We start from the raw sequence: 72089 nt of genomic DNA on the forward strand, positions 1-72089 counted from the left end.
GATTCCACAGGATGGGCTGTTTAGACTAGCACAATTAATGAGGTACCGCCGGTTCAACAGAGTTCACGGCTCTTTTGTGAAGCTTCTGATCGCGCTTACATAAACTAGTGGTGAAGACATGATACTGCCCACTATTCAACTGCTTTGGATTGCTCCGATAACCCGATTGCTGCTGTTGTTGATTCCCCTAATGGTTGTAACCTCCCTGGTTGCTCTGGCTTCTCTGATTGCCATGTCCGGTTTCGTTGCCCTAGAATCCTGAACCGAAGCTACCACCACCATAACCCGGCCCATGGAAACCGCCTACTGAACCGCCTGGCGGTCCATTGTCATATTGAAAAAGATTTGAATTTTTGAACTCTTGCATGATGAAACAATCCTTCTAAAGATGCATAGCTGGCCTCTCCTTTAACTCATGCTTTGGGCAAGGCTAGTTTAGCAGGTGCTCCAGATTGGGGCATGAACCTCCACCCTGCTGGGGCGGTTTACCCTTACGCCGGTGACTGTTATCCTGGGTGTTGGTGTCAGCCACAAAGTCCAAGCTATTATCTGCCTTGTGTTTACCATTGTTCCCATGACCCGCCGGGTTATGCTGCTGCCCCTTGGTGTTGCCGTTCTTCTTTCCCTTCCCCGTCTTGTCATCATCAGACTCGGGGTCCTTGGTACTATCAGAGTCGGCATATTTCACCAGAGCCGCCATAAGTGTTCCCATGTCATTACAATGGCATTTGAGCCGTCCCAATTTCAGCTTCAAAGGTGCAAACCGGCAATTGCCTTCCAATGTTAAAACGGCTGTGTCAGTGTTGATACGGTCTGATGAATGCAAAATCTCCGAAACCCGGCGCACCCAGTGGGTTGTTGATTCTCCTTCCTCCTGGACACAGGCGGCTAAATCTACGATTGACATGGGCTGCTTGCATGTATCCTTAAAATTCTAGATAAATCGGGCCCTTAACTCAGCCCACGATCCAATAGAGTTGGTTGGTAGATTTTTCAACCATGTGCGAGTTGTTCCCTCCAACATCATGGTAAAGTATTTGGCACACGCCACTTCGTCCACATCCAGCATCTCCATTGCCATCTCATAGCTTTCCACCCATGACTCGGGGGATAAATCGGCGGTGTAATTTGGCACTTTCCGCGGGCCTTTGAAATCCTTGGGCAGCCATACATTGCGTAATGCGGGGACAAGACATGGCACTCCTAAAGAACTGGAGGTAACCCCTGGCTCTACCGACGCTGTCGGATGAACCGGAGTGAACTGACGAACCGGAGTGAGTTGACGAACTGGAGCTTCGTGATGTGCCGCTAAATCGTCTTCTCGACATGCCCTAGCGTGATCCACTACATCCTGAGCATTGCCACCGCCCCCCGTCGGGTTATTGCCACGGGGCGGATTATGATTCCGCACACTGCTTGATACGGCCGGTTCATCGATATGCCTGCTGTAGCTCCGGCTCGGACGGGGAGTAGAATGAATCCTTTCGCGGCTATATGAATAAGCCTGCTGCTGAGTCAAAGCCGTCTGAAGGAGCTCCCTAGCACGTCATGTTTCAACTGCCACTGGGGACTCGCCATCAATCGGAGAGCTGCCAATCGTGAAGCGGCGGCAACAATGTTATCCAACGGGTTAGAGTAATGACCCGGAGGTGTTGAGACGTGTCATGACGGGACATTGTTCTGACGAGGCTGAAGCAGCCGATCCATCCCACGTGGCTGAACCGGCACCCCAGTCCTAGGTGCCTCTGCCCGGTTTACTACTGGCTGGTTGCTGGTACCTGCTCCTGGCGTGTTAAAGAGATTCCTTGCCTCAAAGACCGGCGGAAGGTGCGACCGTTATCTTCTCCTCATGACATCATCTGACGCACTCTGATCCATCCTAAGCCGGTAAGCCTGAGCCTCTAACTCGGCCCGCTCCGTAGCCAACCTGGTGTTCTCTACTGCCAGGCCCACTTTAGCTTGAGTTATCTAATCCTTTACCTTTGCAATCTCTGCATTGTCCTGATCCTGGTTTGCCGCGTCCACCTTTGCTGCCAGCAACGTTGCCAAAGCGTTGAACAAGTCAGACAAAACCTGAGCCGGAGGTGGTGCAGAGCCCCCTACTCCTGCTGGTGTTGTTGTTGCTGAACCGGAGATCATTGCCGCGGCGGTGGAAGAGTGCTGCACTGCTTGTGTGCCGGCCATAAAGACCGCGACCTGACTCGGCAGATCAAAGGGGTCCGGAATACTGTCGCCATCGGAACCACCACTAATCCGGCCATCCTGCACCTGATACAGTGACTCGGTCTCTCCGGTTGAAGACCCGTCATCAGAGCAGACAACGGTTTCACCACCAGATGCCGATCTATCCTCATATTCCGCTCCATGGATAACACCCACGAAGACATGCTTTACGGCAGGCTGAACTTGGGCAAAGCTTGCACGCTGAGCCGTCTCGATGATGTTGGTGCAGATGTCCGACTCAAGGCCCGGTTCGCCGATCCTGCTGATGAAGATGTGAATTCCACCAGAGGGGATCCGGTACCCGTACTCAATTGAGCCGGCCTCGGGACTCCATCATGCATCGTCGATGTAGAGCTTGCCGCGATGACTTTTAGTCATCCGGCCCACAGCGTATCCCTTGAGTCCTTCGAAGCTTCCCTTCAAGAACTCGAAACCATCGTGCGATGGCCCCACGGTGGGCGCCAACTGTCGTGGTTTTGTCACGGCAGATGTCCTCATGAAAGGACTTAGTCGTGGAGCCATCACTACGGGTTAGCTTAAAGGGGTTAAAGCAGACAAAGGACGCAAGAGTTTATACTGGTTCAGCCCCTTACGATGAAGGTAAAAGCCTACTCCAGTTGTGATGGAATTGCTAGGGTTTCGATAACCAGGGAGCGAATCCGCTTTGCCTGGCTCTCGAGTTGTTGTGTGTTGTCCTTAAACAGCTGTCGGGTCGCCCCTTTATATACATAGGTCGATGCCCGCCGGCTTACAGAGTCCCAAGGTCGGATCATCAACATGTCCAACTCGGTCTCTATACCTTCTATCTTACAATACAAGTTACATGATAATGCCGGTTTATGTCTACAGGCCTTAACCCGCCTTTGGTCCTTGGGCCTTCATGAAGCGCCACCATCCTTTGTCTTCCTGGGCTTCAAATAATAATCATCATAAAGTTAACCTGGCCACTCCAGGCCGGTTTATGTCTAGTAATAATATCCCCAACAAGAGGGGACAAAGAAACAGGGGGTGCCACCCCCCTCCCTAGTCCAATTCGGATGGTCCATGGGGGGTCCTCCCTTGTGGCCCTTCTCGCCTTTCCACTAAGGCCCATGAACTTCCCAGGGGGGTTTCGGTTACCCCCGGTAGTCCGAAACTTATCCGAAACGACCCAAACAATTCCAGTGTCCGAATGTAACCTTCCAATATATGAATCTTTACCTCTCGACCATTTCGAGACTCCTCGTCATGTCCGCGATCTCATTCGGGACTCTGAACAAACTTCGGTCATCAAATAACATAACTCATACTACAAATTGTCATCGAACATTAAGCGTGCAGACCCTACGGGTTCGAGAACTATGTAGACATGAACGAGACACATCGCTAGTCAGTAACCAATAGGGAACCTGGATACTCATATTGGCTCCTACATATTCTATGAAGATCTTTATCGGTCAAAATCACATAACAACATACGTTGTTCCCTTTGTCATCGGTATGTTACTTGCCCGAAATTCGATCGTCGGTATCTTCATACCTAGTGCAATCTCGTTAAGTCTCTTTACTCGTTCTGTAATGCATCATCCCATGGCTAACTCATTAGACACATTCCTTGCAAGGCTCATAGTGATGTGCATTACCGAGAGGGCCCAGAGATACCTCTCTGATACATAGAGTGACAAATCCTAATCTCGATCTATGCCAACTCAACAAACACCATGGAGACACCTGTAGAGCATCTTTATAATCACCCAGTTATGTTGTGACGTTTGATAGCACACAAGGTGTTCCTCCTGTATTCGGGAGTTGCATAATCTCATAGTCAGAGGAACATGTATAAGTCATGAAGAAAGCAATAGCAATAAAACTGAACGATCATTATGCTAAGCTAATGGATGGGTCTTGTCCATCACATCATGTGATCTTGTTCATCAAATGACAATACATGTCTATTGCCAGGAAACATAACCATCTTTGATTAACGAGCTAGTCAAGTAGAGGCATACTAGGGACACTCTGTTTGGCTATATATTCACACATGTACTAAGTTTCCAGTTAATACAATTCTAGCAAGAATAATAGACAGTTATCATGATATAAGGAAATATAAATAACAACTTTATTATTGCCTCTAGGGCATATTTCCTTCACCTCGGCCTCATGGTCTGCCTGCTAGCATGCGTCTCGTCAACTCACGCATGCTTGTACGGCACACGGGACGCGTGCGCGGCACATATTATATTTATTTTTCCTTTTTGATGGTTAATTCGGCCGCTTTATTGCTTAACCGAAGCACGGCACTTACATTGTTGGTCTAACGCACACGGTTTGAATAAATAGTTTGTTCGCGATATTGGTTTATAATTATTTATAATTTCTTGTATGTAAGAAGATTATATCAAAACTTGACTCAAATTAAAAAAAATCATAGTCTATTGGTGTCCATATGACACCATGATAAGTTTCATGAATTTCAACTTAGTTTTGGATTTATTGGATTTTAAAATCAAGATTCTAGATGTTAGAAATTTCTTGCATGGGGACTAAACATGCACCCATGGACACATACACATATGATTTTGCAATCCATTTTTGTGCACTATCATGGGTCTCATGTAGCTCAAATTTCGTGCACTATCGTACTCACTCGCGCGGGCTCGCGAGGTCGCCATCTAGCACTATGACATGCGATGAGGGAGGTTAATTTGACCAACAAGCATGGTCTTTTTTTGTTTTTCTTATATGTACGGTAGGAGTATATATATATAGTACGCGTTGAAGACAGTGGCCAGGGGCAATACTACGTGTCATATAGGACACTCACTCCCATGCGATGCTTCCATCCGTGGTCCCGGGAGGTTATCCTCCATCACTTTGACCTAGCAAGGAGGTTTCTTTTTGGGTTGTGTTGTGGTAGTAGTATATAGTACGCGTCGAAGAGGGGAGGAGGGGCCAGGGCAGCAGATATATACTACACACACGTCATTTATTGATCTCGCTCCGTGTGGGGACTTTTCCGAGGCAGATTGAGGGAGTCCTGGATTAGGGGGTCTCTAGACAGCCGTACTATATCCTTTGGCCGGACTGTTGGACTATGAAGATACAAGATTAAAGACTTCGTCCCGTGTCCGGATGGGACTCTACTTGGCGTGGAAGACAAGCTAGGCAATATGGCTATGTATATCTCCTCCTTTGTAACCGACCTTGTGTAACCCTAGCCCCCTCCGGTGTCTATATAAACCGAAGGGTTTTAGTCCGTAGGACAACATACAATCATACCATAGGCTAGCTTCTAGGGTTTAGCCTCTCCGATCTCGTGGTATATCAACTCTTGTACTACTCATATTATTAAGAATAATCAAGCAGGGCGTAGGGTTTTACCTCCATCAAGAGGGCCCGAACCTGGGTAAAACATCGTGTCCCCTGCCTCCTGTTACCATCCACCTTAGACGCACAGTTCAGGACCCCCTACCCGAGATCCGTCGGTTTTGACACTGACATTGGTGCTTTCATTGAGAGTTCCTCTGTGTCATCGCCGTTAGGCTTGATGGCTCCTTCGATCATCGGTAGCGATGCAGTCTAGGGTGAGACTTTTCTCCCCGGATAGATCTTTGTATTCGGCGGCTTCGCACTGCAGGCTAACTCGCTTGGCCATATGGAGAAGATCGAGCGTTACGCCCCTGGCCATCAGGTCAGGTTTGGAAGCTTAAACTACACAGCCGATATCCGCGGAGACTTGATCTTCGACGGATTCGAGCCCCTGCCTAATGCGCCACACGGCCACGATGAGCATGATTTAGCTCTGCCATCGGACGGTGTCCAGGAGATCGCGCCGGCAACCGCTCCGACCCTCAATTCGGAGCCAGTTGCGCCTTCCATGAGCGGGTGGATAGACCCCGCCACGGACGCCACACTCTCATCGGCGATCGAGCCGAATATCGACCTTACCCTTCATGAGAGCCATGATACCACTCTGTCGGATCCTTCCCCGGCCACGGACTCCGAACCGCCTGCGCCCGTGCCTATCGAATCCGGTTGGGCGCCGATCATGGAGTTTATCTCCGCAAATATCTTTCAGCACTCGCCCTTCGGCGACATACTGAACTCAGTAAGGTCTCTCTCCTTGTCAGGAGAGTCCTGGCCGAACTATGTTCGGCAGGATTGGGATGCGGATGACGAAGAAATTCACCGCCATCCCACCACCCACTTAGTATCCATTGTCGACGACTTAACCGACATGCTCGACTTCGACTCCGAAGACATCGACGGCATGGATGATGATGCGGGAGGCGAAGAGGAACCACTACCCACCGGGCACTGGACAGCCACCTCATCATATGATATATACATGGTGGACACACCCAAAGAAGGCAATGGCAATGAGACAGCGGAGGATGACCCCTCCAAGAAGCAACCCAAGCGTCGGCGTCAGCGGCGCCGCTCTAAGTCTCGCGAAAGCAAAAGCGGTGACCCGGGCACAGGAGATAATAGCACTCTAGACAGTGCCGAAGACGACAACAATCCCCTCCAGCAAAGATCTAGGGCAGGAGGATGGAGAAGCCAGCCCTCCAGAGAGAGCGGCAGACGGAGAGGCGGAGGATGATAATTACATGCCTCCCTCCGAAGACGAGGCAAGCCTCGACGATGACGAATTCGTCGTGCCTGAGGATCCCGTCGAACAAGAGCGCTTCAAGCGCCGGCTTATAGCCACGGCAAATAGCCTTAAGAAAAAGCAACAGTAGCTTCAAGCTGATCAAGATTTGCTAGCTGACAGATGGACTGAAGTCCTTGTGGCCGAGGAATATAAACTGGAATGCCCCTCCAAGAGTTACCCAAAGCGTAGGTTGCTACCCCGACTGGAGGAGGAAGCACTCAAACCTACATCTCCAGCATATGATGCGGCTGACTGGCCACCTCGTGGCCGCAATAGAGAGGCATTTCAGCCAAAAGCTCAGCCCGCACCTCGCTGCCACTCAAATAAAAATGACAAAGCACGGGGAAACATGCTTGACTTGTGAGACATATTGGAGGACAAGGCAAAACATGCAAGATCGATCTACGAATCACAAGGGCGCACCACTACACGAGACGATAACTGTCATGCCAGATACAGTAAAAGTAAATCCGGCCGGGCCGAACACAGCGGGCAGGACTCATTTGAGCTGCGTCGTGATATAGCCCAGTACAGAGGCGCCGCACACCCCCTATGCTTCACAGACGAAGTAATGGATCACCAAATCCCAGAGGGTTTCAAACCCGTAAATATCGAATCATATGACGGCACAACAGATCCTGCGGTATGGATCGAGGATTTCCTCCTGCACATCCACATGTCCCGCGGTGATGACCTACACGCCATCAAATACCTCCCACTCAAGCTCAAAGGACCAGCTCGGCATTGGCTCAACAGCTTGCCAGCAGAGTCCATTGGCTGTTGGGAAGATCTGGAAGCCGCATTCCTCGACAACTTCCAGGGCACTTATGTGCGACTGCCAGATGCCGGTGACTTGAGCCACATAATTCAGCAGCCAGAGGAATCGGTCAGGAAATTCTGGACACGGTTCCTAACAAAGAAGAATCAAATCGTCGATTGTCCGGATGCAGAGGCCCTAGCAGCTTTTAAGCATAACATCCGCGACGAGTGGCTCGCCCGGCACCTTGGCCAGGAAAAGCCGAAATCTATGGCATCCCTCACGACACTCATGACCCCCTTTTGTGTGGGAGAAGACAGCTGGCTGGCTCGTAGCAATAACATATCAAAGAACCATGGTACTTCGGATACCAAGGATGGCAATGGCAGGTCACGTCGCAACAAACACAAGCGCCGCATTAACAGCGACAATACCGAGGACACAGCAGTCAATGCCAGATTCAAAGGCTATAAACCCGGTCAGCGGAAAAATCCATCTAAAAGAAGCACTTCGGGCCCGTCCAGTCTGGGCCGTATACTCGATCGCTCGTGTCAAATACACGGCACCCCCGACAAGCCAGCCAACCACACCAACAAGGATTGTTGGGTGTTCAAGCAGGCCGGCAACTTAAATGCCGAAAATAAAGATAAGGGGTCGCATAGCGATGATGAGGAGGAGCCCCGGCAGCCGAACACCGGAGGATAGAAGAGGTTCCCCCCACAAGTGTGGACGGTAAACATGATATACGCAACCCACATCCCCAAGAGGGAGCGAAATCGTGCGCTAAGGGACGTATATGCGTTGGAGCCAGTCGCCCCAAAGTTCAACCCATGGTCCTCTTGCCCGATCACCTTCGATCGCAGGGACCACCCCACTAGTATCCATCATGGCTGATTCGCCGCACTGGTTCTAGACCCAATCATTGATGGATTTCACCTCACTCGAGTCCTTGTGGACGGTGGCAGCAGCCTGAACCTGCTTTACCAGGACACAATGCACAAAATGGGTATAGACCCCTCAAGGATCAAACCCACAAAGACGACCTTCAAAGGCGGCATACCAGGTGTAGAGGCCCATTGCACAGGCTCAGTCACACTGGAAGTGGTCTTCGGATCCCCGGATAACTTCCGAAGCAAAGAGTTAATCTTCGATATAGTCCCGTTCCGCAGTGGCTAGCATGCACTGCTCGGGCAAACCGCATTCGCGAGATTCAATGGGTACCGCATTATGCATACCTCAAGCTCAAGATGCCAGGACCTCGGGGGGTCATCATAGTTAATGGAAACACATAGCACTCCCTCCACATGGAGGAGCACACTGCGGCCCTCGCAGTAGAAGCGCAAATCAGCCTCTTAAGGCAATCCACTAGTTTGGCGATTAAGGACCCGGACACCTTCAAGCGCGCCCAGAGTAATCGGCAACAAGACCACCTGGCACGTTCCGAGCTTGCATAGCAATGTGACCCCCACCCCAGTCCCAGCCAAATGGCAAAATCTGTGCCACACGTACATAATTATGCATTAAAAATACCATGGGCACAGGTGGGGAGGGGGGCACGACTATGGCACGCCCCAAGACCCGGCTAAACCGCACTAGGGGCTTCCCGCTCTGTTATTTTTCTCTTTCAGGACTTTAATCTCTGGAAATCCTGTCCAGCAGTATGATTGTCGGACAGATGATGCAGCAACCAAGGAGGCAGAAAGCTACGTCGCACCGCGGAACTCCCAGGGGGATTACGATAATGAGTGAAATACTTGCTTTAATACCATGCCTCAGCTTGACCTTGGAGAAGACATGTTAAATAGTCCTACTTTTTGCTTATTGCACTACTTGTATCATTCAGCTTTAACGCACCTTTTTGAATAAACAATGCATAGCACTAAGACTATTATTGCATTCTTCTTTATATATATATATATATATACATATATATATATATGTTCATTCATGACATCCAGCACCCGTACACTCTGGTACGGCCAATACGCCAGGGGCTTAAGCGTACCCAATAATACAGCATGAGAGGTCCGAACACTTTCGACAGTGCGGCACCCCGAACTTATAGCATTATATGCATCAGCTCTGAATCATGTCTTGGGTTAATAGTTGGGTTTGCCCGGCTCCCATGTTTTGGTACCTTACGTTCCGCTATATCGGCTAAGGTAGCACTGGGAGAACTACTGCGATTGTGCCCCGGTTCATCTGGGCAAGTACCTCAGTAGAGAAAGCTAAAACTGACTGTCATGATAAGGCGAGAGTTGGTCGCGGTTCGAGAGGTCTCGAGTCCCTAAAGACTTATGCCGCTTGGAGCGAGGAGTCGGCTTTGTCCGGCATAAGGCATGTATAGCGCCCCGAATTCGGCCTTCCGAATACTAGGGGCTTCGCCAAAATTTAAAATTGTAGACTTCTATGGCTAAGTGAGGGTGATAAAGCATTATAGTCCGATTGCCTTGTTCGTTGTGCTGAGCACCTCCCTCGAAGGACCCAACAATGGGAAAAGTGCTTAGATTTATCCCGAACACCCCAGCACTCGTGGCATGGGGGCAGAAGTCGATGACTGGCCATCTCTCAGATTTAATAAACAGCCGCACACAAGGTAATATTTTAAATTCAAACAAGTGTTGCATAGCGCATATGAACAAGTTTTCATAATACAGGATCACACGAGCAAGTTCATTCAAAAATTACATCCTTCGCACACTCGTCCGCCACAAGACGGGCACCCTTCAGGACACCCACATAATACATTTCGGGGTGGCGATGCTCCTTGCCCTGCGGCGGCCCCTCCTTCACCAGCTTCTTGGCGTCCATCTTGGCCCACTGCACCTTCGCACGGGCAAAAGCCCGGCGTGCACCTTCGATGTAGACGGACCGCTTTATGACTTCCAGCTGTGGGCAAGCATCCACAAGCCGCCTCACCAGGCCGAAGTAGCTGTTGGGAAGGGAGTCGCCAGGCCACATCCGAAATATAAAGCCCTTCATGGCATGTTCGGCTGCCTTGTGCAGCTCGACCAGTTGCTTCAGCTGGTCGCTCATAGGCATCGGGTGTTCGGTCCCAGTATACTGAGACCAGAACAACTTCTCCGTCGAGCTTCCCTCCTCGGCCCGGTAGTACTTTGCGGCATCCGACACGCTGCGGGGCAAATCTACGAATGCTCCTGGAGAGCTCCGGACTCGGGTAAGTAACAAGTAATTTACTTTCACATGCTTGCTTTGCATATTGAATGCCTTACCCGCCGCTATCTTCCTCACCGCCTCAATCTCCTGAAGGGCCTTGTGGGCTTCAGCCTTGGCATTCTTTGCGCTCTCAAGGGCCGCGGCAAGCTTAGACTCTCGCGTCTTCGAGTCAAGCTCCAATGCCTCGTGCTTCGTCACGAGAGCTTGGAGCTCTTGCCGCACCTCGCCCACCCATGCCTCTTGCTTTTCCCACTCGGTGCGCTCCTGGGCCGCTTTGTTTTCGGCCTCGGATAGCGCTTGCTTCAGGGTCGCCACTTCGGTCATCGCCCTTGGCAAATTCATGATGATCCTGTCATTTTGCAATCGCATATATATATAGGAAAATGGTTGTGTACTCCTGGGAGTACGTACTCCCGCTCCTCATATACCACATAAATGAATCTTTTATATCTTTTTATTATTTTTAACATACTTCATTAGTAATTATTAGATACCCCAAAATGAGTTTCATGAAAAAATTCAAGTGAGTCTATATATTTTTAAATGTTTACGTATATACTGATGTGTTTGTACGTGAAAAAGGTATATTACAAAAAATACGTCGCAAATGCTATTTTTTCAACAAAACTCGTATTGGGGTATCTTAGAATATTTAATGAAGTATCTTGAGAATAATAAAGTGGTATAATTAATGCGTATATGAGGTATATTGAGGATGAGAGTACATACTCCTAGGAGTACAGAAGAGGACTAGGTATTACTTACCTTTGTTCTCCTCGAGCTGCCTCTTAGCAAGGTCGAGCTCTTTCTCGGACCCCTCGAGGTCCTGCTTCAGTGCGGCGACCTCCACAGTGAGTGCGGCAGAGGTCAGCAGCGAAGCCTGCATACGTATATAGACATACTTATGTTAGACTCCTGCAGATATTATTTGATTGTCTATTCGGCTTTTCTTTGTGAACACCAAACAGAGCATCATGGGCTACTGTCTATGCGGTAATAGTTTTCCTATATTTCAAATACTTACCTCAAAGCCTGTTAGAAGGCTGGCACAGGCTTCAGTCAGTCCGCTCTTGGCGGACTGAACCTTCTTGATCACCGCACTCATAATAGTGCGGTGCTCTTCATCGATGGAAGTGCCGCGAAGCGCCCCCAGCAGGTTGCCCGGTGCCTCTGGATGGACAGAGTTCATCGGCACGGGCATCTTACCCCTTCTGGAAGGGGGCCGCCTGCCCGAGTCTGAAACCACTGGAGGTTCCGACGCGGTGTTCGGATGAGAGCCGAGCTTGGAGCCCTCGGGAGCCTTGCTCCCTTTGCTCCTGGAGTCCGGAAGGTCGACCTGAGGTGCCTCCGGGACTGTCTCCCCCCGGCTCGGTGCCCCTTGAGACAACACCTCGGCATTGTCCATAGGGCAAGGGGAGGAGGCGGTCAGAAGTGGATCGCTATCCGTATCCGACGAATCCAAGGAGCCGTCCGACGAGGATACGTTGATACAGGCTTGGAGCGGTCTGCATAATCATATTCGGCGTTAGAACAGGCAGTGCGACAAAGGAATGCTATGAGTTACTCTAGTATCCGAATACTTACGACTTCGCCAGGGGCTTGGCCCTGAGCAGCCACTCGTCTTCGCCTTCGGCAGCGGTGGTGGAGCAGTCCGGAAGGAGAGTCCTTCCTTTCTTGGACCCTTCGGCCTCCCCGGTTGGGGCGGCCTTCCTTTTCTTGTCTCCCCCGGCTAGAGGGGGAGCATCTTCATCTTCGTCCTCCTCATCTTCATGGGAGGAGTGCGTCGCGGAGTTATCGGACGATGAGTCCGATACCACCTAGCGCCGGGAACTCTTTCGGGTTCCCTTGGCCTTCTTCTTGGTCTTCTCCGGCACCTTATAAGGAGCCGGAGTCAGCATCTCCGTCAGGAGAGCGCCCGCAGTGTCTTCGGGAAGAGGGGCCGGACAGTCGATCTGCTCCGATGCCTCCACCCAGTCCTGTTAAAGGCATGAGAGCTTAGACCCCGCACAGGGTTAAGCTATGGGAAATAAATATCCTGCCAAATGTACAGAACTTACCGGATTCGCAAGGCGCTTCGCGCTTCGCCCGCGGTCCTCGGTGAGAGAGGGAGGGACCTCGGCGCCCTTGAACAGCACCCTCCAGATGTCTTTGTGCGTCATGTCGAAGAGCTCGCTTAGATTCGTCTTGAGCTTGTGTTGGTTTTCCCCGAAGAGGAAGGGATGATGCAGCAGAGTAGCATAAGTATTTCCCTCGGTTTTTGAGAACAAAGGTATCAATCCAGTAGGAGGCCATGCTCAAGTCCCTCGTACCTGCACATAGCTATAGCTACTCGCAACCAACGTGATTAGGGGTTGTCAATCCCTTCACGGTCACTTACGAGAGTGAGATCTGATAGATATAATATTTTTGGTATAAAGATGCAAGGTAAAAGAGTAAAGGCAAAGTAAAAAAGCAAAACAATATTAAAGTGATGGAGATTGATATGATGAGAATAGACCCGGGGGCCATAGGTTTCACTAGTGGCTTCTCTCAAGAGCATAAGTATTCTACGATGGGTGAACAAATTACTGTTGAGCAATTGACAGAATTGAGCATAATTATGAGAATATCTAGGCATGATCATGTATATAGGCATCACGTTCGTGACAAGTAGACTGAAATGATTCTGCATCTACTACTATTACTCCACTCATCGACTGCTATCCAGCATGCATCTAGAGTATTAAGTTAAAAATAGAGTAACGCCTTAAGCAAGATGACATGATGTAGAGAGATAAATCCATGCAATATGAAATAAACCCCATCTTGTTATCCTCGATGGCCACGATGCAATACGTGCCTTGCTACCCCTTCTGTCACTGGGTAAGGACACCGCAAGATCGAACCCAAAGCTAAGCACTTCTCCCATGGCAAGAACTACCAATCTAGTTGGCCAAACCAAACGGATAATTCGAAGAGACTTGCAAAGATAACCAATCATACATAAAAGAATTCAGAGAAGATTCAAATATTATTCATTGATAGACTTGATCATAAACCTACAATTCATCGGTCTCAACAAACACACCGCAAAAAGAAGATTACATCGAATAGATCTCCACAAGAGAGGGGGAGAACTTTGTATTGAGATTCAAAGAGAGAGAAGAAGCCATCTAGCTACTAACTATGGACCCGAAGGTCTGAGGTAAACTACTCACACTTCATCGGAGAGGCTATGATGATGTAGAAGCCCTCCGTGATGACGGCCCTCTTCCGGCGGAGCTCCGGAACAGGCCCCAAGATGGGATCTCGTGGATACAGAAAGTTGCTGCGGTGGAATTAGGTTTTTGGCTCCTGTTCTGATCGTTTGGGGGTACGTGTGTATATATATAGGAGGAAGAAGTACGCCGGAGAAGCAACGAGGGGCCCACAAGGCAGGGGCGCGCCCTAGGGGGGGCGCCCCCCGCCCTCATGACCGCCTCTTTTGTTCCTTGGAGCAGGGTCCAAGTCTCCTGGATCACGTTCGGTGAGAAAATCACGTTCCCGAAGGTTTTATTCCGTTTGGACTCCGTTTGATATTCCGTTTCTTCGAAACACTGAAATAGGCAAAAAAAAATAGCAATTCTGGGCTGGGCCTTCGGTTAATAGGTTAGTCCCAAAAATAATATAAAAGTGGAAAATAAAGCCCAATATAGTCCAAAACAATAGATAATATAGCATGGAGCAATCCAAAATTATAGATACATTGGAGACGTATCAGGCATCCCCAAGCTTAATTCATGCTCGTCCTCGAGTAGGTAAATGATAAAAAGAGAATTTTTGGTGCAGAGTGCTACTTGGCATAATTTCAATGCAAATCTTCTTAATTGTGGTATGAATATTCAGATTAGAAAGATTCAAGACAAAGGTTTATATTGACATAAAAATAATAATACTTCAAGCATACTAACAAAGCAATTATGTCTTCTCAAAATAACATGGCCAAAGAAAGTTATCCCTACAAAATCATATAGTCTGGCTATGCTCTATCTTCACCACACAAAATATTTAAATCACGCACAACCCCGATGAAAAGCCAAGCAATTGTTTCATACTCTAACTTTTTCAATCTTCACGCAATACATGAGCGTGAGCCATGGATGTAGCACTATAGGTGGAATAGAATGGTGGTTGTGGAGAAGACAAAAGGGAGAAGATAGTCTCACATCAACTAGGCGTATCAACGGGCTATGGAGATGCCCATCAATAGATATCAATGTGAGTGAGTAGGGATTGCCATGCAACGGATGCACTAGAGCTATAAGTATATCAAAGCTCAAAAAGAAACTAAGTGGGTGTGCATCCAACTTGCTTGCTCATGAAGACCTAGGGAAATTTGAGGAAGCCCATCATTGGAATATACAAGCCAGGTTCTTTAATGAAAGATTCCCACTAGTATATGAAAGTGATAACATGAGAGACTCTCTACTATGAAGATCATGGTGCTACTTTGAAGCACAAGTGTCGTAAAAGAAGATTACATCGAATAGATCTCCACAAGAGAGGGGGAGAACTTTGTATTGAGATTCAAAGAGAGAGAATAAGCCATCTAGCTACTAACTATGGACCCGAAGGTCTGAGGTAAACTACTCACACTTCATCGGAGGGGCTAGGATGATGTAGAAGCCCTCCGTGATGACGGCCCTCTTCCGGCGGAGCTCCGGAACAGGCCCCAAGATGGGATCTCGTGGATACAGAAAGTTTCGGTGGTGAAATTAGGTTTTTGGCTCCAATTCTGATCCTTTGGGGGTACGTGTATATATATAGGAGGAAGAAGTACGCCAGAGGAGCAACAAGGGGCCCACGAGGCAGGGGGCGCGCCCTAGGGGGGGCGCCCCCACCCTCGTGACCGCCTCTTTTGTTCCTTGGAGCAGGGTCCAAGTCTCCTGGATCACGTTCGGTGAGAAAATCATGTTCCCGAAGATTTTATTCCGTTTGGACTCCGTTTGATATTCCGTTTCTTCGAAACACTGTAATAGGCAAAAAACATCAATTCTGGGCTGGGCCTCCGGTTAATAGGTTAGTCCCAAAAATAATATAAAAGTGGAAAATAAAGCCCAGTATAGTCCAAAACAGTAGATAATATAGCATGGAGCAATCAAAAATTATAGATACGTTGGAGACGTATCAGGCATCCCCAAGCTTAACTCCTGCTTGTCCTCGAGTAGGTAAATAATAAAAAAGAATTTTTGATGCGGAGTGCTACTTGGCATAATTTCAATGCAAATCTTCTTAATTGTGGTATGAATATTCAGATTAGAAAGATTCAAGTAAAAAAGTTTATATTGACATAAAAATAATAATACTTCAAGCATACTAACAAAGCAATTATGTCTTCTCAAAATAACATGGCCAAAGAAAGTTATGCCTACAAAATCATATAGTCTGGCTATGCTCCATCTTCACCACACAAAGTATTTAAATCATGCACAACCCCAATGACAAGCCAAACAATTGTTTCATACTCTAACTTTTTCAAAACTTTTTCAATCTTCACGGAATACATGAGCGTGAGCCATGGATATAGCACTATAGGTGGAATAGAAGGGTGGTTGTGGAGAAGAAAAAAAGGAGGGGAAGATAGTCTCACATCAACTAGGCATATCAACGGGCTATGGAGATTCCCATCAATAGATATCAATGTGAGTGAGTAGGGATTGCCATGCAACGGATGCACTAGAGCTATAAATGTATGAAAGCTCAACAAAAGAAACTAGTGGGTGTGCATCCAACTTCCTTGATCACGAAGACCTATGGAAATTTGAGGAAGCCCATCATTGGAATATACAAGCCAAGTTCTATAATGTAAAATTCCCACTAGTATATGAAAGTGACAACATATGAGACTCTCTATATGAAGAACATGGTGCTACTTTGAAGCACAATATATGAGACTCGCTATATCATGGTGCTACATTGAAGCACAAGTGTGGAAAAAAAAGGATAGTAGCATTGCCCCTTTTTATTTTTTTTATTTTTTTTGGGCCTTCTTTTTTTCTTTGGCCTTTCTCTTTTTTTATTGGGACAATGCTCTATTGAATGATGATCATCACACTTTTATTTATTTACAACTCGATGATTACAACTCGATTCTAAAACAAAGTATGACTCTATATGGATGCCTTCGGTGGTGTACCGGGATATGCAATGAATCAAGAGTGACAAGTATGAAGAAATTATGAACGGTGGCTTTGCCACAAATACTATGTCAACTACATGATCATGCTAAGCAATATGACAATAATGGATGTGTCATGATGAACTAGATGGTGGAAAGTTGCATGGCAATATATCTCGGAATGGCTATGGAAATGCCATAATAGGTAGGTATGGTGGCTGTTTTGAGGAAGGTATATGGTAGGTGTATGATACCGGCGAAAGGTGCGCGGTATTAGAGAGGCTAGCAGAGGTGGAAGGGTGAGAGTGCGTATAATCCATGGACTCAACATTAGTCATAAAGAACTCATATACTTATTGCAAAAATCTAGAAGTTATCAAAGCAAAGTATTACGCGCATGCTCCTAGGGGGATAGATTGGTAGGAAAAGACCATCGCTCGTCCCCGACCGCCACTCATAAGGAAGACAATAAATAAATAAATCATGCTCCGACTTCGTCACATAATGGTTCACCATACGTGCATGCTACGGGAATCACAAACTTTAGCACAAGTATTCTTTAAATTCACAACTACTCAACTAGCATGACTTTAATACTATCACCTCCATATCTCAAAACAATTATCATGCTTCAATCTTTTCTTAGTATTCAACACACTCAAAAGAAAGTTTCACAAATCTTGAATACAAAGCATATTACTATTAAGCAAATTACCATGCTATTAAGAGACTCTCAAAATAATTTAAATGAAGGATGAGAGATCAATAGTTTGTTTAAAACAAATCCACCACCGTGCTCTAAAAGATCTAAGTGAAGCACATAGATCAAAATTATAATGCTCAAAAGATATAAGTGAAGCACATAGAGAAAAATTATCTAGCTCAAAAGATATAAGTGAATCACATAGAGCAAAACTACATAGCTCGAAAGATATAAGTGAAGCACATAGAGTATTCTATCAAATTTTAATTCATGTATGTCTCTCTCAAAAGGTGTGTATAGCAAGGATGATTGTGGCATACTAAGACACAAAGACACAAATAATACAAGACGCTCCAAGCAAAACACATATCATGTTGGTGAATAAAAATATAGCTCCAAGTAAATTACCGATGGAAGTGGACGAAAGATGGGATGCCTTCCGGGGCATCCCCAAGCTTTGAATTTTTGGTGTCCTTGGATTATCTTGGGGGTTCCATGGGAATCCCCAAGCTTAGGATCTTTCCACTCCTTGTTCCATGGTCCATCAAAAGAATTCACCCAAAACTTGAAAACTTCACAACACAAAACTCAACATAGAAAACTCGTGAGCTCCGTTAGCGAAAGAAAACAAAAGACCACTTCAAGGTAATGTAATGAACTCATTATTTATTTACATTGGTGTTAAACCTACTGTATTCCAACTTCTCTATGGATTATAAACTATTTTACTAGCCATAGATTCATCAAAATAAGCAAACAACACACAAAAAACAGAATCTGTCAAAAACAGAACAGTCTGTAGTAATCTGTAGCTAGCGCAAGATATGGAACCCCAACAATTCTAAAATAAATTTCTGGACGTGAGTAATTTATCTATTAATCATCTTCAAAAATAATTAACTAAATATCACTCTTCAAATAAAAATGACAGCAGTTCTCGTGAGCGCTAAAGTTTCTGTTTTTTACAGCAAGTTCAACAAGACTTTCCCCAAGTCTTCCCAACGGTTCTACTTGGCACAAACACTAATTAAACACAAAAACACAACCAAAACATAGGCTAAATAATTTATTTATTACTAAGCAGGAGAAAAAAATCAAGGAATAAAAATAAAATTGGGTTGCCCCCCAACAAGCGCTATCGTTTAACGCCCCTAGCTAGGCATAAAAGCGTGGATAGATCTAGGTATTGCCATCTTTGGTAGGCAATCCATAAGTGGCTCTCATGATAGTTTCATATGGTAATTTTATTTTATTTCTTGGAAAGTGTTCCATGACCTTTTTTAATGGAAATTGAAATCTAATAGTCCCTTCCTTCATATCAATAATCGCACCAAGCGTTCTAAGGAAAGGTCTACCACGAATAATAGGGCAAGAAGGATTGCAATCTATATCAAGAACAATGAAATATGCGGGCACATAATTCCTATTTGCAACAATAATAACGTCATTAATCCTTCCCATAGGTTTCTTAATAGTGGAATCCACAAGATGCAAGTTTAGAGAGCAATCATCAAAATTACGGAAATCTAGCAAATCACACAAAGTCTTGGGAATAGTAGAGACACTAGCACCCAAATCACACAAAGCATAAAACTCATAATTTTTAATTTTAATTTTAATAGTTGGTTCCCACTCATCATAGAGTTTTCTAGGGATAGAAACTTTCAACTCAAGTTTTTCTTCATAAGATTGCATCGGCATCAACAATATGTTCGGTGAAGGCTTTATTTTGACTATAAGCATGTGGAGAATTTAGCACGGATTGCAACAAGGAAATAAAATCAATTAAAGAGCAACTTTCATAATTAAATTCCTTGAAATCCAATATAGTGGGTTTAGCAACATCTAGATTTTTATTTCTTTCAATCCCACTTTCATCAATTTCATCATTAAGATCTAAATACTCCGAATTTTTAGAACGCCTTCTAGGTAAAGGAAGATCATATTTAGTTTCATCAAGATTCATATTGCAAAATAAAGATTTAATAGGGGACACATCAATAACTTTTAGATCTTCATCTTGATTTTCATAGGTATTGGAAGAACACGCTTTAATAAAGGCATCTTTGGAAGCACGCATCCTAGCGGTTCTTTCCTTGCACTCATCAATGGAAATTCTCATGGCTTTGAGAGACTCGTTGATATCATGCTTAGGAGGAATATATCCAAGCTTTAAAGAATCAACCTCAAGAGAAATTCTATCAACGTTTCTAGACAAATCATCAACTTTAAGCAATTTCTCCTCAAGCAAAGCATTAAAATTCTTTTGTGAATTCATAAACTCTTTAACACTATTCTCAAATTCAGAGGGCATCTTATTATAATTTCCATAAGAGTTGTCGTAGGAATTCCCATAATTATTACAAGGATTACTAGGATATGGCCTAGGATTAAAATTCCCTCTATAAGCGTTGTTACCAAAATTATTCCTACCAACAAAATTCACATCCATAGATTCATTGTTATTCTCAATCAAAGTAGACAAAGGCATATCATTAGGATCAGAAGAAACACTCTTAGTAGCAAATAATTTCATAAGTTCATCCATCTTTCCACTCAACACATTAATTTCTTCTACCGCATGCACCTTTTTATTAGAAGATCTTTCAGTATGCCATTGAGAATAATTAACCATAATATTATCTAGTAGTTTAGTTGCATCTCCTAAAGTGATTTCCATAAAAGTGCCTCCCGCGGCCGAATCTAAAAGATTTCTAGAAGCAAAATTCAATCCGGCATAAATTTTTTGTATAATCATCCACAAATTCAAACCATGAGTAGGGCAATTAGGTATCATTAATTTCATTCTCTCCCAAGGTTGTGCAACATGTTCATGATCAAGTTGTTTAAAGTTCATAATATCGTTTCTAAGAGAGATGATCTTAGCGGGAGGAAAATACTTAGAGATAAAAGCATCTTTGCACTTGTTCCATGAATCAATACTATTCTTAGGCAAAGACGAAAACTAAGCTTTAGCACGATCTCTAAGCAAAAAAGGAAATAGCTTCAATTTAACGACATCATTATTGACATCTTTTTTTCTTTTGCATATCACATAAATCAATGAAGCTATTCAGATGAGTAGCGGCATCTTCACTAGGAAGGCCGGCGAATTGATCTTTCATAACAAGATTCAACAAAGCAGTATTAATTTCACAAGATTCAGCATCGTTAAGAGGAGCAATAGGAGTGCTAAGGAAATCATTATTATTGGTATTGGTGAAGTCACACAATTTGGTAGTATCTTGAGCCATCGCGACAAACAAGCAATCTAACACATGAGCAAACAAAAAGGCAAGCGGGCAAAAAGAGGCAAATAGAGAGGGAGGATTGGGAGAGAGAGAGGGCGAATAAAACGGCAAGGGTGAATTGGGGGAGAGGAAAACAAGAGGCAAATGGCAAATAATGTAACATGTGCGGTCCAATGAGTGTTGAGGCTCGCGGTGGTTGTCGTTATGTTCTCACCCTCACTGATGACTTGAGTAGATATGGGTATGTCTACTTAATGAAACACAAGTCTGAGACCTTTGAAAGGTTCAAGGAATTTCAGAGTGGGGTTGAGAATCAACGTGACAGGAAAATCAAGTTCCTGCGATCAGATAGTGGAGGAGAATACTTGAGTCACGAATTTGGCACACACTTAAGAAAATGTGGAATAGTTTCACAACTCACGCCGCCTGGAACACCTCAGCGTAATGGTGTGTCCGAATGTCGTAATCGCACTCTATTAGATATGGTGCGATCTATGATGTCTCTTACCGATTTACCGCTATCTTTTTGGGGCTATGCTTTAGAGACTGCCGCATTCACTTTAAATAGGGCTCCGTCAAAATCCGTTGAGACGACACCGTATGAGTTATGGTTTGGGAAGAAACCTAAGATGTCGTTTCTAAAAGTTTGGGGATGCGATGCTTATGTCAAGAAACTTCAACCTGAAAAGCTCGAACCCAAGTCGAAAAATGCGTCTTCATAGGATACCCTAAAGAAACTATTGGGTATACCTTCTACCTCAGATCCAAAGGCAAGATCTTTGTTGCCAAGAATGGATCCTTTCTAGAGAAGGAGTTTCTCTCGAAAGAAGTAAGTGGGAGGAAAGTAGAACTTGATGAAGTATTACCTCTTGAACCGGAAAATGGCGCAACTCAAGAAAATGTTCCTGAGGTGCCTGCACCGACTAGAGAGGAAGTTAATGATGATGATCATGAAACTTCAGATCAAGTTGCTACTGAACTTCGTAGGACCACAAGGACACGTTCCGCACCAGAGTGGTACGGCAACCCTGTCTTGGAAATCATGTTGTTAGACAATGGTGAACCTTCAAACTATGAATAAGCGATGGCGGGCCCGGATTCCGACAAATGGCTGGAAGCCATGAAATCCGAGATAGGATCCATGTATGAAAACGAAGTATGGACTTTGACTGACTTGCCCGTTGAGCGGTGAGCCATAGAAAATAAATGGATCTTTAAGAAGAAGACAGCCGCGGATGGTAATGTGACCATCTATAAAGCTCGGCTTGTCGCTAAGGGTTATCGACAAGTTCAAGGGGTTGACTATGATGAGACTTTCTCACCGGTAGCGAAGCTGAAGTCCGTCTAAATCATGTTAGCAATTGCCGCATTCTATGATTATGAGATATGGCAAATGGACGTCAAAACGGCATTCCTTAATGGTTTCCTTAAGGAAGAATTGTATATGATGCAGCCGGAAGGTTTTGTCGATCCTAAGAATGCTGACAAGGTGTGCAAGCTCCAACGCTCGATTTATGGGCTGGTGCAAGCATCTCGGAGTTGGAACATTTGCTTTGATGAGATGATCAAAGCGTTTGGGTTTATGCAGACTTATGGAGAAGCCTGCGTTTACAAGAAAGTGAGTGGGAGCTCTGTAGCATTTCTCATATTATATGTAGATGACATACTTTTGATGGGAAATGATATAGAGCTTTTGGACAGCATTAAGGCCTACTTGAATAAGAGTTTTTCAATGAAGGACCTTGGAGAAGCTGCTTATATATTAGGCATCAAGATCTATAGAGATAGATCAAGATGCCTCATAGGTCTTTCACAAAGCACATACCTTGATAAGATATTGAAGAAGTTCAATATGGATCAGTCTAAGAAGGGGTTCTTGCCTGTTTTGCAAGGTGTGAAATTGAGCTCAGCTCAATGTCCGACCACGGCAGAAGATATAGAAGAGATGAGTGTCATCCCCTATGCCTCAGCCATAGGTTCTATTATGTATGCCATGCTGTGTACCAGACCTGATGTAAACCTTGCCGTAAGTTTGGTAGGTAGGTACCAAAGTAATCCCGGCAAGGAACACTAGACAGCGGTCAAGAATATCCTGAAGTACCTGAAAAGGACTAAGGAAATGTTTCTCGTTTATGGAGGTGACGAAGAGCTCGTCGTAAAGGGTTACGTCGATGCTAGCTCTGACACAGATCTGGATGACTCTAAGTCACAAACCGGATACGTGTATATTTTGAATGGTGGGGCAGTAAGCTGGTGCAGTTGCAATCAGAGCGTCGTGGCGGGATCTACATGTGAAGCGGAGTACATGGCAGCCTCGGAGGCAGCGCATGAAGCAATTTGGGTGAAGGAGTTCATCACCGACCTAGGAGTCATACCCAATGCATCGGGGCCGATCAAACTCTTCTGTGACAACACTGGAGCTATTGCACTTGCCAAGGAGCCCAGGTTTCACAAGAAGACAAGGCACATCAAGCGTCGCTTCAACTCCATTCGTGAAAATGTTCAAGATGGAGACATAGATATTTGTAAAGTACATACGGACCTGAATGTAGCAGATCCGTTGACTAAACCTCTCCCTAGAGAAAAACATGATCAACACCAGAATTCCATGGGTGTTCGATTCATCACAATGTAACTAGATTATTGACTCTAGTGCAAGTGGGAGACTGTTGGAAATATGCCCTAGAGGAAATAATAAAAGGATTATTATTATATTTCCTTGTTCATGATAATTGTCTTTTATTCATGCTATAATTGTGTTATCCGGAAATCGTAATACATGTGTGAATACATAGACACCAACATGTCCCTAGTAAGCCTCTAGTTGACTAGCTCGTTGACCAATAGATAGTCATGGTTTCCTGACTATGGACATTGGATGTCATTGATAACGAGATCACATCATTAGGAGAATGATGTGATGGACAAGACCCAATCCTAAACTTAGCACAAGATCGTATAGTTCGTTTGCTAGAGTTTTTCCAATGTCAAGTATCTTTTCCTTAGACCATGAGAGCGTGTAACTCCCGGATGCCGTAGGAGTGCTTTGGGTGTACCAAACGTCATAACATAACTGGGTGACTATAAAGGTATACTACGGGTATCTCCGAAAGTGTCTGTTGGGTTGACACGAATCAAGACTGGGATTTGTCACTCTATATAACGGAGAGGTATCTCTGGGCCCACTCGGTAATGCATCATCATAATGAGCTCAAAGTGACCAAGTATCTGGTCACAGGATCATGCATTACGGTACGAGTAAAGTGACTTGCCGGTAACGAGATTGAACGAGGTATTGGGATACCGACGATCGAATCTCGGGAAAGTAACATACCGATTGACAAAGGGAATTGCATACGGGGTTGCTTGAATCCTCGACATCGTGGTTCATCCAATGAGATCATCAAGGAGCATGTGGGAGCCAACATGGGTATCCAGATCCCGCTGTTGGTTATTGACCAGAGAGCCATCTCGGTCATGTCTACATGTCTCCCGAACCCGTAGGGTCTACACACTTAAGGTTCGGTGAAGCTAGGGTTGTAGAGATATAATATGCAGTAACCCGAAAGTTGTTTGGAGTCCCGGATGAGATCCCGGACATCACGAGGAGTCCCGGAATGGTCCAGAGGTGAAGAATTATATATAGGAAGTGCAGTTTCGGCCATCGGGAGAGTTTCGGGGATCACCGGTATTGTACCGGGACCACTGGAAGGGTCCCGGGGGTCCACCAGGTGGGGCCACCCATCCCGGAGGGCCCCATGGTCCAAAGTGGGGAGGGGAACCAGCCCATAGTGGGCTGGTGCGCCCCCCTTGGCCCACCCCATGCGCCTAGGGTTGGGAACCCTAGGGTGGGGGGCGCCCCACCTGGCTTGGGGGGCACTCCACCCCTTGCCCCCCCCCCTCCCTTGGAGATCCCATCTCCTAGGGACGGCGCACCCCCTAGGGGGCCTATATAAAGGGGGGGAGGGGGAAGCCGCACCCTTGAGTCTTGGCGCCTCCCTCTCCCCTGCTACACCTCTCCCTCTCGTAGTAGAACGGCGAAGCCCTGCTGCGGTGACCCCTGCATCCACCACCACGCCGTCGTGCTGCTGGATCTTCATCAACCTCTCCTCCCCCCTTGCTGGATCAAGAAGGAGGAGACATCACGCTGACCGTACGTGTGTTGAACACGGAGGCGCCGTCCGTTCGGCGCTAGGATCTCCGGTGATTTGGATCACGTCGAGTACGACTTCCTCATCCCCGTTCTTTGAACGCTTCCGCGCGTGATCTACAAAGGTATGTAGATGCAATCTGATCACTCGTTGCTAGATGAACTCATAGATGGATCTTGGTGAAACCGTAGGATAATTTTTGTTTTCTGCAACGTTCCCCAACAGAGCTTGCCTTTCCCTCTCATGCTAGCCAAATTCATCGCACCAAGTAGAGATACTACTTGTGCTTCCAAATACCCTTAAATCAGTTTTGCCATGAGAGTCCACCATACCTACCTATGGATTGAGTAAGATCCTCCAAGTAAGTTGTCATCGGTGCAAAGCAATAAAAATTGCTCTCTAAATATGTATGACTTATTAGTGTGGGAGAAAATAAACTTTATACGATCATGTGATATGGAAGAAATAAAAGCGACAGACTGCATAATAAAGGTCCATATCACAAGTGGCAATATAAAGTGAAGTTCTTTCGCACTAAGATTTTGTGCATCAAACCGTAAAAGCGCATGACAACCTCTGCTTCCCTCTGCGAAGGGCTTGTCTTTTACTTTTATCCCCTACATTGCATAAGAGTCATGGTGATCTTCACCCTTCCTTTTTACATTTTATCCTTTGGCAAGCACAATATGTTGGAAAGATCTTGGTATATATGGCTAATTGGATGTGAGTTTTCATGAACTATTATTGTTGACATTACCCTTGAGGTAAAACGTTGGGAGGAAAAACTATAAGCCCCTATCTTTCTCTGTGTCCGATTAAAATTCCATACCCATAAGTATTGCGTGAGTGTTAGAAATTGTGAAAGACTATATGATAGTTGAGTATGTGGACTTGCTGAAAAGCTCTTATACATTGACTCTTTCCTATGTTATGATAAATTGCAATTGCTCCAATGACTGAGATTATAGTTTGTTAGTTTTCAATGAAGTTTACGATTCATACTTGAAATTGTGATTGAACTATTACTCTAGCATAAGAAATCATATGACAAGAATTATATAAGTTGTTGTTCTAACAATGATCATGATGCCCTCATGTCCGTATTTTCTTTTTATCGACACCTCTATCTCTAAACATGTGGACATATTTTTCGATTTCGGCTTTCGCTTGAGGACAAGCGAGGTCTAAGCTTGGGGGAGTTGATACGTCCATTTTGCATCATGCTTTTATATCGATATTTATTGCATTATGGGCTGTTATTACACATTATGTCACAATACTTATGCCTATTCTCTCTTATTTTACAAGGTTTACATAAAGAGGGAGAATGCCGGCAGCTGGGATTCTGGGCTGGAAAAGGAGCAAATATTAGAGACCTATTCTGCACAGCTCCAAAAGTCCTGAAACTTCATGGAAGACGTTTTCAGAATATAAAAAATACTCAGCAGAAGAGATTCACCAGGGGGGCACACCCTGCCCACGAGGGTGGGGACGCGCCCTACCCCCTGGGCGTGCCCCCCTACCTCGTGGGCCCCCTGGTGGCCCTCCGGTGGCCATCTTCTGCTATATGAAGTCTTTCAATGGGGAAAAAATAAGAAGCAATCTTCTCGGAGAAACTCCGCCGCCATGAGGAGGAACCTTGGAGGAACCAATCTAGGGCTCCGGCAGAGCTGTTCTGCCGGGGAAACTTCCCTCCGGGAGGGGGAAATCATCGCCATCGTCATCACCAATGCCCCTCTCATCTGGAGAGGGCAATCTCCATCAACATCTTCATCAGCACCATCTCCTCTCAAAACCCTAGTTCATCTCTTGTATCCAATTCTTGTCTCCAAGTCCGGGATTGGTGCTAGTAGGTTGCTAGTAGTGTTAATTACTCCTTGTAGTTGATGCTAGTTGGTTTATTTGGTGGAAGATCATATGTTCAGATCATATATGCATATTAATACCCCTCTGATTATGAACATGTTTATGCTTTGTGAGTAGTTACGTTTGTTCCTGAGGACATGGGAGAAGTCTTGCTATAAGTAGTTATGTGAATTTGGTATTCGTTCGATATTTTGATGAGATGTATGTTGTCTTTCCTCTAGTGGTGTTATGTGAAAGTCAACTACATGACAATTCAGCATTGTTTGGGCCTAAGGGAAGGCATTGGGAAGTAATAAGTAGATGATGGGTTGCTAGAGTGACAGAAGCTTAAACCCTAGTTTATGCGTTGCTTCGTAAGAGGCTGATTTGGATCCATATGTTTCATGCTATGGTTAGGTTTACCTTAATACTTTTGTTGTAGTTGCGGATGCTTGCAATAGAGGTTAATCATAAGTGGGATGGTTGTCCAAGTAAGGACAGTACCCAAGCACCATTCCACCAACATACCAAATTATCAAAGTACCGAACGCGAATCATATGAGCGTGATGAAAACTAGCTTGATGATATTCCCATGTGTCCTCGGGAGCGCTTTTCTCTATATAAGAGTTTGTCCAAGCTTGTCCTTTGCTACAAAAAGGATTGGGCCACCTTGCTGCACTTTATTTACTTTTGTTACTTGTTGCTCGTTACAAATTATCCTATCACAAAACTATCTGTTACCACTTGTTTCAGTACTTGCAGAGAATACCTTGCTGGAAACCCCTTATCATTTCCTTCTGCTCCTCATTGGGTTCGACACTCTTACTTATCGAAAGGACTCCCGCCACGCTCTGCTTCAATCCCTTGATCCAAATTTTTGGTAGCCCAGCCATTTTACTCCCGCCTAGTAAAATTTTCAGTACCCATGGCATTTCGTCAAACACCACCTTGGATCCCCTCCACACACACACACCCCAAATCCCCCACTCACACACATACAGAGCACCCCTTCAACGTTCCTAACCTAGCTAGGTCACCGCCGCCACGCCGCCTCCATCGTCAACCTCTGTCGGTCTGCTTGTGCAGTTTTCCCACCGATATACATACCCTCGACGCCCCAAGTTTCTTAGATGACGCCTGTGAAACGCCCCCTTTCCCAGAGATGCCCATCCCCACCCCTCCCCCACTCTAGAGCGCCGCATCCTAATCCTAGCTATGCTTCCTGGGGAGCTCGAGGAGCGAATGGCCCAAAAGAGCTTTACCGCGGCCTCTTCGCCCGACGTCGGCGAGGTGGCCACCAAGGAAGATGACAACGATGGCTGGACCTAGATTGACCCTTTCAATCAGCGGGCTAGAGTATTCTGGCATGTCACGGACGCCGGCTATGACATCGAGGTCGTCGACATCGACGGCTTGACGCGGGTTATGTCACAGGTTAAGTTTCCCACCCCAACCCTTCGGGTTAGACAGCCGTCGAACTCATCGATGGCCTTGCCGCTGATCTCCTGCAGCTCGTTATGAACAATTTGCCATCCTTCATCGCCATGGAGCCCCTTTTGTCATTTCTGAAGGACGCATTCTGCGACGCTGGCATGGGATCCTTAGCTGGCATGTTAGACCTCATCGACTGCGACCACGAGGAGGAGCCAATCTGTGACAAATGAGGAAATCCATGATTTGTTTTCTCGAACCCTTTTTGTACTAAGAACATGTCCAGTATTTATTGCTATATTAGGTTGTTTGCATTACGCCTTGTTTATTTCTATGATTTATGGTTGTTTGTAGTTAGCATATGTCCAGTTTCAATTGCCATCTTTGGTTGTTCGTAGTATGCCTTGTTTATTTCAGCTATTAATAGTGTGATGTTCTATATGTGCTAGTATGAACTGTGCAGTTCAATTTCATCAATACCAAATTTAATAATAGCTCTATAAATGACTATATTTGGTTGCTATTAAGCATGTTGTACTCCCTCCGAATCTTTTTAGTTCGCATATAGGATTTTTCAAAAGTCAAGCCTCATAAAGTTTGACCAAATTTATAGAACAAAATGCCAACATTCACCATATGAAATAAATATCAGTACATGTGTCATGAATTAAATTTTCATATTGTATAACTTTATCAAGCTGGATGTTGATATTTTTTCATATAAATAATGTCAAACTTTATGAAGTTTGACTTCAGACAATTCTTATATGCAGAGTAAAAAGGACCGGAGGGAGTATTGAACACGTCTTTCCATTTGATTTAACAATGGCACTGTTTGGATACTCTGACTTAGCTAGAGGTTAGAGTTAGTTTCTAGATCATGACAGTTAAAAGGGAGAGAGAGAGAGAGAGAGATTGGTGGAATAGTTGATTGTATTGCTTGAGCCTCGTGGGCATATATATAGGAGTACATGGTCATCTTGGAGTACAAGTCAAGGTAGAATAAATCCTACGCTATCCTATGTTTCCTAAATAACAATGATACTAAAAGATAACTAACCCTAACCCTGAACTAACTCTAGCCAAAGAGGTGTTTGGATGACAGTGTTAGATTGACAATAAATGCACTAGGAGAACTAGCCTCAGTCAGCACCTCTTGGGTGGGATAGTTGTTTTAGGTGGGTTTGATGCAACTAGCTCAAACTAGCCCTCATGTTTGGATGCTTTAGGTCTATTTGAGCCCAAACTAGTTCAAAGTAACTCTAACCCGTGGATCCAAACAGGGCCAATAACTACTGTACTTAGACCTGCACAATACAAGTTTGAATGACTATGTTTGCTTGTTTTTAAATATTAGTCATGTTGCAGTTAATAACACACATTTCCACTTCTTGTTTTTAAATATTAGGTTTTTAACAATTTGGTCTTGCACATGTAGGTCCTGCTGTCAGAGGTTTTGACCCACTGTTTGACCCTTTTTGCATATGTGGAAATGGGTTGTCCATTAATTTCAGTCAAATCAAGAAACTCGAAAAGATTGTTACGATAAAGAAATTAGCGACAAAAAACAACAAGATCTTTGTCTGCACAATGAAGAAGACATCAGTTCACTATGGGATGGTACTAACTGTTATACCTTGTCTTTTTAATTCCTTTGCGCCATTTCAAATCTGGAGAAGGTATTTTATGCATATCCTTGTTTCCAGGCCTTTCCAAAGCAGTTCACTGATGATTACCTCTCCAACCACCTGTATGGTCAGGAGGCGAGGAAGGTTTTCATACAACACCCACGGTTCAATATTGAAGTGTTCCTGAAGAGGACAAAGGATAGACGGTCAATCATCCACAGGCACTGGCCTAAAGTTGCAAAGACCTTCAACATCAATGAAGGCTCAATATTCGCCTTCTGCTTCACTAGTTTTCCATATGAGATTCATCTATCTATGTTCCGTGTATGATGCTAATTTCTAAAGGTTGTAGATGTTGCATGTGAAACTTGGTGCTGGTGCAGTTGTGTAATGGGGTAGCTGAGTGCTGAAGTACTCTGATGTATATAAATTATGAAATCCTACTTCTTAATATGGAAATGAAATATATTGTGTGCTTAATATGAAATGTCAATTAGATTAATAAATGGATTATTAATAATAGGGCAATTAGCCTGCTAATGGCCAATTAGCTTGTTTTTCCATTGCAAACGATTATTGAGAAAACACCGTGGGCGATGACCTCAGGAAACACACATAGTTTCTAGGAATAAACCGTGTTGGATCAATGAACAATCACACACGACATCCTCTTGAAAACTGTTTGCGTTAGGACACCTTGCGCAAACGTTTATCACATAAAAAGTGTGTGTGATGGACAACTTTTTCCACATAGTTTCTTCTATGCACCATGTGTGATGCATTCACTAACGCAAACCATAAAATTGTTAATATCGTGTGCAATGGCAACACTATCACAAACGATTTAATGGTGAAAATTGTGTGTGATGTACCTGCGAACGGAAACATTTTTCTTCGAGTGACTGTGTTGGTGTATATACGAAAGGAAACATACTTCTTGGATTAACTGTGTGGGATGTACATACTAACAGAAACGTATTCCTTGGATTGACTATGTGGAATGTACATACGAATGGAAACATTTAGCGGGGACTGACTGTGTGGGATGTACTTACGACCGGAAATGATTTTGCATGTATAATAGTATTTTTAGCACTATTGTATGTATAACCGTATTTGATCGCTGGCCGGTCGCACACGACCTCATTTTGCCGAGCGTGTGTGCCAGGAGGGCATATCCCCGACGGTTTCTCGGTCGTGTGGGAAGGACCCCCCCCCCTATCGCATCGACGATTCCGAAGGCCATCGCGGAAGGGGGTTAAAAACCATTTGTATAACACCTTGTTGTGCCAGTGTGAAGCAAAGATATTGATGATTAGAAGTGACAACGTCGCCGAGTTCAAGAACTACACCTTGGATGAGTTCCTTAGTGATGAGGGTATCAAGCACCAATATGCCGCACCCTATACCCCTAAACTAAAAGGTGTGGCGGAGAGGAAGAACCGGATGTTGATGGACGTGGCAAGGACCATGATGGCGTAATTCAAATCTCTGTATAACTTTTGGGCCGAAGCCATCAACACCACATGTCATGCATCCAATCAGCTCTACCTCCGCAAAGACTTGAACAAGACTCCATACGAGATACTTACCAGTAACTAGCCCAACCTCAAGTACTTTCGGGTGTTCGGTTGTAAGTGTTTCATTCTGAAGAAAGGTGTTTGTTTGTCTAAATTTGAACCTAGAGCTCAAGAGGGCATATTTGTTGGTTATGCTACAAACTCTCATGCTTACATGTCCTCAACAAGTCCAATGGACTCATTGAGGAGACATGGAGTTTGATGATAATAATGGCTCCCAAGTGGAGCAAAGTGGTCTTTGTGATGTAAGTGATTAAATTCCTCCCCAAGCCATCAGAAGAATGGGGATTGGTCAAATACTTCCCATTGAGGAACCCCTTGTGGTTGATGGAGAAGGACAATGTGTTGGGGAACGTAGCATAAATTCAAAATTTTCCTACGTGTCACCAAGATCTATCTATGGAGTCATCTAGCAACGAGGGAGGAGTAGATCTACATACCCTTGTAGATCGCGTGCGGAAGCGTTCAAGAGAACGGGTTGATGGAGTCGTACTCATCGTGATTCAAATCACCGATGATCCTAGCACCGAACAGACGGCACCTCCGCGTTCAACACACGTACGGAGCAGCGACGTATCTTCCTTCTTGATCCAACAAGGGGGGAGGAGAGGTTGATGGAGATCCAGCAGCACGACGGCGTGGTGGTAGAAGTAGCGGGATTCCAACAGGGCTTCGCCAAGCGCTGCGGGAGGAGGGAGATGTGTCATGGGAGGGAGAGGGAGGCGCCAGGGCTTATGTATGGTTGCCCTCCCTCCCCCCCACTATATATAGGGCCAAGGGAGAGGGGGAGGGCGCAGCCTTGCCCCTTCCTCTAAGGAAGGGTGCGGCCAAGGGGGGGAGGAGTCCATCCTCCCCAAGGCACCTCGGAGGTGCCTTCCCCCTTTAGGACTCTCCCCTCCTCTTGTCCCTTTGGCGCATGGGCCTCTAGGGGCTGGTGCCCTTGGCCCATGTAGGCCAAGGCGCACCCCCTACAGCCCATGTGGCCCCCGGGGCAGGTGGCCCCACCCGGTGGACCCCCAGGACCCTTTCGGTGGTCCCGGTACAATACCGGTGACCCCGAAACTTGTCCCGATGGCCGAAACAGCACTTCCTATATATAATTCTTTACCTCCGGACCATTCCGGAACTCCTCGTGACGTCCGTGATCTCATCCGGGACTCCGAACAACTTTCGGGTTACCGCATACTAATATCTCTATAACCCTAGCGTCACCGAACCTTAAGTGTGTAGACCCTACGGGTTCGGGAGACATGCAGACATGACCGAGATGACTCTCCGGTCAATAACCAACAGCGGGATATGGATACCCATGTTGGCTCCCACATGCTCCTCGATGATCTCATCGGATGAACCACGATATCGAGGACTTAATCAATCCCGTATACAATTCCCTTTGTCTAGCGATACGATACTTGCCCGAGATTCGATCGTCGATATCCCGATACCTTGTTCAATCTCGTTACCGGCAAGTCTCTTTACTCGTTCCATAACACATCATCCCGTGATCAACTCCTTGATCACATTGTGCACATTATGATGATGTCCTACCGAGTGGGCCCAGAGATACCTCTCCGTCACACGGAGTGACAAATCCCAGTCTCGATTCGTGCCAACCCAACAGACACTTTCGGAGATACCTGTAGTGTACCTTTATAGCCACCCAGTTAAGTTGTGACGTTTGGCACACCCAAAGCACTCCTACGGTATCCGGGAGTTGCACAATCTCATGGTCTAAGGAAATGATACTTGACATTAGAAAAGCTTTAGCATACGAACTACATGATCTTGTGCTAGGCTTAGGATTGGGTCTTGTCCATCACATCATTCTCCTAATGTCCATGGTCAGGAAACCGTAACCATCTATTGATTAACGAGCTAGTCAACTAGAGGCTTACTAGGGACATGGTGTTGTCTATGTATCCACACATGTATCTGAGTTTCCTATCAATACAATTCTAGCATGGATAATAAACGATTATCATGAACAACGAAATATAATAATAACTAATTTATTATTGCCTCTAGGGCATATTTCCAACAGTCTCCCACTTACACTAGAGTCAATAATCTAGTTCATATCGCCATGTGATTAACACTCACAGGTCACATCACCATGTGACCAACATCCAAAGAGTTTACTAGTGTCACTAAACTAGTTCACATCATTATGTGATTAAGACTCAATGAGTTCTGGGTTTGATCATGTTTTTCTTGTGAGAGAGGTTTTAGTCAACGGACCTAAATCTTTCAGATCCGTATGTACTTCGCAAATTTCTATGTCATCTTGTAGATGCAACTACCACGTTCTATTTGGAGCTATTCCAAACAATTCTTCTACTATACGAATCCAGTTTACTACTCAGAATAATCTGGATTAGTGTCAAAGTTTGCATCGGCGTAACCCTTTACGACGAACTCTTTTACCACCTCCATAATCGAGAAAATTCCTTAGTCCACTCGTTACTAAGGATAACTTTGACCGCTGTCCTATGATCCATTCTTGGATCACTCTTGTACCCCTTGACTGACTCATGGCAAGGCACACTTCAGGTGCGGTACACAGCATAGCATACTGTAGGGCCTATGTCTTAAGCATAGGGGACGACCTTCGTCCTTTCTCTCTATTCTGCCGTGGTCGAGCTTTAAGTCTTAACTTCATACCTTACATCTCAGACAAGAACTTCTTCTTTGACTGATCCATCTTGAACACCTTCAAGATCATGTCAAGGTATGTGCTCATTTGAAAGTACCATTAAGCGTTTTGATCTATCCTTATAGATCTTGATGCTCAATGTTCAAGTAGCTTAATCCAGGCTTTCCATTGAAAAACACTTTCCAAATAACCCTATATGCTTTCCAGAAATTCTACGTCATTTTTGATCAACAATATGTCAACAACATATATTCATCAGAAATTCTATAGTGCTCCCACTCACTTCTTTGGAAATACAAGTTTCTCATAAACTTTGTATAAACCCAAAATTTTGATCATCATCAAAGCATACATTCCAACTCCAAGATGCTTACTCCAGTCCCTAGAAGGATTGCTGGAGCTTTGCATACTTATTAGCATCTTTCAGGATTAAAAAAACCTTCCGGTTGTATCACATACAACCTTTCCTCAAAAATCGTCGAGGAAACAATGGTTTTTGGCATCCTATCTGCAAGATTTCACAAATAATGCAGTAATTGCTAATATAATTCCAACAGACTCTTAGCATCGCTACGAGTGAGAAAGTCTCATCACAGTCAACTCCTTGAACTTGTCGGAAAACATCTTAACGACAAGTCGAGCTTTCTTAATGGTGATACTTACCATCATTGTCCGTCTTCCTTTTAAAATCCATCTGTACTCAATAGCCTTACGACCATCGAGCCGTTCTGCCAAAGTCTACACTTTGTTTTCATACATGGATCCTCTCTCGGATTTTATGGCCTCGAGCCATTTATCGGAATCCGGGCCCACCATCGCTTCTCCATAGCTCGTAGGTTCATTGTTGTCTAGCAACATGACTTCCAAGACAGGATTACCTACCACTCTGAAGTAGTATGCATCCTTGTCATCCTCGAGGTTTGGGAGTGACTTGATCTGAAGTTTCATGATCACTATCATAAGCTTCCACTTCAATTGGTGTAGGTGCCACAGGAACAACTTCCTGTGCCCTGCCACACACTAGTTGAAGAGGCGGTTCAATAACCTCATCAAGTCTCCACCATCCTCCCACTCAATTCTTTCGAGAGAAACTTTTCCTCGAGAAAGGACCCGATTCTATAAACAATCCCTTATTGCTTTCGGATCTGAGACAGGAGGTATACCCAACTATTTTGGGTGTCCTATGAAGATGCATTTATCCGCTTTGGATTCGAGCTTATCAGCCTGAAACTTTTTCGCATAAGCGTCGCAGCCCCAAACTTTTAAGAAATGACAGCTTAGGTTTCTCTAAACCATGGTTCATATGGTGTCATCTCATAGAATTATGTGGTGCCCTATTTAAAGTGAATGTGGTTGTCTCTAATGCCTAACCCATAAACTATCGTGGTAATTCGATAAGAGACATCATGGTATGCATCATATCCAATAGGGTGCAGTTATGATGTTCGGACACACCATCACACTATGGTGTTCCAGGCTGTATTAGTTGTGAAACAATTTCCACAATGTCTTAATTCTGTGCCAAACTCGTAATTCAGATATTCATCTCTATGATCATATCATAGATATGTTATCCTCTTGTCACGACGATCTTCAACTTCACTCTGAAATTACTTGAACCTTTCAATAATTCAGACTTGTGTTTCATCAAGTAAATACACTCAGCATCTACTCAAATCATCTGTGAAGTAAGAACATAACGATATCCACAGCGTGCCTCAGCACTCATTGGACTGCACACATCAAAATGTATTACTTCCAACAAGTTGCTTTCTAGTTCCATTTTACTGAAAACGAGGCTTTCAGTCATCTTGCCCATGTGGTATGATTTGCATGTCTCAAGTGATTCAAAATCAAGTGAGTCCAAACGGTCCATTTGCATGGAGTTTCTTCATGCATATACACCAATAGACATGGTTCGCATGTCTCAAACTTTTCAAAAACGAGTGAGCCCAAAGATCCATCAACATGGAGCTTCTTCATGCGTTTTATACCATTATGACTCAAATTGCAGTGCCACATTTGTGTGGTACTATCATTACTATCTTATACCTTTGGCATGAAAATGTGTATCACTACGATCGGGATGGTATTATTCAAATAAACAGAGTAACCATTATTCTCCTTAAATGAATAACTGTGTCACGATAGACATAATCCAATCATGTCTATGCTCAACGCAAACACCAAATAACAATTATTTAGGTTTTAATACCAATCTCGATGGTAGAGGGAGCGTACGATATTTGATCAACCTTGGAAATACTTTCAACACATATCGTCATCTCACCTTTTAGCTAGTCTCCGTTTATTCCGTAGCCTTTTGTTTCGAGTTACTAACACTTAGCAACCGAACCGGTATCTAATACCCTGGTGCTACTAGGAGTACTAGTAAAGTACACATTAACACAATGTATATCCAATATACTTCTATCGACTTTGCCAGCCTTCTTATCTACCAAGTATCTAGGGTAATTCTACTCCAGTGGTTGTTCCCTTTATTACAGAAGAACTTAGTCTCGGGTTTGGGTTCAACCTTGGGTTTCTTCACTAGAGCAGCAGCTGATTTGCCGTTTCATGAAGCATCCCTTTTTGCCCTTGTCCTTCTTGAAACTAGTGGTTTCACCAACCATCAACAATTGATGCTCCTTCTTGATCTCTACTTTTGTGGTGTCAAACATCGCGAATATCTCAAGGATCATCATATATGTCCCTGATATATTATAGTTCATCACGAAGCTCAAGCTGCTTGGTGGTAATGACTTCGGAGAACCATCACTATCTCATCTAGAAGATCAACTCCCACTCGATTCAAATGATTGTTGTACTCAGACAATCTGAGCACAAGCTCAACAATTGAGCTTTCCTCCCTTAGTTTTGCAGGCTAAGAAAATCGTCGGAGGTCTTATACCTCTTGACGTGGGCACGAGCCTGAAATCCCAATTTCAGCCCTCGAAACATCTCATATGTTTCGTGACGTTTCAAAACGTCTTCGGTGCCTCAACTCTAAGCCGTTTAACTGAACTATCACGTAGTTATCAAAGTGTGTATGTCAGATGTTCGCAACATCCATAGACAACGTTTGAGGTTCAGCACACTGAGCGGTGCATTAAGGACATAAGCCTTCTATGAAGCAATGAGGACAAACCTCAGTTTACGGACCTAGTCCGCATAATTACTACTATCAACTTTCAACTAAATTTTCTCTAGGAACATATCTAAACAGTAGAACTAAAGCGCGAGCTATGACATAATTTGCGAAGACCTTTTGACTATGTTCAGGATAATTAAGTTCATCTTATGAACTCCCACTCAGATAGACATCCCTCTAGTCATCTAAGTGATTACATGATCCGAGTCAACTAGGCCGTGTCCGATCATCACATGAGACGGACTAGTCATCATCGGTGAACATCTTCATGTTGATCGTATCTACCATACGACTCATGCTCGACCTTTCGGTCTCTTGTGTTCTGAGGCCATGTCTGTACATGCTAGGCTCATCAAGTCAACCTAAGTGTTTCGCGTGTGTAAATCTGTCTTACACCCGTTGTATGTGAATGTTAGAATCTATCACACCCGATCATCACGTGGTGCTTCGAAACAACGAACTGTCGCAACGGTGCACAGTTAGGGGGAACACTTTCTTGAAATTATTATGAGGGATCATCTTATTTACTACCGTCGTTCTAAGTAAACAAGATGCAAAAACATGATAAACATGACATGCAATCAAATAGTGACATGATATGGCCAATATCATATTGCTCCTTTTGATCTCCATCTTCGGGGCTCCATGATCATCATCGTCACCGGCATGACACCATGATCTCCATCATCATGATCTCCATCATCGTGTCTTCATGAAGTTGTCTCGCCAACTATTACTTCTACTTCTATGGCTACTGGTTAGCAATAAAGTAAAGTGATTACATGACGTTTATGTTGACACGCAGGTCATAAATAAATAAAGACAACTCCTATGGCTCCTGCCGGTTGTCATACTCATTGACATGCAAGTCGTGATTCCTATTACAAAAACATGATCAATCTCATACATCACATATCATTCATCACATTCTTCTTGTCCATATCATATCACATAGCATACCCTGCAAAAACAAGTTAGACGTCCTCTAATTGTTGTTTGCATGTTTTACGTGGCTTCTATGGGTTTCTAGCAAGAACGTTTCTTACCTACGCAAAAACCACAACGTGATATGCCAATTGCTATTTACCCTTCATAAGGACCCTTTTCATCGAATCCAATCCGACTAAAGTGGGAGAGACAGACACCCGCTAGCCACCTTATGCAACTAGTGCATGTCAGTCGGTGGAACCAGTCTCACGTAAGAGTACGTGTAAGGTCGGTCCGGGCCGCTTCATCCCACAATGCCGCCGAATCAAGATAAGACTTGTAACGGCAAGCAAATTGACAATATCGACGCCCACAACTACTTTGTGTTCTACTCGTGCATAGTAACTACGCAATAGACCTAGCTCATGATGCCACTATTGGGGAATGTAGCATAAATTCAAAATTTTCCTACGTGTCACCAAGATCTATCTATGGAGTCATCTAGCAACGAGGGAGGAGTAGATCTACATACCCTTGTAGATCGCGTGCGGAAGCGTTCAAGAGAACGGGTTGATGGAGTCGTACTCGTCGTGATTCAAATCACCGATGATCCTAGCACCGAACGGACGGCACCTCCGCGTTCAACACATGTACGGAGCAGCGAAGTCTCTTCCTTCTTGATCCAGCAAGGGGGGAGGAGAGGTTGATGGAGATCCAGCAGCACGACGGCGTGGTGGTAGAAGTAGCAGGAATCCAACAGGGCTTCGCCAAGCGCTGCGGGAGGAGGGAGATGTGTCATGGGAGGGAGAGGGAGGCGCCAGGGCTTAGGTATGGTTGCCCTCCCTCCCCCCCCACTATATATAGGTCCAAGGGAGAGGGGGAGGGCGCAGCCTTGCCCCTTCCTCCAAGTAAGGGTGTGGCCAAGGGGGGGAGGAGTCCATCCTCCCCAAGGCACCTCGGAGGTGCCTTCCCCCTTTAGGACTCTCCCCTCCTCTTGTCCCTTTGGCGCATGGGCCTCTAGGGGCTGGTGCCCTTGGCCCATGTAGGCCAAGGCGCACCCCCTACAGCCCATGTGGCCCCCGGGGCAGGTGGTCCCACCCGGTGGACCTCCGGGACCCTTCCGGTGGTCCCGGTACAATACCGGTGACCCCGAAACTTGTCCCGATGGCCGAAACAGCACTTCCTATATATAATTCTTTACCTCCGGACCATTCCGGAACTCCTCGTGACGTCCGGGATCTCATCCGGGACTCCGAACAACTTTCGGGTTACCGCATACTAATATCTCTATAACCCTAGCGTCACCGAACCTTAAGTGTGTAGACCCTACGGGTTCGGGAGACATGCAGACATGACCGAGATGACTCTCCGGTCAATAACCAACAGCGGGATATGGATACCCATGTTGGCTCCCACATGCTCCTCGATGATCTCATCGGATGAACCACGATGTCGAGGACTTAATCAATCCCGTATACAATTCCCTTTGTCTAGCGGTACGATACTTGCCCGAGATTCGATCGTCGGTATCCCGATACCTTGTTCAATCTCGTTACCGGCAAGTCTCTTTACTCGTTTTCCGTAACACATCATCCCGTGATCAACTCCTTGATCACATTGTGCACATTATGATGATGTCCTACCGAGTGGGCCCAGAGATACCTCTCCGTCACACGGAGTGACAAATCCCAGTCTCGATTCGTGCCAACCCAACAGACACTTTCGGAGATACCTGTAGTGTACCTTTATAGCCACCCAGTTACGTTGTGACGTTTGGCACACCCAAAGCACTCCTACAGTATCCGGGAGTTGCACAATCTCATGGTCTAAGGAAATGATACTTGACATTAGAAAAGCTTTAGCATACGAACTACATGATCTTGTGCTAGGCTTAGGATTGGGTCTTGTCCATCACATCATTCTCCTAATGATGTGATCCCATTATCAACGACATCCAATGTCCATGGTCAGGAAACCGTAACCATCTATTGATTAACGAGCTAGTCAACTAGAGGCTTACTAGGGACATGGTGTTGTCTATGTATCCACACATGTATCTGAGTTTCCTATCAATACAATTCTAGCATGGATAATAAACGATTATAATGAACAAGGAAATATAATAATAACTAATTTATTATTGCCTCTAGGGCAGATTTCCAACACAATGCTCTAGTCAAGTGGAGCTATCACCAACTCAAGACCCACACGCTTCCACAGAACAAAGTGAAGGCCCTCAACCGAGTGAAAAAGATCAAGGGCAATATCAAACCCATGAAGATGGTGGTGCACCCAATGATGTCCAAGATCAAGTTCATGACTCCTAGCAAGTTCATGGTCAAGCGCAAGCTCATGATCAAAAGCAAGCTCAAGACGGTACACAAGATGATCAAGATGATGATCCTCAAATGACCATTGAGGAACTTTTGGAGTGTCGTGCCGCCAAGGTGGCTTCCAAGCTCAAGCATCAACGACATGTCATGGAGAACGTGCTTGGAAGCTTGAGAAAATGGGTAACTACTTGTAGACAATTGTCAAACTTTTGTGAGCATCGCGTGTTTGTTTCGTGTGTTGAACCCCAAAAGGTACATGAGGCGCTCGATGATGTGGATTGGCTTGAAGCCATGCATGAAGAACTCAACAACTTCGAGTGCAACCAAGTATGGGAATTAGTGTGAAGGCCAACAGAGGACCACAATGTGATTGGGACCAAGTGGATCTTCAAGAACAAGCAAGATGCAAACAATGTGGTTGTTCGAAACAAGGCAAGATTGGTAGCACAAGGTTACTCCTCGAGGGCATCGACTATAGTGAAACCTTTGCCCCCATTGCTCGCCTTGAATCTATTCACATGTTGGTTGCATATGCATCTCATCATGATTTTAAATTGCAACAAATGGATTTGAATAGTGCATTTTAATGGTCCTTTGAATGAGTTTGTATATGTCAAACAACCCCCGGGATTCGAGGATCCCAAGTTCCCCAATCATGTATACAAACTCAACAAGGCACTCTATGGCCTCAAACAAGCCCCACATGCGTGTATGAGCACCTTATCGAGTTGTTACAAGATCGTGGGTTTGAAATTGGGAAAATCGATCCCACTCCTTTTACTAAGAAGGTCAAAGGGGATTTGTTCATGTGCCAACTATATATTGATGATATCATTTTTGGTTCTCCTAACAAATCTTTCAATGATGAGTTTGCAGCACTAATGGCCTAGAAGTTAGAGATGTCTATGATGGGAGAGTTGAAGTTCTTTCTTGGGTTCAAAGTCAAACAAAGAAGAGAAGGAACCTTCATCAACCAGCCAAATATACCCAAGACATGCTCAAGAGATTCAAGCTAGATGATGCCTATGCCTACAAAATGCAAGCTTGACATTGATCCCAATGGTAAAGAGATGGATCAAAAGGTATATCGCTCCATGTTTGGATCCTTGCTTTACCTTTGTGCATCTAGACCGGATATTATGTTGAGTATGGGGATGTGTGCAAGGTTCCAAGCCGCACCTAAGGAAAGTCACTTTGCGGCAGACAAGCGAATCTTTTGATATTTGGCTCATACCCCAAACTTTGTCCTATGGTACCCTGAAGGAGCAAGCTTTGATCACATGGGCTATTCGGACTCGGATTGGGCGTGAGATGTGGTGGATAGGAAGTCAACTTCCGGAGGGTGCCAATTCCTTGGACGCTCTTTGGTAAGTTGGTCTTTAAAGAAGCAAAATTGTGTGTCTCTCTCTCCACCCAGGCCGAGTATGTTGCCACCGCAAGTTATTGTGCACAATTGCTATGGATGAGGCAAACTTTAAAGGATTACAGTGTCACTTGTGACAAAGTGCCTCTTCTATGTGATAATGAAAGTGCAATCAAGATTTCCCGCAACCAGGTACTTCATAGAAAGATGAAGCACGTTGAGATTCATCATCATTTCGTCCGGGAGCATATCAAGCATGGGGATATTGATATTGTCTATGTCAACACTCAAGAGCAACTAGCGGGCATTTTCATGAAGCCCTTGGATGAAGCAAGATTTTGCGAGTTAAGGAATGAGCTAGATATCATTGATTCGAGCAATGTGGCTTGAAGCTAGGCACACCCCACCACATTCACCATAGTATCTTGTTCTAGATGTAGGCATGGACATAGGAGGAGTGTTGCTCTCTCAATGCGCTCTCCCTCCCCCCATTATGCATAAATTGATCAAGTCTTTCACATTAGCCATTTTTATCATACTTGTGCTTCGAAGATGAGTTTGGCCATGGACCCAAGGTTAAAATCTTCGCGGTGACATACCAATTGACTCAAACATAGGTAACTTAGGTTACCGCCCTCTCTTTGAGAGGTGTGTTTCCTTTAGGTTTGAGGTGTGCTTTCCTTGCCTTGGCTTTCGGTTGTTGGATGACTCCAAGTGTGCTCTTTTTTCTTTGACTTTTGACCTTGGAGTATTCCTTCCAATTTGATGTGTTTTATTGTCTCCAACCTAAGCCTTCCCTTGCCTCAACCTCTCGTACATTTGCATAGGTCCATTCTCTCTCTTTGTTCTTGTGCAGTTTTCTAGTTGTAGGCGGTACTACCGCTGGTAGGCACGGTACTACCTCTCTGGCAGTACTACCGCGCAAGCCGGTGGTACTACCGCTGAGTGCAGTACGTTGACCCCCTATCAACGCACTGAGGCAGAACTATTGCTCGTGGCCACGGAACTACCGCTTAGGCGGTACTACCGTTGGGCCCCGCAGTACTACCTCTTCGAGGACTTGCGTGGGGGTTAAGTGTTGGGCACTGGGAGTTCCAACTCCCCCATACCCATTCACTTCTCCTCTACCCAAGTTCTCTCTCTCAGGCGACCCAAAAATGCTTCCCAGGCCGGCTTCGGCTCTCCGAATTTGTATCGTCTTCTCCATTTCCGTCCGGTGGGATCGATCCACACGGTCTCCTCTTGCCATGGATACTAGTATTGCCCTCGTTTTCCTTTTCTACGGTTCTATTTTTGAATCTTGGTTCTAGGGCAATGCATGTGGTATTCGTAGATTTTTGGCTAAATCTAGGCATGAGTAGGATACAAGATAACTGCTAGATAGGACTATAGCAGTCTTGGCCAAGTTTTTGCAAATCCACGTCACCGATACTACGTGATCCACTCCGCAGAAATTTTCCCGTTGGTTGGGTGGTACTACCGCTTGTACACGAATGGTACTACCGCTTGTAGCGGTACTACCACTCGTGTTCAGTGGTACTACCGCTTGTCCTTCGGCGGTACTACCGCTGTGATCTGGATTTTCAAAAATGTCGCACTTTCTTTTATTCTCATTTTATATCCGCTGGCTTATGCAATGGCTTTACACCTGATTTTCCCTCGGTCTATGTTGTTGGGTTCCAGGTGATGGTAGCTCTCATCCTCATCAGGTTCGCCGCAACAATCTAGATTGTCAGGGTGGTTCCAACCGCTTTCGTACCACTGATGGCACTCCTGCTAGTTCCAGTGGTCCTCACAGGCGGAATGTCAAGACAACACAAGCAAGCCCAAGGAGAAGGAGAAGTACACTCCTCCTAATGAGATGTCTGCAAAGGAGTTTGAGGAGTTCCGCATTCGCAACCCGTATCGTCGCCCTCAGGATGCAGCTTTTGTTGGGCGCCCCTTCTGGAACAAGGAGCAGTATTTGATCTATCTGGCCATTCTGAAGGCCAAGAAGAACTTGTTTGTCAATGTCAAGTCCATTGATGTCACTCACATGGAGAAGGATCCGGCGTACTTTGGTGAGGCACTGCTCTGTGTCAGCAATGGGGGCTCATCCGCTTCATCACCTACAAGGACTATGATCCCGAGATAGTGGCTCAATTCTATGCCACGGTTCATTTTCATGCCAATGTGGAGATATCAATGTCATGGATGACCGGTGGGCGATGATTCAGGGTTGATTGGAAGGACTTCATGGATTGCTTGGGTGTTGTTGGTGAGGGCAAAGAAAATACAGTTGCTCTTCGACCCCACAATGAAGGTCCTCCCACTCACAAGTCCAAGATTATCCGGTACTCCAGGACTGTGAAGACATTGAAGGGGGCTAATTGCACGGAGCTCATACCTTTTCTGGACATCATGCATCGTATCTTCCGTAACACTCTTTTCCCTCGCATTGGGAACTTGAATATGGTGCACTCTTATCTGGTGGATCTTCTGTTGGTGTGCATCAAGGAGCAGGGCAAGAATTCTGTTTTGGGCATTTCCCACATCATGTGGCGTGATCTTAGGTCTGTCGTTCTTGATCGAAAGGTGCCCATCTATGGCCCTTATCTTTTCAAGTTGATTGAGGTGAACTGGGCTGCTGAGAATCCAGGAGAGGCACTTCCTACTGAGCACATGGCATCTCATCCAGTTCTGAATTTGTGCCAGAAGGATAATTGGGGGACAGTTCTTGCTGGTCCTGGAGAGGAGATTGCTCCCACTAACTCTGATGAGGAGGAGGAGCCTGATTACGAGTGTGTTCCCTCTTCAGAGAAGGTGCCATCTTGGGCATCTAAACTTAAGTTGAAGATGAAGAAGCTTTTCTGCATGGAAGCTCGGGGATAGTACCGTGCACATGTGGCTGAAAACGTTGTTTGCACTCGTCACAAGACTATGATGAGAGCCCTTGGTAAGGAGATCAACAGTGGCTCTGAGGATCGGGTCACTGATGAGGAGGACTGGATTTCACAGCATTGGAAGTGATCAGATTCTGAGACAGAGCATCAGCTTGTAGCTGCAGAGTCTACGGGGCATGTGGAGTCTAAGAGGCACGAGGAGTTCGAGGAGCAGGAGGACTCGGATGGGCATGAGGTGTACTAATGAGCTGGCACTTCACCATCAGCTTGGTCATGTCTAGTACTCTTTGCCCTTTTGGTGTCTCGGTGTCGAAGGGGGGGAGAGTTTAGGGATTTGCCGATCACGGGTGTGTTTTGTTTGTTGTTGATTTCGTTCTCTCGTGAACTCTTTATTGCCATTTGGTTTGCTTTCCGTTCGATTGTGGAACTTATCATATGGTGTGAGACATATGCTACCTTATCCTATCGTATCTTTATGTCTACATCTTATATTGTGAGATGTTATCTATGTTGTGCCCTATGTTTATGCTCACATGCTAATCACTTGCATCCATGCTTTATCCTCTCATATTATTGATGCAAGTATTGCCAGTCTATAAAATATAGGGGGGTGTTGATCCTAGTGTGTGGGCTTTGCATTCCAAAGGCATACCCATTTAGTGCACACATCTAGGAGGAGCCCGTCTATATTTTGTAGATGTTGGGTTTGCAGGTTTTTGAAGGAAATATGCCCTAGAGGCAATAATAAAGTTGTTATTTATATTTACTTATATCATGGTAAATGTTTATTATTCATGCTAGAATTGTATTAACCAGAAACTTAGTACATGTATGAATACATAGACAAAATAGAGTGTCCCTAGTATGCCTCTACTTGACTAGCTTGTTAATCAAAGATGGTTAAGTTTCCTGACCATAGACATGTGTTGTCATTTAATGAACGGAGTCATATCATTAGAGAATGATGTGATGGACAAGACCCATCCATTAGCTTAGCATTATGATCGTTTAGTTTTATTGCTATTGCTTTCTTCGTGACTTATACATATTCCTCTGACTATGAGATTGTGCAACTCCCGAATACCGGAGGAACACCTTGTGTGCTATGAAACATCACAACATAACTGGGTGATTATAAAGATGCTCTACAGGTGTCTCTAAAGGTGATTTTTGAGTTGGCATAGATCAAGATTAGGATTTGTCACTCCGTGTATCGGAGAGGTATCTCTGGGCCCTCTCGGTAATGCACATCACTATAAGCCTTGCAAGCAATGTGACTAATGAGTCAGTTGCGGGATGATGCATTACGGAACGAGTAAAGAGACTTGTCGTCAACAAGGTTAAACTAGGTATGATGATACCGACGATCGAATCTCGGGCAAGTAACATACCGATGGCAAAGGGAATGACGTATGTTGTTATGTGGTTTGACCGATAAAGATCTTCATAGAATATGTAGGAACCAATATGGGCATCCAGGTTCCACTATTGGTTATTGACCCGAGATGTGTCTTGGTCATGTCTACATAGTTCTCGAACCCGTAGGGTCCGCACGCTTAAAGTTCGATGAAGATTTGTATTACGAGTTATGTGTTTTGGTGACCGAAGTTTGTTCGGAGTCCCAGATGAGATCACATACATGACAAGGAGTCTCGAAATGGTTGAGAGGTAAAGATTGATATATTGGAAGGTTATATACGGACACTGGAATGGTTCCTATAAGGTTCGGGGATTTTTCAGAGTATCGGGAGGCTACCGGAACCCCCCCCCCCGGGAAAGTTAATGGGCCTAATGGGCCATAGTAGAGGAGAGGAGGCAGGCCACGGGAGGTGGCGTGCGCCCCCCCCCTTGCCCAATCCAAATTGGACAAGGGGAGGGGGGGCGCCCCCCCTCTTTTCTCCTCCTTCTCCCACCTTTCCCCTTTCCCCCTCTCCGTTGGAAGGAAAGGGGGGCGAATCCTACTTGGAACGAAGTCCTAGTAGGACTCCCCCCTCTTGGCGCGCCCCCCTTGGGCCGGCCTCCTCCTCCCCCCTCCTTTATATATGTGGGCTGGGGGCACCCCCAAAGACACAACAGTTGTTTCTTAGCCGTGTGCGGTGGCCCCCTCCACAGTTTACTCCTCCGGTCATATTGTCGTAGTGCTTAGGCGAAGCCCTGCGCGGATCACATCACCATCACCGTCACCATGCCGTCGTGCTGTCGGAACTCTACCTCGACCCTCTACTGGATCAAGAGCTCGAGGGACATCATCGAGTTGAACGTGTGCTGAACACGGAGGTGTCGTACGTTCGGTACTTGGATCGGTTGGATTGTGAAGACGTTCGACTACATCAATCGCTTTAACCTAACGCTTCCGCTTTCGGTCTACGATGGTATGTGGACACACTCTCCCCGTGTCGTTGCTATGCATCTCCTAGATAGATCTTGTGTGATCGTAGGAAATTTTTTGAAATTGCATGCTACGTTCCCCAACAGTTTTCTTATCTCTCTTTTGTGCAAATCCCGTATTGTCATCAATCCATCAAAAAGCAAGAGATTGGTAGGGAATATTTCTCCCTTAGTGGTTTTGATGATTGATGACAATGCTTTTGCGGACTAATCGTATGCACTGAGCATTTCAGATACATCTACCTTATGGCACAAGGCGATTTCGACCCCTCTGGAGATTTATAAAGACGGTGTTTTCTTGTGTTTCTTTTTTGTGGACTTGAGTCGTAAGAACACCATACTATTAAGAGGGGGTACACTTCAGAAAGATTTGGGTGGAATCTTCACGTATACTTTCCTTGCAACCTATTTCCTTTCCCAGCAATTGAGCTTGTTCATCCTTATGTTTGAACCTTGGCAAAATAGGCTAAATGGCAGTACCGCTTCACACAACGGTAGTACCACTCCCGTGGTACCGCCGTTGTGTAGTACGGCCCCTACTTCTGCTTATTTTGTGGGTTCTATAAATGAGTGCTAGTAGAGCAGCAGTTCGGCATGGTAAAACCTCTTTGGCGGTACTATGGGGATAAATGCCTCTCTAATACCACCGATTTACGAGGCTTCTATGAGCTAAGCAGAAGTACCGCCGCTCTCCACGGTAGTACCGCTTAAGCGGAACTACCGCTGGAGAGTACCGCGGGGAGTGCCATTTATTTTCCTCGTTCTGTTGCGGTCTGTTCCACGAGCGGCAGTAGGGTGGCAGTTCCCAATGGTAGTACCTCCTAGGGCGGCACTACCGCCCTACCCTGCTCTACTACCACGGGTATCGGCTCCTATTCATCTCCACGCGGTAGTACCATTGGAGGGTGCGATAGTACCGCTCAGGCGACACTACCGTTCCCCTGATCTGCTCGAAATGAACTAGGTAGTCGGCGCTTCCGTGCCAGCAGAAGTATCGCTCATCCGAGCGGTACTACCGCTTATGCGCATGCTATGGGAGCATAACGATTGGATCCTTCTTCTCACTATAAAAGGGAGTCTTCTTTCTCCTAGTTGACCACCTCTTCCTCCCCAAGCTCCATTGTTGCTCACAAGCTCATACTTGCACGATCTCTCTCCCTAGCCAATCAAACTTGTTGATTCTTTAGGGATTGCTTGAGAAGGCCTAGATCTACACTTCCACCAAGAGATATTTGATTCCCCCCCCCCCCACTAATCCCTTGTGAATCTTGTTACTCTTGGGTGTTTGAGCACGCTAGACAGTTGAGGTCACCTTGGAGCCACATTCCATTGTGGTGAAGCTTCATGGTGTTGTTGGGAGCTTCCAATTCTGTTGTGGAGAGATCCCCAACCTTGTTTGTAAAGGTCTAGTTGCCGCCTTCAAGGGCACCACTAATGGAATCACGGCATCTTGCTTTGTGTGAGGACGTGAGGAGAATACGGTGGCCCTAGTGGCTTCTTGGGGAGCATTGTGCCTCCACACCGCTCCAACGGAGACGTACATCCTCTCAAAGGGAAGGAACTTCAGTAACACATCCTCGTCTCCATCGTCTCCACTTGTGCTTATCTCTTACCTTTATTTTGTGCAAGCTTTACTTGTTGTGTATCCTTTTCTTGCTTGTGTTGCTTTTGTTGCTAGCACCATATAGGTTGCTCATCTAGTTGCATATCTAGACAACCTATTTGTTGCTAACCCTAATTTTTTTAGAAAAGTTAAAAATTGGTAGTTGCCTATTCCCCCCTCTAGTCAACCATATCGATCCTTTCAGGTTGTCCTACTTAAGTAGCCGGATTGACCTGCATCACTTCAATGCATAGCAACCAAAGTAGGCTTATTGGTCTCCACATCTGCATTGAAGCGGCAAAGCGACGCGACCAACTGTCTAGTCGCGTCGGTCTGACTACCATTCATGTCGTCCAGTCGCATCCACTTTGGAGCAGCTATGCGACATGAATGCAGAGAGACATTTCTAGAGTAAGGCACGCGGTGTGGATTTTGTGTGGGTCTGGTATGTCGGAAGTCTGCATGGTAGAGGTTCGGATTCCCACAAACCTCCTCTAGGTTTGCCTCTGATTTGCGGGAATTCGAACGTGCGGACCTGTCTGTGGCATTTGATGGACGATGTTGGAGGGCACACAATGTCCGGACAGTTAGGTGTGGGTGGCATCATGTCCTTGTCGGCGATTCATACCCCGTCTCCAGCAACTATTGACACATGAACACGTCGCGTGTACCCTCGACGCCGGGGGTGATGCACCGCAGCTCACGTCGAAGGAGACCCGACCGACAGCGCGATACGCAAGACAGTCAGAGGGCGCTTTTGAAGACCCGAAACCCCACACGCCCGGGAGGGACCCTATCAGGGAGTGCGGCGGCTATGGGCTTCCCTAGGTCGATTCGCTCGCCCCTAGAGCCTCGTGGATTGCTTCCCTCCAACGTGAAGAACGAACGAATAACAAGAAATAAAGATACAAGGGTAGGGGATAAAGATAGATGAACACAAAAGTGTAATAGATTGATTGGTTCGATTGGTGTTGTTCAATCGGCCATCACCCCAACATATATAAGAGGCGGCTGGACTTCCCGTACAAGCAAAGGATTCATCTAGGCTTTCCTTACAAAAAATTACATCAATTCACGTCCTAGAGTCCTAATTCTATTCCAACTCGGATTCAGTCTGAATCTGGCCCAACTTCTGTCTTCCTCCTTGCGCGGGCCGCAGAGCTTGCATATGACCTCCGATCAAGACGGCCCAAATATGAAACTTGTGCGCCTCGATGAGACGAACAATTCTTATGTTGAACACTTTTCCAAATAAGACCATCTTGAATATTCTACGAAGCCATCTTTAATATCCAGTCGGACTCGGTCATGTAACGGACTGAATTGTCCGAGTCTCGTAGCGAACTTACAGGCCATATAATATCTCAGATGATAATGACTCCAAAACCAAAGTTCACCGTTTTGACGATGCGCACAACTTCCGTGTTGATCACTTTTCCATCCGAGGTCATCTGGATTACCTTTCGGGCACATCTTCAGTTTCACTCGGATCCGAGCTCATCCACTCGAATATTAGAGTTTTTCGTCCGACTGGACCTTTTCACTCGGATGTTAGTCTTTCACTCGGAAGACAATCTTTCATTCAGATGACTATAATTTCACTCGGAAGACAATCTTTCACTCAGATGACTATATTTCACTCGGAAGGCAATATCTTACTCGAACGTCAAGTTTTCATTCCGACGGTAATCTTTTCACTCGGAATAACTTCACTCGGATGATAATTTCACTCGGATTACTATATTTTCACTTGGAAGCCAATCTTTTACTCGATCGATAAGTTTTCACTCGACCTTTTACTCGATCGGTAGGTTCTCACTCGGATGGTAAACTTTTCACTCGGATTTCCCGACTGAAAACACAACCTGATCTTGATTTGCCTCTCTAGGTTGCATACGATCTCGAATTGAGACAAGTTTTATATGAAAAACGATCGGCTCGACGAGACAAAACTTTTTCATGTTGAAGGTTTTTCGATTCAAGGCCTCCTTGACGGCCGAATTACTCGCGCAACCTATCAGACAAGTGTCTGGCACCTCGTGCCATATTTCCGTTGAGGTTCGGTCTGCAGTGTATTGCCTCTAAATTTTGCATATGAACTCGGATTGAGATGATTTATATATCAAAATCGATTGGCTCGACGAGACGAAGACAATTCCTTAGGGGTGCTCCTTCATCCGAGGTCATCTTGAAGACGTGATTGGCCAAAAACCACTCGGAACATTGAATTATGCCACTCGCAGTATAGTTTCGGTCCGTAAGATAAAGTCGAATGAATATAACCGAAACATCAAAGTGGTTCCACTCAGCGACGTGAATCTTTTCATGCTGAAAACCTGTTCACTCGAGACCATCTTCATTGCAATCTCTATCTTGCCAAAATCAGGTGTCAACACATGCCCCCCTGTTTTCTGGCAGAGCTTGCGTGCTAGAAAATACCTTGCTTAGGGTAATGTTTAAGCACGATGTCAACACTCCATCGGCTGTGCATGTTGAGTATGATAATTTTAATTGTCCATATGCTCATGTTTGTTGCTTCTTTGGTAGACCATCTTGGATAATAGTTGTCTGAAAACAACAATTGGATGTCACAAAGGCTTCCACGTAAGTTTCTTATGTCAATCCGGACCTTGCATTTGTCCAGGCATTCCCTGGGAATATTAGAACCCTTCAACGAAGACGGTTGCCGAACGATTATGACCATGCACCTCAAAGGAATACAGTCAACTGTTCGACGTCTCAACTCGTTATCAAAGTACACCATCAAGCCTCCGCCAAACAACGTATGTCTCCTGACTTGGATCCTGCAAATAAATAACATTTGAAGTCGGGGCTCTTTTATACACTAGACCCTTGATTGGTGGTCGACTCAATAATTAAGTCGGCCTCGCCGGTATTGGCAAACACTGAGCATCGGCTATAGGAGTAGGAAATCAACCATGGTGAACACAGTTAGCCAGATGCCGGGTTTGCCAACACAATGAATTCTGAGGGCAATATGCAAATATCGGCCATGCGTTCTTATCTCAAAAGTGCTCAGGAGACCGTCCACCAAAGTGTGAATAGCCGAAATAAGTCAGATGTTTCGGCTGAGGATAAATTCAATAGCGTTGATTTTGATGGTACGATTGAAGAATATGGATGAGACGCCTCCTGGAGTCTCCTATATGAAAATTGGCGTCCTCGTCTACGGGCTTTACACTTGTACTCCCTTATTTCTGCTGGCTTCGCAACAGGAGATGTGATGCCGCTCTTTACTCGAGGATTTCCCTTAGGAACCTAGGTCATGTTCCTCTTCTCCAGCTCTTTGGCCCAAAGCCGTTTTAGCTTCTTCTATTGCGAATATGGTAAGCCGAGTGGGCGTCCCGGCTGGGACTTTGGTTTATGCACTAGCAAATTCTTCCTGACTATTGGATCCTTGAAATTTACTTGCTTCACTTTCTTGTCCTTAGCAGCCAACATAGGCTCGGTTGGCTTTTTGTCATTTGGAGTCAGATCTGAAATTGCACTCTTGCGGCCATCCTTTTTGTTCTTCTGTTTTTTAACACTTGTTGCAATAGAAGGTCGGACATCATTTCTATTTTGACTGCTCCTCTTGGGAACCCATGCCATGTTCTTCTTTCTCAACACATGTGCACTAAGTCTTTGTAATTCCTTCTCTTGCCAATGTGCTAAGCCGAGTGGGCACCTCGGCTGTGATTCTGTTTCAACCAATGCCAACTCTTTTTTGGCCTTGTGCACTCTCAACTTCTTCCCTTCAGATTTGGCACTTGATTGACTTGCCTCGTTGACTTTTGTAGCCAATGTCAATACTTTAACTAGCTCTTTGTTATTTGAGAACAAATCTGAAGTAGCACACTTACGACCATCTTTCTTGACCTGGTACACTTGCTTGACCACCTCTTTCTTGTTCCTTGAGCTTCGGACCGATTCCTTATGATTGAAACGGTCTTTGACGTGTGATTGTTCATCAAATGTTAATCTTTTTGGAGCTGCATAATGTTGGCGAGATGATCTAAAATAAGAAGGATAATTTGCCCTTGTATCATACATGCCCCATGATGGATATGGATTTACATGAGCGTAGGGAGACATCCATGACATTGGCATTGGCGGCCCAAAAACAGGATATGAAGTCTGCTTCTCAACGTCTTCCTTTGCCAATCCAAGTCTTCAGATTTATGCCTTGGGGTGACTTTGATGCTTTTGCTTCACTCGGCCGATAAGCACTCTTTGCCTCACTTATCTTTTGGTACTTTTCTAATAACTGCGCGAAAGTGACTTTTGGCTTTTTGCTTTTGTGCTAACCATGGCATTTGCTTTCTTTGGTTGTTCATGCACCGGTCTTTGAATTCTCTTGTTGCCCCCTAGTGCTAGATGTTACCATTGTAGCTTTGATGGAATTTCCGTCTTCAAGATTGTTCTTGATGCACTTCTTAACAATATCCTTGCTCAAAGACTTGACCCCATCATCACTGACGTGTACATGTCCACTTTTAGATAAATCAGTTGAAGATAGCCGAGTCAACATTTGATGGCCGTCAAAATGATCCGACCGTCCAAATGATCGTGCCTCAACAAACTCCAATTGATCTTGTCCGATTGCTTGACTTGATGGATCATGTTGCAATCTTTGACATTTTTCTTGAACGAACATTGCGTTGGCTCTTGTCTTGACAGCTCGACGTCGTGATCAATTATAATAATAGGATTAGTCAGCGATGTACCGATGATGTGATCCACTATGACTGCACTAGACGTACACTCCTGGTCCATTAACCGATATTGTGATACCGGCTTCGATACAAAACAACCGAGCAGTGTCAGTTTAACATCATCCGACTCGTCTATGCATTGATTTTCGTCCTCCTTTCCCGATGCTCTTGAATCGGTTATCCTAGAGAACTTTGAACCTGGCTTTATATTCCTGCAACCAAAATAATTATAGAATATACGTCTCATCTGAGACCAAATGTTAGCCAGGCATGAAACAAACAAAGTTGCCCATATGAATATAAAGTTCAGTCGGCATGACGGGAACAACTTTGGTTGCGATAAGTTGTCACTATTAGCCTCTATGAATGGTGCCATGTGTTGATCAGCATGATTAGTAACAAGATAATTCAAAACAAACAGATTACTCATCTCGATCGGTCTTTCAAAATTAATTAGACTCTTACTAACGGGTGCATCAACAATATGATTTTGACCGAATCGAAAACTGAGTAAACTCTCGGCTAGGTGTACCTTTGTGAAGTCGTTGGAACGAGAAGATGGTTGCACCACTGGAAACCTTGCTCCACTTCTGAATAATTCTCGAATGCATCTTCCTCTTTTTCTGGATCTCGTGCCTCATCACTCGGATTACCTGAATAGATTTGACTTGGATTTCCCAAGTAGATTTCACTCGGATTACCCGAATGGATTCCACTCGGCCGCTCTTCGTCAGCTATACTTTGTTCAGCTGCACGCTCTGGTTCTTGGTCTTCGTCACTAGTCAAACTTTGTTTGGCCATATAGCTTTGCTCTTGATGCTCATCAATTTCTTTGGCACGGAACTCATAGGGCAGCATGTAAGCTCCCTCACATCCAGAAAAATCGAGCACGGCCAATTTGTTGCGTTTACCGTTCTTTTTCTCGGCGAAGCTTGCATCTTCTATTTTGGTACACGCAGTAATAACTGGCTTGATGCACTCGGCTCTAGCAGCTTTAGCCGGTGATGCACTCGTCTGGAATGATGCACTCGGCTGACACGATGCACTCGGCTGGCTCGATGCAACGCACTCGGCCTTAAACGTCTCAATGGTCAATTTAGTTTCAATTGAATCCACCATTGTCTTGTCACTAAAGGAACTGTTCAACTTAGCTATAGACGACTTAGTCATATTTGACTCAGTTTCAACCGAATCAACCGTATTAGCCGAGTGAACCCTTTCTTAACGATTTTCTTGCAAAGCTTCTTTTTTATCTTGCCCCAAAATTGCAAAGGAGCCAACATGGTTGCTACATGGAGGAAGGCACTTGACGTATTCTTGCAAATATTCCACTCCACGTTTCTTCTTGAGTGCTTCATAAGCATGCCGATATTCTGCTGGTAATTCCTCAAGAGTTGGCGTAGTAAATTCATTGACGCTATTCCCTGTGAGCTTTGGCTTGATCTTGTCCACTTGGGCCACATGTTTTTCTTTAAACTCAGCCCTGCTTGGATCAGCTTGCCCCCCAATACTTTTATGATATTTCGGCAATGAATTGATGTTGGCAAAATTTTGCGATTGTATAGGGGGTGTATAACATGCTGCAATGATAGGTGAAGACATGTGCACTGTTGTTGAATATTTTCTCGTGCCAATTTGATCAATCGGTAACACTTCATCTTCTTTCAAAACCCTAGCTTTTATTGCCTCATAATCAGGAACCAAACCTTTATCATGTTGCTCAAGGCAAAGAGCGGTAATCTTCTTATTTTGCGCTAAGCTTTTTAACGCAGCCAAAGTCACCTCATCTCCTGCAATATTAGACACATACACTCCTGTAGAATCTCCATTCACTCGGCCATACAAGTGAGCCGAGTCATGAATACTTTTAGTTGCATAGATGCTGAACAATTAATACAATGAGGTGTATTATATGATGACTGAGGATAACCGGCCAAATAGCTAATGGAAGCGTGGCCGATTGCCTCATTCATCGGCATGTTTGGGGATAAACCCGCATATTGCGAGTTGGCTGCCGATGGATAAAACTGTGAGATGCCCTCCTGCACATGAGGTGTCATATATTGATCACTTGAACAAATCGTGTTGTTCACCGGCATATTGAAAGATGTTGTCGATGCACGAAAGTTCAGATTCATAAGTTGCATGCCGCGATTATGTAAATTCCAAGTTTCTCCAACGGAATAACTAGTCGGCCTTTACTCGTTAGGGCTAGCCGACATGACATGTCCATTGAAAGATCTAGCAGCATCAACATAATGGCTATTTGCATCTACGTAAGGAGATTGATGATACATGTTACCGTTGTAGATTGCAGTCGCTCGATGACGCTCTCCTCGTAGCAAGAACAGGCTGGAGACTGTTCAAAGCTTCTTCCCCAGCGGAGTCGCCAAAAAGTGTGTTAACACACGAACACATCGCGTGTACCCTCGACGCCGGGGGTGATGCACCGCAGCTCACGTCGAAGGAGACCCGACCGGCAGCGCGATACGCAAGACAGTCAGCGGGCGCTTTTGAAGACCCGAAACCCCACACGCTCGGGAGGGACCCCATCAGGGAGTGCGGCGGCTATGGGCTGCCCTAGGTCGATTCGCTCGCCCCTAGAGCCTCGTGGATCGCTGCCCTCCAATGCGAAGAACGAACGAATAACGAGAAAGAAAGATACAAGGGTAGGGGATAAAGATAGATGAACACAAAAGTGTAATAGATTGATTGGTTCGATTGGTGTTGTTCAATCGGCCATCACCCCAACATATATAAGAGGCGGCTGTACTTCCCGTACAATCAAAGGATTCATCTAGGCTTCCCTTACAAAAAATTACATCAATTCACGTCCTAGAGTCCTAATTCTATTCCAACTCGGATTTAGTCTGAATCTGGCCCAACTTCTGTCTTCCTCCTTGCGCGGGCCGCAGAGCTTGCATATGACCTCCGATCAAGACGGCCCAAATATGAAACTTGTGCGCCTCGATGATACGAACAATTCTTATGTTGAACACTTTTCCAAATAAGACCATCTTGAATATTCTCCGAAGCCATCTTTAATATCCAGTCGGACTCGGTCATGTAATGGACTGGATTGTCCGAGTCTCGTAGTGAACTTACAGGTCGTATAATATCTCAGATGATAATGACTCCAAAACCAAAGTTCACCGTTTTGACGATGCGCACAACTTCCGTGTTGATCACTTTTCCATCCGAGGTCATCTGGATTACCGTTCGGGCACATCTTCAGTTTCACTCGGATCCGAGCTCATCCACTCAGATATTAGAGTTTTTCGTCCGACTAGACCTTTTCACTCGGATGTTAGAGTCTTTCACTCGGAAGACAATATTTCACTCGGATGACTATAATTTCACTCGGAAGACAATCTTTCACTCGGATGACTATATTTCACTCGGAAGGCAATATCTTACTCGAACGTCAAGTTTTCATTCCGACGGTAATCTTTTCACTCGGAATAACTTCACTCGGGTTACTATATTTTCACTCGGAAGCCAATCTTTTACTCGATTGATAAGTTTTCACTCGACCTTTTACTCGATCGGTAGGTTTTCACTCAGATGGTAAACTTTTCACTCGGATTTCCCGACTGAAAACACAACCTGATCTTGATTTGCCTCTCTAGGTTGCATACAATCTCGGATTGAGACAAACTTTATATGAAAAATGATCGGCTCGATGAGACAGAACTTTTTCGTGTTGAAGGTTTTTAGATTTAAGGCTTCCTTGATGGCCGAATTACTCGCGCAACCTATCAGACAAGTGTGTGGCACCTCGCGCCATATTTCCGTTGAGGTTCGGTCTGCAGTGTATTGCCTCTAACTTTTGCATATAAACTCGGATTGAGATGATTTATATATCAAAATCGATTGGCTCGACGAGACGAAGACAATTCCTTAAGAGTGCTCCTTCATCCGAGGTCATCTTGAAGACGTGATTGGCCAAAAATCACTCGGAACATTGAATTATGCCACTCGGAGTATAGTTTCGGTCCGTAAGATAAAGTCGAATGAATATAACTAAAACATCAAAGTGGTTCCACTCGGCGACGTGAATCTTTTCATGCTGAAAACCTGTTCACTCGAGACCATCTTCATTGCAGTCTGTATCTTGCCAAAATCAGGTGTCAACAGCCACCCCTACGACCGCTCGTCTGGCGTGTCTGGCGGCGGCCGCCGCCGCCAAGGCATGTGGCTGCCATCAATGTAAACAATGTTTTTTCATTTCGGTCGGTGGATTGTTTGGTGATTTCTTGCAGCCATAGGGTGATGAGCTTTGTTGTTGTTGTTGTTGTTGTTGTCGTCGTAGTGCGGAGATGAACACGACCGAATTCTTGTTGTCTTTGGAGGAGCCACACATGCTTGTGATAGTCTCAACTACAACTCAATGTTTGCCCAACAAGAAGAGCCCGAGAAGGATTATGAGCCTGAAGTGGAGGAGGAGGAGGCCGAAGAGGTTGATGATCCCATGGGGACACAATCAAGGCCAAGGACACACAACTATTGCCAATATGAAGACACTGCGTTGTGCCATGCTTGGATGACTGTGTCGCTTGATGCATCAGTTGGAACAGATCTATCAAAAGACAAGTTTTGGGGTAAGATCAAAGAGTACTACAGTACAACCATGGAAGTCCCATCAAAACCACACCCAAGGCTCTGGGCACCGTTGGGGTATCATCGAAGACCAATGCAGCCGGTGGTCTGGTTGTAGACCAATGCAACGTGCTATCATGTTTACGAACCCAACCACAATGGATGCCACAGCAAAAAGGTTTGGGAGCTCACTCATGGAGAGATCTTAACCCAAACGAAGGTCTCTCTTAGGAATGGTGGTGGTGGTGGCGAGGAGATGGCGATGGACGAGGAGGTGATGGTGGTGGTGGACTGGTGGTTGTGTGGATAGTGGTGATGATGGAGGCCTTGGAGGTGGTCATGATTTCTTTAGTGATGATGGTCTTTGGGTTGGCGTTGCATGCCTATGGTTGGGCTCGATCCATAAGGCATGTTATGTTGTGGTGATTTTGGATCAAACTTGATTGGTGCCTTTTGGATGAAATATATATATATATATATATATATATATATATATATATATATATATATATATATATATGCATGTATTAATTTGAATTGCTTGATCAGTGCAACTATATATGTGTTCATGGTTTATTTTTTGTGCATGTTGAATTTGAATCATATGAATGATTGATGAAATAGTGTGCAATTGTTTGAAATTATGTGGCAAGGCTAAAAGAGGTGAGCAAGAAGAGGTGACAAATCCCCCTTTCCTCCCTTCGCGACCACGTCGCCCCCGCGGGCGACCGGCTGCGCATCGACCTCCCCTTCCACCAGCCCCCCTCTTTCCTTCCTCCCCGCCACCGTCTCTGGCGCCCACGGCCGGCCTGCCCCCTGGGACGCTGGTGGCGGTGGCCCTTGACCTTCCCCTCCCGGTGGGTGATCCTAGGCGGCGATGGTCCGGGTGGTGGAGGGGTTCCCTGGTGTGCCGCGGGCGGGCGACTGGGCGGCGGGGGGGTGGCACGACAGCGCGACCTGGTGGTGGCCGCTCTGCCCAAATCTGGGTTGTGTGAACCCATCTAGGATTGGGCGGGCCGGCGGGGGGAGGGTCTGCGGCGTGACTTCCGGGAGGCGGGGGAGCGACAATGAGCAGCTGGGTGCTGGCGACGCCGATGCCATCCTGCTATAGCATGGCCGGCGGGGCTTAGTGCGCCCGTTTTGGGCCTGGCCGGGCTAGGGGTGGCCTAGTATGCCCTGCTGCCATGTCCGGACGATGACCGCGATGGTGCCGGAGGCGCGGGCCTCTCGCACGACGGCGGTGGAGGTGGTTCCCTCCCGCTCAGCTTCGATACTGCTGCTCCCGTCGCTTGTCACTTCTCTCTGGTCCTCTTGGCCTCGTGTTGGTGTTCGTAGTGAGACTACGTGGGTGGTGGCGCAACCGCGATGGCGCATGGTGTTGGGCGGTGGTTTGGCTGGTCGGCTCCGGTTGGGCAGTGGGGTTTGGAGTACGGGACAAATCCTTGTCAGTTCATCCGACTCCGATGTGGTGACACCAGCGGGTGCCACCATTCTTTCCTAGAGGGTGTCGGTGGTAGCCATCCCCCACTTCCCTCCGCGTGCCGGTGGAAACCCTAGGACATGTCCGGGCAGCAGTATCGTCGGCGTCGCATCCCTTCTTGGAGGTGATGCTTGGTATGCGGAGGATCGGAGCCTCGGGCTGTGGTGGTTTGTTTTCGGAGGGCACAGCGGTGGCGGGTCATCCGCGCTTTGTCGAGTTGTCGTTGTTGGTATTTGTTTCTTCTTCCTTTTCTTTTGGCTTTGATGTGCTGCCCGTCCGACAATGCTATATGTACGGTGTTGGTTGCTTTGGAATACAAAGCGGGAGAGCCCTTTTTGGGTAAAGAGTTGAGCAATTTTTGAATGAGGTAAATATAAGGGATCGCCTTAGAAACGGCCACCCTTTAGCTCCTTAAATTAAATTGCAGGGAGTTAAATATACTCGGCCGTTTATTCCTAAATTATAGGGGATCCTTTAGAGATATTCTTAATTGTTATTGTATTTATTATCCGCATGGAGGTTTCATGTTGGTAGAACTGTTGCATCCATTTAGTATGTGTTGAATCTTATTGCTTATGTTTATGGTGCTAGCTGTTTGTGCTTGTACCAGTTCGTTCTCTTCCATGAACTTTCATCTTGGACTTACTGAATCCATGTACTAAGGAAAAAAATGTCGAACCTTAGAACAGAAATAAGAATGGATGTACTAAGTTTACGTATCTAAAACGTGTTGTGTTAACTTCAAGGCACAAAAAAATATACTTATTTGAACATAAAACTTAGTTACAGCTACTGAAACTTAGTTGGTACTTCTATTTCCAGTTAAGTCATTGGTTCTGAAACTTGCCATTATATTATTGTATTAGTGAGTTAACTTTTGTTAGCATTTCTTTTATCGACTAAAGATAGTTCATATGTATATAATGCTTCAAAGACTTTGATCACCAATATAATAATGCAAATGTGAATGTACACATTAGTTATAAAATTTATTCAGTTAACTTCCATATCGTGACAGTAGCAACGAGAACCAGCTCCCGTGATCTGATTTCCCCTTCTCCCCCATCTCGCTCATGTGTGTTAGTGCCAGGCCGCACCAGGGTGCCCCTGCTGACCATCTCTAGACCTCCTCCACACCGAGTCCTCCACTCCCGCCATCGTGCCCCCGGGAGTCAAAGCCCGTCTGGCGCGACGGTGGAGGATCTCCTCGGCCAAAGTTTAGGATCACAGCGGCGGCGCTCGCTCCAGTTGTTCAGCGAAAGTGACATGTGGTAGCGGCGGCAGCCAGGGTCGGCAAGCTTGCGGCGGCGTCCACCGTGGTTGGGCGCGATATGGACTTAGATGGGTTCGAATGGACCCCGACCCAGGTTGCATCTCGTCGACTCCGATGACGGCATGCGGGATCCTGGGTTCGTCCCCTAGCACGAGGAAAGCCGGGGCTCCTGCCCCGGGCGTGGCGGTGGTGGCCTCCTCCTCCACCGGAGGTGGCACGGCAGGTTGTGGCAGATCCCTAGATCCCACCACTAGTCCCTGCGACGACTTGGGGAGGCGTGGCTGCCGATGAAAACCGAGCCTCCACAGGCGATGGCGACGTCTACGCGCCGTTACCTTGTTGAAGACATCGTCGTTGCAAACACCGTCTACCCACTCGCGTTGTTTCAGGGGAAACCCCGGATTCGGGTATCTCGTATTGGACGATGGAGGCGCTCTCGGTTTTGCTCTCCCTCATGAGGGCATTCTTTTGGAGCAGTCGCTGGACGAAGGATGCAGGTGGAGCCGCGTTTCATGTGACGCAACGATGACATGGAGTCTCGGAGACATGGTGTGGCAGGGTCTCGGCAAGAGATGTGTGATGATGGACGTGCGTAGGGAGGCGGCGTTATCTGGCGCCGTGGTGGCGTCGATGGCAGGCCTGGCAAGGTCGATGCGTCAGTACCTACTCTGAAGATGGTTCGGTGACGGCGGTGACGGCATATGCAGCGTGCACATGCAGTGCCCGCTGAGAGTGAGTCGGGCCGGTGTGTGACCCAGACCCGACAATTCAGCTTGATTGGGACCTCCAGCATTAGATGTTGAACTTTCATGTGAGGTCTTGGTATGCTGCCCCGACACTCTAAACCCCTTTATCAAGTTGATTGGAGTAGTGATAGTTGCCACCAAGATGGTGGCTTCAGACTTATTGATGTATTATTTTATAAGATCTTGGTGAATAATTAATAAAATGGTTGCATTCATCGTCCTAATGTAGAGGCAGGGGTCATCCTTCTTTTTTGAGAAAAAAACTTCCGTATCGTGACAGATACTGGTATGTGAATGTATATTAGTCAAAAGTCTAGAATTTTGACACTTTCCTGCAAGATCATCTGCAAATCACCTCTCTAGTCCTGTGCATGCACCTGCAGGCAACTTTGTTGTGAGATGCTTCCTAAAGCTGAGCCGTGTTCTTTCCTTAACCCTGTGATTTGCATCTCAAGTTGCATTGGAATTTGTGTCCTCAAGGGATTCTCCGGACAACACGCTTCCCTGTCATTGCATACGAAAGTTCCTAGATAGCCAGAGTCCTGTTCAAAAACAACAAAAGTTGCCAGAGTCATAAAGGGCAAGGAGTTTATATGTGTCGCCTAATGCCAAAAGTTTAAAGTGCAAAGATGCAAGCCAAAGTCACAGCTGCAAGGCATTTGTTAATTTCCCCTGAGGAGGCCTTCTTGATCTAGCTGCCAGCTTATTCTGCCGTGTGGATACTGAATTGCGATGCTAAAAATTGGTGGAGGACTACTTGCGTTGAAAACACCAGTATGCACAGGAGTAGAATATATTGCCATTCTAAAAAGAATATAGCCTTGAAAACGTAAATAAAAGATTGGACGGTAAGGAAATGCAAAATTTGGTCCGGAAGCCCTTTCTGTTTGGTGAAAGCCGCAGTGGCGTTACTAAACAAGTAGTCCTTCCGTTTTGCATTAACTATCGCTCAAATGGATGTATCCAGAGGCCGAAGGAAGTAAATCGGTAGCTTAAGAGTATCTTCAGCCGTTGGCCTCTCAGAAGGCACCTAAAATCGCCGCCTGCGGGTGAGCCGACACAAAAAATCGGCCTGGGGCCGAATTGGTCCCCAGGACCGCCCCCCAGGCGCGTTCAAGAAAGAAAAATATATAGCAAATTTCGGCGAAGTTCGGCTAAACACGACTAAATTTCGGTAAACTTGGGCATATATTAGACATGTTCGCGGATTTTCACTACATAGCAAAATATATAACTAATCTAAAAAAGAAATTCGCTAAACGCCGAGTAGTCGCCGTCGTCGCCGCCATCCTCATCGCCGTCGTCATTGTCGGCCTTCTCCTCCCTGACGCGGGCGTCCCTGCTGGACCCCTGCCCGGCGTCGCCATGACGAACTGGTGGCGGCGGCGGCGCGGCGGCGGCGGCGATGTCGACGATGACGACGACTCCTTCTTCGTCGCGGCCCTGGCGGCGCTGCGCGAAGCGCGGCAGGGCGGCGCACTGGCGCTCCCTCGTCATTTTCAGGGAGTCCTGGCGTGCCCATTCCAGGGCCGCGACGTCGTCGAGCTCCACGTCGCCGTGCTCCGTCTTCACGGCTGGGAGGCCCGGCTTCGTCTTCACCGGCGCGAGCCCCGGCTCCGTTTTTGGCTTGACGAAGCGCGGAGGAGCCGACGAGGAGGCGCGCCGGCCGTCCTCGTTGATGACGATGCCGGCGCTACGAGTGCGCCGGCCGAGCGGCGTCTCCGTCGCGGGCTCGGCCTTGACGCCGAGCAGCGCCGGAGAGCCGGAGGAGTGGGAGGAAGAGCGCGAGGAGGAAGAAGAGGAGGAGCCGAACCTCCTTGGCATCCATTGCCCGTTGCGTCGGCGGTGCGCCGGGGCGGCCGCCCTCGCCGGGGGGGTATGCCAACGACGGGTTGTTGCCGCCCTCGAGGTGCGTCAGCACGCCCTTGATCGTGCGGCCGGGGACGCCCCACCATAGGTGGCGCCCCTCGCTGTTCTTCAGGCCGCCCACCCTCGCCGCGCCGTTCATGGACGCCAGCCTCTGCTGCTGACGGCGCTCGAAGTACGCCGTCCAAACCGCGTGGTTGTCGGCGGCGTACTGGGGGAGGGCGAGTTGGGCGTCGGGGAGGGAAGCGCGCGCGATCTCTACCTCGTCGGCGAATAGGAGGGGCGCGCCACGGCGTTGGGCAACGGGGAATGGGCACTCCCTCGTTGCTGAGCCTCCACCCTGTCAACCCGGCGCGCATGTCCGGCGGCGCCGGGATGTTCGCCTGAAACAGGAGCCACGACTCCTGTTCGCGGAGCGCGCGGCGGCCGAAGCCGTTGGTCGCCGCCTCGTCTCCGAGGAAACGCTCGGCCATCGAGAGAGGGGGAGGGAGAGGGAGGGCTCGACAGCGGCTCACGGGAGAAGGAGAGGGAGGGCTCGGCGGCGGCGCTCGGGAGAGGTAGAGCTCGGCGGCTACGGCGGGGCTGGTGTGACCAGAGGCGTGCGAGGGCACCGGCCACCCGAGGGAGGGGAGGCGTCGACGCGCCGCCTCGTGACGCGCCGCCCGTGAGGAATCAATGGCAAGACTGACCGACGGCAGTCTTGCAATTGATTCCTCGCGGGAAACCGAGGCGTTGGGGAAAGACGAGGCGCGGTGTCACTGACGCAGCTGGCCTGCGGCTCTTTCGCGTCAAAACCGCTCGCCCCGGTGCCACCAGGCACCCCCCAGCGCGCCGGGTTCGGTCTGAATCCGCCGGCGCTGATTTCGCCCCAGGCCGACGAAAATCGGGCTTCTGGGACGCGACTGGACCGTTTTTTAGGCGCCGGCATGAAATAATCGTCTGGAGAGGTCTTTCTGAGAGCACGGCTGGAGATGCTCTAAGCAAGCAAGATGGCGCTAATGTGAACACCTTTGACTTAACCTGGTATATGTTTACATCAACGTATGTATCACAGCTACAATAATAATCCAAACTGGTACTGTAGGTGCGGTGGTGGATGTTACGGTCAAGGTCGTTCACATACAGCCTAATCCTGGCACCTCCCCAGTGGCAGCGCGCGTGGGTGTGGGTCGGCGCATCCGAATCAATTCGATCTGATTTGGATCGGCTAAAGAAATCCTTAATTAATTACCCCCTTGGCATGCATTATTATTACCAGGTCAGTCGATGGTCGTCTGTAAGCAACGAATAACAAGTCCTTTGCTTTGCTTTGGTCTCCCTCGCGTGCTGCCTTGCAGGAGGCCACGTTCACGCTTTGCTTTGGTCGTCTTCAGGAGCTGCCTTCATTGTTGGAGGCCACGTTCACCTTTGCTTTGCTCTTTAGTTGTTGTATATTTTTCTTTTGTTGTTATATTATTTATCATCCAAGATTTTAAAAGTTCGTTAGCAGGCTCAGCTGTGGTGATAAATTGAAATCGTTTGTCTCACATGAGAGTAAAGTTTTCTTTTTTGAAGACAAGTATTTCTGATGTAGCAATTTGGGTATGCAAGTTGTATAGTACTCCCTTCGTTTACAAATATAAGGTGTTCTAGTAAAAAAAAAATCAGATGTATATAGACATATTTTAGTGTGTTTGTTCATTTATTTTAGTATATATATAGTCTATATTGAAATATCCAAAACATTTTTATATTTATACGTAGGATGTGCCCTCAGCGGAAGACACGTCTCCTCTCAATGGATATAAACGGCAAATCAACAGTCCAAGCATCTTACCTAACAATAATGTGAGAGAAGTTTAAAGTTCCACGGTACTTCCACCATCCGTTAATAAGTGTACATCTAGTTTTTGTTCTAAGTTAAAATTTTAAAATTTTGACCAATAGTAGCATATATGACATCAAATTGATACATTATGACACTATATTTCAAAACAAATCCACTGATACTAATTTAGTGCAATAGATACTGATACATTTTTCTATAAAGTTGGTCAAAATTTTAAAATTTAGACTAAGTACAAAAGCTAAATGTATACTTATTCACGGACGGAGGAAGTACATATTAGCCGAAGTCAGTCACAGCTGCAAGGCATTTGCTTGTCAGGTACTAGAATAGTATCTTTGGTGATGAAAGTAGTGCTTGTTCACCGGTGGTCGAGCATGTCTTCGGAGCAGCAGCTCCTGCTCTCATAGATGCTTCATTGGCTGAGTGGGGAGGCTGCTTTTCTCTTGACGTTGACAGTGTCGAAGCGTGTACTTGCATTAGAGATGGACAGAATCCTGTCCAAAAGGAATATCGTATTTTTAGGGAAAAGCGTTCTTGTGGAAGGAATACTGTTTACCAACATAGCATGCCATTCACGAACGGACTGTTGCTTCCCTTTCCAAATGACACACGACTTTATACAAGGTGCGTGAAGTTATGGGAGCATATGCTCCTGGTTTTTGAAATGTGTTATAAACATATTTTAAAATGTCACAAAATTCCGATAAAATGATTCTCGCATACATCTCGACATTTTACGTGTATACAAACTCATTTCGTGAAAAAGCGGTAACTTTTGTGTCACATGCAAAAAAGACAAATTTAGTGTTAAAAAAAGCTTTTCACGAGACATTTTTTGTCTTTTTTACACTGGATGTATAAAATGTTGTTTTTTCACGAAACTTTGCATGCGCACATATAATGTTGAGATGTGCGCATCAAATTTGTGTTCAAATTTTTTTAACATTTTGAAATATATTTTTTGATGGCAGGACCATATGCTCCCATGTGCCAAAATGAATTTCCGTTTCTGTAGACGTGACTATGTTGGCAGAGTGAAAATCGTATTATTGGATTTCTATCATACTCTTGCTAGGCTATATTTCCTTTTGCTACTGAGTTGTTTCCCTGGCTGCGGGGCCTTCAAGAATCGGGAAGACTGAAAGAAAAGAAAACAATATACAAATATACAAATATTTTAATGGCAATTAAACAACACAGTAGGTCAACCGTTTTCTTTGAGGAAAGGCCGAAGGACATATATTAAATAAAACCAACCCTTACAAGAACTTCCTTAGAGCATCTCTATCTAACCCCTTAAAATGGAGCGGTCCCTAAAAATCAGGCAACTATACGGGTTTTGGCCTTTTTTTCGGCCAGACCAGGCGACTATAGTCACCCGGCCCGTATACAGCCCGCAACCCCCCCCCCCCCCCCCCGCGTAGTATATGTAAGGGTTTGCGGTTGAAATACGGGTCGAAACCCTATCTGCGCGCCGCCGCAATTCCCAATACCCCTCTCGATTTCTCGCCATCGGCGACTTCAATTCCCCCTCTTCCCTCTCGATGTGGCCGGAATGAGGTCGGCGGGCCGCGGTGCTGGCGGTAGCGATGACCCCGAGCGGAGGCGGTGCATCACACTGATGACGCGAGGAAAAGGAGTGCCCGTAGGTACACCAACAACGGGCTCTCACTGCCGCCGCCTTTCCTCCGCGGTGAGACGAAGGAGTACGACTGTAGGCAGGCACTCCTCCGCCACGGGCTGTCCTCCAGCTCCTCCGCCGCGGGCAACTCCTCCGCCGCGGGCAGCTCCTCCGCCAGTGCCTCGAGCTCGTGAACGCCGCTCACGCCAGTCAAAAGAGAGCTGGAGGAGCTCCCACCTCTCCGCGCGGTGAAGAGGGGGCAGGGGGATTACCTCCCCCTGGTGGAGGCGGACATCATGGAGGCCACCATCATTGCGCGCTCTGCGCGGGAGGAGGAAGTGGAGCAGCGTCGTTGACGGGACGCCGACATCAACAGAGTCTTCCTCGAGCAAGGGATCACGGCGGCGCAGGAGTTCCCGACCAACATGGAAGAGTGGCGCCTCATAGCCAAGAAGCGGGACGAGGTCTACGTCAACCTCGTCTCCGACGATGAGGACTGAGCTCCTCCACCGCCGCAACGTCGCCATCGCAATCCCCCCGGCTCCAGTGAGCCCAATTTTGTAATTAGGGTTACGGTGGCGCCTGCTCCTCCAAATATTAGTTGTAAAAATTCTACTTTGTATGAATTTTTTTAAGATGGTGAAGTGCTAGTAGTTCTACTGAACTAGTTCAGTTTCTCATGCCATCGCGTGATCTCAAATTTTGTGGGTTCATATTCGGTTGTTGTTTTGCCGCAGCTATTTTTGGCATGTATCCAAAAACAGTCGCGAACTGTAAACGCGCTATAAGGGTCTGTGATATAAATGGTCTGCTAGAGATCCTCTTGCAACAATAAGAAATTACAGGCATGTCCTTAAAGAAATCACCACCTTCTTCCGTTTGCATTCACCGGCGACACATTGTGAGGAAAGCTCATTGCTGCCTCTGGACTTCCATCTTAATAGAGCATTCTTTTTGAAGCGTAGGTGCTTGTAGAAGTATCAGCTAGAAAGTCGTCAAAGTAGACCAGAAGATGCTCACGACTTCAAGCTGGATAGGTCGATTGTTGTTCAAGACAAGCTGAAGCTGACGACTAGATAGTCGTTCTCACCCATTTGCACCTATGTTTGTTGGTGCGCAACGACATGGAACTTAGGTCACTAAGAGCATCTACAGCCGGATTAGGCAAATCCGAACCCTCAAACGCCCGCAGGCAGTGACTGGTCACACCTCAAATTTACTGCTCTGCATCTCGATACCTCATATTTGAAACCTTAATCCATACAAAAAGCATGCAAACAAGGAAATCCTATGTAGATAAACCAATATTACCATAATCCTTGTAGGAGATGTCCACTATCTCTGTGGCAACTCCGGGTACATGGGCGGCAGCCACAACTCCAGCTCCTGCGGCTCCTCTGTCTCTGCCTCAAGTTCAACGAAAAAGCGCATCGGTCGCCCCCATTCCTGTCGGATGAACTGCCAGTGTTGGGGAATGTAGCATGCAATTTCAAAAAAATTCCTATGAACACGCAAGATCTATATAGGATATGTATAGCAACGAGAGGGGGAGAGTGTGTCCACGTACCCTCGTACACCGAAAGAGGAAGCGTTAGTTTAACGCGGTTGATGTAGTCGAACGTCTTCTCGATTCAACCAATCAAGTACCGAACGTACGACACCTCCGAGTTCTGGGCATGTTCAGCTCGATGACGTCCCTCAAACTCTTGATCCAGCAAAGTGTCGAGGGAGAGTTTCGTCAGCACGACGGCGTGGTGACGGTGATGGTGAAGTGATCCACGCAGGGCTTCGCCTAAGCACTACGACAATATGACCGGAGGAGTAAATAGTGGAGGGGGCGCCGCACATGGCTTGGAACAATTGTGTGTCTAGGAGGCGCCCACCTCCCACGTATATAATGGAGAGAGGAGAGAGGAGGCCGGCCAAGGCGCGCCCCCAAAGGGAGGAGTCCTAGTAGGACTCCAAGTCCAATTCAGACCCCCCTTCCTTTTACTGGAGAGGGAAAGGGGGGAAGGAGAAGGAGAAGGAAAGGGGGCGCCGCCCCATTCCCCACTCACTTTCAGACCCCTTACAAGTGGGGGCGCGCCAGCCCCTTGTGGGATGGTGTGCCTCCCTCCCAAGGCCCATGTGGCCCATTACTCCCCCGGGGGGATTCCGTAACCCCCCGGTACTTCGATAAATACCCGAAACACTCCAGAACCATTCCGGTGTCCGAATATTATCGTCCAATATATGAAACTTTACCTATTGACCATTTCGAGACTCCTCATCATGTCTGTGATCTCATCCGGGACTCCGAAAAATCTTCGGTCACCAAAACACATAACTCATAATACAAATCATCATTGAACGTTAAGCGTGCGGACCCTACGGGTTTGAGAACTATGTAGACATGACTGAGACACATCTCCGGTCAATAACCAACAGCGGAACATGGATGCTCATATTGGTTCCTACATATTCTACGAAAATCTTTATCGGTCAAACCGCAGTGACAGCATACGTCATTCCCTTTGTCATCGGTATGTTACTTGCCCGAGATTCGATCGTCAGTATCTTCATACCTAGTTCAATCTCGTTACTGGCAAGTCCCTTTACTCGTTTCATAATGCATCATCCCGTAAATAACTCATTAGTCACATTGCTTGCAAGGCTTATCATGATGTGCATTACCGAGAGGGCCCAGAGATACCTCTCCGATACTCGGAGTGATAAATCCTAATCTCAATCTATGCCAACCCAACAAACACCTTCGGAGGTACCTATGGAGCATCTTTATGATCATCCAGTTACGTCGTGACGTTTGATAGCACACAAGGCATTCCTCCGGTATTCGGGAGTTGCATAATCTCATAGTCAAAGGAATATGTATAAGTCATGAAGAAAGTGAAGGAAATATGCCCTAGAGGCAATAATGAAGTTGTTATTTATATTTCCTTATATCGTGATAAATGTTTATTATTCATGCTAGAATTGTATTAACCGGAAACTTGATACATGTGTGAATACATAGACAAACAGAGTGTCACTAGTATGCCTCTACTTGACTATCTCGTTAATCGAAGATGGTTAAGTTTCCTAGCCATAAACATGAGTTGTCATTTGATGAACGAGATCACATCATTAGAGAATGATGTGATTGACTTGACCCATCCGTTAGCTTAGCACTATGATCGTTTAGTTTATTGCTATTGCTTTCTTCATAACTTATACATGTTCCTATGACTATGAGATTATGCAACTCCCGAATACCGGAGGAACACTTAGTGTGCTATCAAACGTCACAAGTAACTGGGTGATTATAAAGATGCTCTATAAGTGTCTCAGATGGTGTTTGTTGAGTTGGCATAGATCGAGATTAGGATTTGTCACTCCGATAGTTGGAGAGGTATCTCTGGGCCCTCTTGGTAATGCACATCACTATAAGCCTTGCAAGCAATGTGATTAATGAGTTAGTTGCGGGATGTTGCATTACGGAACGAGTAAAGAGACTTGACGGTGATGAGACGAGATTGAACTAGGTATGATGATACCGACGATCGAATCTCGAGCAAGTAACATACCGATGACAAAGGGAACAACGTATGTTGTTATGCGGTTCGACCGATAAAGATCTTCATAGAATATTTAGGAGCCAATGTGGGCATCCAGGTTCCGCTATTGGTTATTGATCAGAGAGATGTCTCGGTCATGTCTACATAGTTCTCGAACCCGTAGGGTCCGCACGCTTAACATTCATTGATGATATAGTATTATATGAGTTATGTATGTTGGTGACCTAATGTTGTTCGGAGTCCTGGATGAGAACACAGACATGACGAGGAGCTTCGAAATGGTCCGGAGGTAAATATTGATATATAGGATGATATGGTTCGGCCAAGGGGTGAAGCCCATGAGGATTTAGGTCGGTGCAAAAGGAGTTTTGCGGAGGCCAGGGGACCAAACACCGGAGACCCTGGCATCTTGTCCTGGGCCAGACGTCGAGGCCCATAGAATTTAGGCCAGATGCCAAGGATTGTGGTGTTTGGTCCTGGAGTCCGAGTGGGACTCTTGCCTTTCGGGCAAAACCGACTTTGAGCAGGCTTTTGCTCCAAGTTTCGACCCCAGGGCTCAACATATAAATAGAAGGGTAGGGATAGCACCCAAGACACATCAAGAACACCAAGCCATCTGCCAGAAACCCCGTCCCCTCTAGTTTATCCTCCGTCATAGTTTTCGTAGTGCTTAGGCAAAGCCCTGCGGAGTTTGTTCTTCACCAACACCGTCACCATGCCGTCGTGCTGCCGGAACTCATCTACTACTTCGCCCCTCTTGCTGGATCAAGAAGGCGAGGATGTCATCAAGCTGAACGTGTGCTGAACACAGAGGTGTCGTACGTTAGGTACTTGATCGGGACGGATCATGAAGGTGTACGACTACATCAACCGCGCTGATAAACACTTCCGCTTTCGGTCTACGAGGGTACGTAAACATACTCTCCCCTCTCATTGCTATGCATCCCTAGATAGATCTTGTGTGATCATAGGAATTTTTTTGAAATACTATGTTCCCCAACAGTGGCATCCAAGCCAGGTCTATGCGTAGATGTTATGTGCATGAATAGAACACAAAGGAGTTGTGGGCGTGCGTATATACATATTGCTTGCCGTCACTAATTGTTTCTTGATTCGGCGGTATTGTTGGATGAAGCGGCCCGGACCGACATTACATGACAGCGTTCATGAGACTGGTTCTACCGACGTGCTTTGCACACAAGTGGCTGGCGGATGTCAGTTTCTCCAACTTTAGTTGAATCGGATTCAATGAACAGGGTTCTTTCTGAAGATCAAAAAGCAATCACTATATCGCATTGTGGTTTTTGATGCGTAGGTAAGAACGGTTCTTGCTAAGCCCGTAACAGCTGTCGGTGTTCTGGGAACAGGGGTCCCCAGACTTGCCTTCCTGCGGCCCGCGGCGTGGCTGAGCCAGCAGGCCGTATGGCCCATCTTCACCAACAAAGCATCCAAGACCCTCGCGAGGGTCCAAGCCTCGCGAGGCGGACGATGCAAGGCCTCCTCGGGAGTGGCCTAGCTAGGCAGGCTCACGAGGAGCGGAGATATCAAGGCAGGGCAAACCTCACGAGGCCCTCGTGACATGAGCCAT

This window comes from Triticum aestivum, chromosome 5A, assembly GCF_018294505.1.
Source record: "Triticum aestivum cultivar Chinese Spring chromosome 5A, IWGSC CS RefSeq v2.1, whole genome shotgun sequence".
Lineage (NCBI taxonomy): Eukaryota > Viridiplantae > Streptophyta > Magnoliopsida > Poales > Poaceae > Triticum > Triticum aestivum.